This window comes from Leptidea sinapis, chromosome 27 (assembly GCF_905404315.1).
Source record: "Leptidea sinapis chromosome 27, ilLepSina1.1, whole genome shotgun sequence".
In the NCBI taxonomy this organism is placed as follows: Eukaryota; Metazoa; Arthropoda; class Insecta; order Lepidoptera; family Pieridae; genus Leptidea; species Leptidea sinapis.
The window spans coordinates 6,624,783-6,696,871 of NC_066291.1; the positions used below are offsets into that span (position 1 = coordinate 6,624,783).

Sequence of the window (72,089 nt, forward strand, 5' to 3'; positions counted from 1 at the left end):
ACTTTCATTATTCCTTTCATACATGCTCACCGGTTTACGGTACTCTTGACCTGGCTTTTTTCAAGACGTCCCAGATCTGATCTTGAAACTTCCGCCTAGGTCTACACTTCCCTTCCAACACTTTCATTCACTCCTCATTCTCGACATGTCCAAACCATCTCAGCTTAACTTATACATATATATATAACTTATATATATACATATCCTTAACGCTCTAACTAAATGGATTTGGATTTAATAAGTTAAGGTTACCTATAATGAGAGAAACATTCAAATATAATATATTTATCTACATAAAATAATTAGGTAAACTGGTTAAATTTAAAAAAATAAATTTAATTTAAAATTTAAAAAATTTGTCTTTTAGATTTAGACATCTTTTTCAGGGTGTCTTTTTGGCGTATGTAGTATGCGCGGACATCAACATATCTTTCTATGCTTTGTCAAATTATAAATGTGGCTAAATTGGAGTTTTTGTGTGTGCGTCAATTTGACTAAGTATATTGACATTTGAATGAGATATCAATACTTACTTTTAAAGTTAAAAAAGTTTTTATCATACTTTTTGAGCATGAAATTTTCAACAGTTAAATCCTTTAGTGGTGATATATAAATCAGCCTCGAGGAAATGATTCGAGGAAATGACACTCGACTTATTTGGTTTGTAAAATTCTTCACTACTCTCTCTTGCTACTAACCGGCGCCAATTCACTTACATTACCTCGTGTACGGAAAAGCTGAAAAAGATTAGCTTTTTACAGATTTGCGATGTAAATAAGTATCAATTATCACTAGATATCAAAACGACTGTGATGCCGTCTAAATAGCACTAGTTTGTAATTGTTCACATTCTTGTAAGCCGTTCACATTCACCGGCAATGACTTTCTCTACACAAAATACAATATTGCTAATCATTGTTCACTGGGCCTTAAAAAAAAGAGCGTCTCTATAGTTTTCATTTCCGACTGTTCTGCTCGCGTCCTTTCGTCTGTCTCATTCTGACAAGCGGGAGAGAAAGGAATGTGAATACTTGTCAATAATTGTGCCATATTTAATGAAAAAATATTAATTTTACGAAATTATATTTATATAATTATAGTAAGGCAGGCAGAGATAGTACATCACTATAAGCAACCACCTGCAACTATATAAGGCGCAAATTTTGCCTCTCATTGAGTACTGTTCTTATATCTTGGCGGTTGCTCTGCAGTACCAGCTACTTCCATTTGCCCGTTCACAACTAAGAGCACACACAGCCCTTGTGTAGAATCTATGACCGGCTGCTGTTTTTCCGAACCGAGACTTAAGATAAATTATTGGACTTCAAGCCCTGAATTTGGAATTGCTAGAAATCAGGGTAAAGCATTGATATGGCAATACCAACCCACCTATTATTCTATCCTCGGACCAATAATTATTATACTGGATGGAGCTATAGCTTGCTTTGAGTTGTTGCCACTCTTATAGTATGTTTATTGACATCTTTATCCATTGCTCGAAATCATTATAATAGTAATAACGTAATAATTGGTCCGAGATTTTAACTCACTTCATGCGGCACGGCAACCAGTTGTTTATTGTTTTCTGAGTCTACGTCTTGTCTACATATTTAAAGGACAAACTTGGAACCACAGAATACTTTTAGTTATACCTACCCTAAGTATCAACCGAGAAACTCAGAACTGAAGTGAGACAAAGAGTGAGACTAAAGTTCACGCAGGAAAGCGCGGGAAACGTCGGATCGATTGGTCGGCTTTTCTTTCGCTTTTTATGAGTATTAGTATAGTGTATCAGTGTTAATTATATATATATTTAGTGTAAATATATTAGTTTTAGTGTTTAGTTACAATCCAGACTCGGGTAAATTTTTATGTATGTCATACCTACCAAATATGAACAAGCCGCCTGACTTGCCCGCCCGGGGGCTAATTTTATTACTGTTTCTACAACAAATGAATATAAAATGGACACGGATAGTTCTGTTTCTAAGCGTAGAAGTCACAAAAGATCTCATTTACATAAAATTTGTAAAACCTTTAATCAGCGGCGGATTTACACTAGGGGCAGTTGGGGCAAGTGCCAAGGGCGCCAAATTTTGAAAGTAAAACTTTGTTTAGTCTTATCAAGATTGCTCGATATAATTAATTGATTCTGTTAATTAAAAAAAATTGGTTTAATTGATAATTCAAGAAATTAAATTTATCCATTATTTGTAAATTATAATTTTGGCACGTTTAGTAAAAATTAATAATAAAAACGATTTAATCAATTACTGCCTTGGAGATTTAAAATAATAATCGATGTTTTTATTTTCTGGAATTAAAGAAATTTAATTAGTATTTTTTTTTTTGATAAAGTTTCTGCAATAAATTAGTTATTTTAGTTTTGAAAAATAAAATATATAAACTATAAGTTTAAATAAAATTTCAGTATTGGGGCGAATTTAAATCCGGCCCTGCCTTTAATATGGAAAAGAGAAAGCATGCTCAGGCAGCGGGTGTAAGACTGGATGTCGTTGTGGAGGCAGTGAAATTAGTGACACTTCAATAGGGATCAGAAATAAATCTTTACCCCTCGTTTACACCAAGGTATTATATATTATACACGTATTTGACACGTTTCATGCAAATTACAAATACAAGTTGTATGTAACGTTTTCAAAATACAAAAACATAAAACTTGTCGTAGACAATATTTGTATGAAACTTGTCATGAAATTGTTATTAGCTGTCACATGTACACTTGTATATGACCTCATGTTTTATACTTGTTGTAGGCTTGCAGCTAAACTTGTTTAAAACATGTCAGTGCAAAAGTTAATGAATTTGACAACACAATTGACTACTTGTATAGACAATAGAAAGTGAAGGTACTGCGGAACTTTGCTTCATGAGAGCAGTATCTCATATGTCAGTCCGTCATCAGTACATCATATAGAATGAAGGAAATTCAAAAAAACCACGCAAGTATCAAATCAAATCAAATCATTTATTAATAACACCATCTTACAAGTCAAAAAACAAAAATAGGTCAATTTAAATTTTAAATTATCATTTTAAATACACAATAATACAGTATTATGTAATTATATATTGTTGTGTATATAAAGCATATAAATATTTTTTACGTATTGTAAAATAAGTGTTACCAAGTGTTGGTCGCGATCATTGTTGAGGAGACGACAGCAAGAAGGGGACTATCATTCCTTATTGAGTGATTTAAGAATAGAAGACAGAAGTGGATTCAGAAATTTTGTAGAATGAGACCAGTAAATTTGGAGAATATGCTTCAAAAAATTGCATCATACTTTTCTTAGCAGAATTCACAGTATCGTGATGTCTTTACTCCAGCAGAGCAATCATTTTTTTTATGGAAAAGGAGGACATACGAGCGTACGCTCGGGTCACCTGGTTATACGTGATCACCCTCGCACACATTCTCTTGCAACACCAGAGGAATCACAGGAGCGTTGCCGGCCTTGAAGGAAGGTGTACGCGCATTTTTTTGTTAGCTATTAATTTGAGATTTCTAGCTACTGGTGACCCTATTCTTCTTTGTATTTGCATCGAATATGAAAGGCAATATGTAGTTAAAGCATTACTCATGCTTGCGAGACGATTATAAAAGTATCGAAAGAATATCTTAATAAAACCGAAATAAATATTGCTAATAAAGCTTATGTCATTAACCACTCCGCTTATCTTCTTCATTTCCACTAAAAACAAGCGGTCTGTCCCGTAAATGTTTAAAACTTTATCCACCAAGCATGGATAGAATATAAAACTTGTTTTAAATAAGTATTATATACTTGTTAAAAACATGTATGTTTTATGTTGGTGTGAACGCTGTCAATGTATCAGACTGTATCAAACATGTCTCAGATCTATATGTGAACGCTAATGTGTTTTATACTTGTATAAAAACCTGTTGGCAACACAGTGTGGACGCAATAATGTTTCAAACAATTGTAATATATGTTAAAAACAAATAATTATGTTTTGACAAGTATTCTACAAGTTTTGTATAAAACAAGTTTTTGACTTGTTTCTTGGTGTAAATGAGGGGTTAGAAACATCTAATTTCGTTATATTATAACTATTGAAAATAATCCAATAATTCCCTCAATACTCTGTATCGGTCCAGATCCCAAAGCTTACATTTTGGAAGAAGGAGTACGTACAAGAAAAATCACATAGCTCCATTTATTGTGCACGTACAAAGAGAAAGAAATTCAACAAATGACAGCACCACTCTACACCCTGTTTCATTAGGCAAGTTCCGTAAAAAAAATATTATTAATGGTTGAGATGAGTTGAGATGGAGGGAAATGAGGGGGGCGGGGAAGCCCCCTGAAACGTCCGAGGATAATCAAATAAAAGATGTTGATGGTGACGGTGGAGGCGGTGAGAGGGACTTTTTGTCATATCATAAACGCAATTATAACAGACTATACCCCGAAAACTTAAAAAACACTGAATTTAGAGTTTATGTTGAGTCAATGAACAATGAAAAACTAGGCCACTAGAGCGCTACTTATTTAAACCATATTTTCGCCATTGTTTTCAAAGGTGTGCCGGCTATATACAGCGTGTCAACGCAAGTAAAATAGCTGTTAACAATGTAATACGGCAAATAATTTTATTAATAACTGTAATTTTCTTATAAAACATGGCATGAGGGCATTAAATCTCAAATGGAAAAAAATTTAGTCACAAGATTTATCCCACTATATCAACTTTAAAGCAGATAAAACTCTACATACAAAATAATAGCTATGAGAAGATTCACAAAGAAAATTGGAAAAGAGATTGTCCCACTACAGACTGTCAGCATAACTTTTTTATCTAATTTATTACCTGATAATGTACGGTACAATTTATTTTCCTCATAGGGTATTTGAAAAATGAAATAAATAAGAATAAATTAAAAAATAATTTAAAATAAAATATCGACAATCGATAAAAAAGTGTCAAACACTACAGATAGATTATAATTTTTTCTCTAGATGAATTAAACAATACTCTATCACTTTTAATCACTATAAGCTTTCTTTATAAGCTTATTATTTGTTCTTTAGTGCTTACCTTCCTTTATCCACAAATAATTTAGTCATGAAAATACTCTTACTCCCATCTGACTGGCCAGATTTTAAACCAAATATTTTACAACTTTTTATTACATTGTATGGCTTAGAAATATCTTACGCATTTATTCTATAAATAATAAAGCAAATCACCCTGAATAATGCATAAGTCAAAGAAAACGACCAGAGAGAGCAGAGCAAATATTTTTTATGGAAAAGGAGAACAAACAAGCGTAAAGGTGATAAGTGATCACCGCCGCACACATTCTCTTGCAGCACCAGAGGAATCACAGGAGCGTTGCCAACCATTAAGAAAGGCGTACGTGTTTTTCTTTGTTAGCCGTTTATTTAAGATTTCTAGCTACTGCTGATTCATATTCTTCTTTGTATTTGCATCGGATATCAACTGCAAAATGTAGTCAATGCTTACATGGTTGCGAGACGATTATAAAAGTATTGAAATAATATCCTAATATAAGCCGATATAAATATTGCTAATAAAGTTTATTATTTGCCACTCCATTTATCTTCTTCCTTTTCACTTTAAAAAAAGCGGTCGTTCCTGTAAATGTTTAAAACTTTATCCATCAAGCATGGATAGAGTATAAAACTTGTTTTAAATATGTATTATACATAAATTTCAATAAAATTAACAGGACTTGTCAAAAACATGTAGGTATGTTTTTTGTTGTTGTGAACGCTATCAATGTATCAGACTGGATCAAACATGTCTCAGACCTTTATGTGAACGCCAATGCGTTTTATATTTGTATAGTGACTTGTTAGCTACACAGTGTGAACGAAAGTATGTTACAGACAATTGCAAGATATGTTTAAAACAAATAATTATGTTTTGACAAGAATTTTTCAAGTTCTGTATAAAACAAGTTTTTGATCGTTAAGTGATCACCGCCGCCCACACTCTCCTGCAACACCAGAGGAATCACAAGAGCGTTGCCGGCCTTTAAGGAAGGTGTACGCGCTTTTCTTGAAGGTACCCATGTCGTATCGTCCCGGAAACACCGCACAAGGAAGCTCATTCCACAGCTTCGTGGTACGAGGAAGAAAGCTCCTTGAAAACCGCACTGTGGAGGACCGCCACACATCCAGATGGTGGGGATGATATCGTAACTTGTGGCGTGTCGTGCGAAGGTGAAATTCGGCGGCAGGAATCAGGTTGAACAGCTCTTCGGAACACTCCCCGTGATAAATGCGGTAGAAGACACACAATGAAGCGACGTCTCTACGCAACGCCAAGTGATCCAGCCGTTCACAGAGTACTGGGTCCCCGACAATTCGAGCTGCTCTGCGTTGCACGCGGTCAAATGGATCGAGCTGATACTGGGGTGCGCCAGACCAGAGATGACAGCAATACTCCATGTGAGGCCGGACCTGCGCTTTGTAGAGCGCTAGAATGTGGGCCGGCTTGAAGTATTGCCGTGCTCTATTTATGACGCCCAGTTTCTTTGAAGCCAGTTTGGCTTTGCCCTCCAGATGGCCACGGAATTGGCAATTGCTCGAGATTTCGAGACCCAGTATTCCGATACTAGGTGAGGCTTTAAGGGAAGTGTTCTCGAAGAGCGGTGATACGGCAAATGGGGTTTTTTTAGTGGTAAACGCGCAAACTTGAGTCTTCTGGGGGTTAAATTGGACAAGGTTCAATTTACCCCATTCCGCGACCTTCTCGAGAGAGGACTCGATAGAAGACACAAGTTTCTCCCGGCACTGGTCGACGTTTTCCCGAGAGAGACCTGCATGGCCCGTGTATACGGCATCACCAGTGCTGTCGTCCGCATAGGAATGTATGTTGGAGGTGTTCAACATATCATTGATATGCAGAAGAATCAGCGTAGGAGACAGCACACAGCCTTGGGGCACTCCAGCATTCACGGGCTTCGGGTTCGAGCAATATCCGTCGACAACGGCCTGTACGCTACGCCCAGTGAGGAAGCTGGAGGTCCACCTGCACAAACTCTCGGGAAGCCCAAATGATGGAAGTTTTGAGAGGAGCGCCTTGTGCCATACACGATCAAAGTCCTTCGCAATATCCAGGCTAACTGCCAGGCCTTCCCCTTTGCTTTCAATAGCCGCCGCCCATCTATGTGTTAGGTATACCAGAAGATCACCTGCCGACCGTCCATGGCGAAAGCCGTACTGTCGGTCGTTGATCAACTGGTGACCCTCTAGGTATACTAAAAGCTGGCGGCTAATTATGCTCTCCATGATTTTAGAGAGCAAGGAGGTGATAGCAATAGGCCTGTAGTTTGCCGGATCCGAACTGTCTCCTTTTTTTTGGATCGGATGGACAAGGGCTGACTTCCATGAGTCAGGGACTACGCCTTTGGAATAAGAGTGCCGGAATAAACGCGTTAGCACCGGCATCAACTCAGGGGCACACGTTCTAAGCACGATTGGAGAAATGCCATCCGGCCCGCTCGACTTCCTGACGTCCAACGAAAACAGAGCTCTCCTAACAGTTTTCTGTCTGAACTGTACTTCAGGCATAGAGCTCTGACACCGCGGGATGGTCGGCGGTGTTTTTCCGTTGTCGTCAAGAGTCGAGTTGAAGGCGAAAAGAGCGCACAGGAGCTCGGCTTTCTCTTTTGCCGTATGGGCCAGGGTGTCATTCCTCATGTGCAACGGCGGCATGGACGGCTGGTTGAAGTTACCAAGAGCAGCTTTCGACAACGACCAGAACTTGCGTGTTCCGGTCGGGTAACTGGAGAGCTGCTCGCCGATTTTGACGACGAGCTTAGACTTCACACGGGCGATTTGCCGCTTAAAAAATCTGGAGGCACGATTATATTTCCTCTTAAGAACTTTGCAGTTCGGATCCTTTGTGCCCAGCGCCGCAACCCAAGTTCGATACGCCTGTTTTTTGCAGTCAGATGCTGCTTTAACTGACGCATCGAACCAGGGCTGTGATCTGCCACCGATGGGTACTACAGAGCTTGGTATAAAAATATCCATGCCCTGCAGTATCACATCGGCTACTGCAACGGCGCAGGCACTAGGATCATCCGAAGGGAAACAAACCTTGCCCCAAGGGTAGGATGCAAAAAAGGAATGCATCCTATCCCAATCTGCTGACTTGTAGTGCCAAACGCGGCGGGTCGCTGGTGGTCTGCGACGTTGGCGTCGGATAGGCACTACACTCCTGACCAGGCAATGGTCGGACGTTCCGTGAGGGGCGTCGACAAAGACCTGGTAACCATCGGGATGTGTAGTCAGCAGAAGATCTAATCAGGACGGCATGTGGCTATCCACATCCGGGAGCCGCGTTGGCGACTCAACCAATTGGGACAGACCATACGCCAATGCAAAATTATGCACAGATTGCCCTGCGTAGTCTGTGGTACGTGATCCAAGCCATTCGGCATTGTGCCCGTTGAAATCACCCAAGACTACGATTTCAGCGGAGGGGATCTGTGCAAGCACGTCGTCAATTGCCGCTTGAACGCAGCCCATGGGATGATCGGTTTCTGCGTTACCACTATGGGACCTGTAGACACACGCATAGATACGGACGCGGTCCTCTAAATCTACGCGGAGCCAGAGAGTAGACAGGTCCCTACCCTCAAAATTGCCGAGACGGCGACAGCAGATATCCTCCCTAACGTACACACATACCCCGGCATGACACAAAAAATTGTGCTCAATTTTGTACCCGGGGTACGTTAAATATAATATAAGTACGTTCGCTAGGTCGAGATATCTGCGTCTCCGTAAGGAAACACAAGGCCGGCTGCGCCGTCTCAAGGTGGTGGTGGACGGCGTTTAAATTGGAGTGAATTCCCCTGATATTGCAAAAGTCCACGTTGAGCGTGGAGCGGGGTGCCGTGGTGTTTCTGCCACGTTTGTACTCGGTCATGCGCGGTTCTGTGCCCACCCCAGAATACGAAGGGCAGCCCGAGCGAGAGTGCTTGGGAGGGATTCTCCGGCTCTGGCAGAGCCGGTACCCTCCTGGGGTAATATCTCTTTATGGACCGCTCTCATATTTTGTTGGGGGGAGGGGGTGGGGGTAAGGGATGGCCTCCAGTCCTCGACAAAAACCTATGCGAAACATAGCGGCACTAGGCCGCTACTTCACGCCGGTTCTGTGCGAGTGTGGTAATTAACCCGGACGAGTCTGGCCCGATTGTGCTGACGTCATAAGACGGCAGCATGACTCTCCCACTTCTAAAAAGCCCTTAGTCGCCTCTTACGACACCCACGGGCCTGGGACTCCCCTATTCTTTTTACGCCCCGGGGAAAGTACAGGGCGGTACAGGCCGTCTCCACTTGATCAGTTATTAAGTGACAAAATAAGTTATAAACCCAATGGTTTATTATTGCATTATTAATATATTTATACAATTATAAATATATTAAGAATGCATTCTAACAATATAAAATAAAGTGAAGTGAACTGTGAAATTAAAAGTATACATATTTAGATAACAAAAAAAGACTTAACTTAAAAGTCTTAGTTACCAGGTCATAAAATCCCAAAAAATGAGTATCAGTAACATAATAATTATACCTACTGATTAGAATTATTTTTAGTAAGTTAGGACATGAAATATGAATATTAAAGTTGGATAATTTTTGTAAACTGATTAACTAATATTTACATTAAAATGGCAGAGTTCGAAAACTCGATTATGTATCCAAATGCAATAGCTGTACAAGTAGATGTTCAACATCGTAATTGTTCACAATTCAGTATATCACATAAATCAGTCCAACAGGGATATCCAAAAACAGCTGTAGAGCGAATGAGAGCCTATAGAGCCAGGAAAAAGAAAGAAATTCCGATAGAGAATCATCGAAAACCAAAATCTGATGCAGAGCGTGCGCGAGAGTATAGAGCCCGAAAAAAGGGTAAAACCCAGTCAACAGGTGAGATTTTTTCAGCTTAAGCCTTGTCTACCAAACTTCTGCGAAATTGTAAATAGTAGGAAAATGATATGTCATAGAGAAGTTTCACTTCTTACCTGTCTACTCTGGTACTCACTCATATTTTTCAGGGTTTGAACAACAATAACCACAATAAGTTCTTCCCTCGTTAGTGTAATAGTGTTCTGTGGTTCTTCCCGTGTAAAGAATTGTAGTTAAGATAGTTTTAAAGTGTTATATTAAATCATAACAGTAGTTTTAAAATACATTTACAAAAATACATACATATGGGAAATTTTAAATAGCCATCATTAATTTTAATTATAAGTTATGAATGTAAGCTTACCAAATATTTAAAAAAAAACAATAAGTAACCAATTTTGAAATAGAAATACATTATTTTTTATAAATATCAAGATGAACAATGAAGGCTTTATTAAAGAGGATGAGATGAGAGTGAAGACAAGTCAAAACAGAAATTAGTGGGTTGTTAAGAAACTTTTCATTATTTTTCAGTAACCAAGTGTTGAAGACATTATTTTATTACATCACTAAATACTACTAGAATGATCCTCATAAAATCTCTATTAGTAACATTTATTCAAAGCAATGAAAAATAGAGGGCTATCCATAGGAGAACCAAAGTCACTGACAAAGCTCAGAAGGTTGCGAAACTGAAGTGGCAGTGTGCACAGCACATAGCTCAACGGACAGATGGCTGTTGGGGCAGTAAAGTCCTCGAGTGGCGACCACATACCGAAACACAGTGGTGATAGGCACACACACACAAGATGGACCGACAATATGGTAAAAAAAGCCAGAATATGTTGAATGAGGGCAGCACGGGACCTATCGTCGTGGCTTTGGGGGAAGCTTTTGTCCAGCAGTGAATGTCTTCCAGCTGAAATGATGATGGTGAATGAAAAATAGCAAGGAATGTTAATATAATGCAGTTATAAAACAAAAAAGTACCACACATATTACAACTGCAGCAATATTCTATTATGAAAAATTACAACTGCATAACTATTACTGTACGCCTGTCTTAAATATCACCACTAACAACTCTGGACATTTGCAAAATAATCTTATTCTCATAAATTATTTTGCTGTTTGAGTAGTGATGATTAAATAAGTTTAATTGTACAATGTTACTTTATAAATGTTACTTTAATTGTAAAACATATTTTTGATGAAAATAAAAAAAGCCCACTGAGTTTGTTGAGCCCATTCTTCTCAGGCCTGAAGCATTCACTAGGAATGAGTGGTAGTTTTTTGACTTGAAAGTCGATAAGTGATTGAAAGATATATGTGATTTCACATCCTATTTTGAATAAAAATATTTGAATTTGAATTTATGGAAAGTGGAGGATGTAAACATTGACGCGTGAAGAACCCTACTTTTAAGAGGTGAAATGCTGAGACCATTTTCATTAATCCAAAGTTTTACATAATCTAAAGAATTTGATATTCGGCTACATAATGAACTAAATGTGTTACCCATGGCATATATTACTAAATCATCAGCATATTGAAGCATGTTAATAGAGTTAGGAAGTGAAGATTCCAAGTCATGAGCATATAGGTTAAAAAGTATCAAACTGAGTACAGATCCTTGTGGAATTTCTTTCCACACAATTCTACTTTTATCATGTTGTTGGTCAAGTTTTATTGTTCTACCTGACAGAAGGTTTATAATAAAGATAGCATAATACCCGGATATTATGCTATCTTTAGCTATAGCAAGGTTATTCATTTTATGTTGTAGAATATGGAGATTGACATTATCATAAGTTGATTGCAAATTTTTAAAAACTGCAATAGCTGATTCATTACATGTAAAAGCCAATCGCATATCTGTCATAAAAGTACCCACACTATCCTAAGTGCTCCTACCTTTCCTGAATCCAAACTGTGATTTGGGTAGTATTCCACGATTTTCAATAATCCATTCAAGACAATTTTTAACCAAATTTATAGCAACTTTTGCGATAACAGATGATAATGCTATTGGATGATATGATGATGCTAGAATCGGTGATTTGATGGCTTAAGAATGGGAATAATAATAATTTGCGATTTCCAAGATGGTGGAACATTGCCTGATAGAATTATTGTAAGTAATACAGAAGACAAACTTGACTAAGATTTGCTTAAAATGAATATGGAATACCATCTTCACCTGGGGCAGAGTTTTTGATTGAAGTTAAAGCACCTTGTAGTTCTTGCATAGTGAAGGTAGAATTAAGCATACATTGGCTTTTAGACATGTACAAAGGAATATTACTACAAAAAAGGTTGTGTTCTCCGGAACAATGAAGGTGGAGCTAGACAATCCAGAAATGTTTTACTTAAATTTGGAGCTAATTAGGAAAAACGATTATCACTGACACCATTTCTAAATCGCCTTATATTACATCTAAGAAAGAATACAGTAAAAGCGTTTAAAAAAGACATCTAAGAAAGATCGCCTTATATTTTGCCAAACAATAGATGGATTAGCAAGCAAAATTTTTTCAATCCCTGCTTTTTTTTTCTTTGACTAGTTTGTGTGCACTTGATATAGCATCAGACACGGCATCAAAGTTCTGACATGTCGCTATTGTACCGTTTCTTAGCCTCCCTTTCTTAATTTAACTATTTCAGTGGATTATTTATCCCACCAAGGTGGAGAAGGGATATAGCCACTAGGTGACTTTTTCAAAGGGAATGTTACATCACCAACTTGTAGAAGTGCACTTGTTAATGCATTGCTACAATTATTAACTCCATGTGATAAATTGGGTAATTTTGAAACATTAAGGTCTATGGCACTTTTAAATTTATTCTATAATTTTTCATTAGTGAGTTTAGCTTTCTAACATGGCCTTCGGTAAGTACTTTGTAAGTCATGAGAATCATTAATCAGAAATGAAACAATAATTGGGAAATGATCACTTCCAAATGAGTTAGATAATGTATGCCATGTCATACATGAAGCTAAACTTGTGGAACAAAGAGTAAGATCTATTGCACTTATATTTTCATTTGGTCCTGTGTGTCGGGTAGGAGCATCAGAATTAAGTATACAAATATTATGAATGAATCAAGTATGTCTAACAACATTTCACCACAATATATAGAGATAGAACATCCTCAAGAAATATGATGGTAGTTAAAATCTTAAATTATAAAAGGAAGGAAACGGAAGGAATATATATGGAAGACTAAACAAATATATATAGAAACTACACAAATATTATTTATCTGTGCTGCTACACATTCAGTACACCACTCTTTTGGATGATGTAATGGTTATTAGGACATTGGGTGTTTTAATGTTGGCAATAAGCTAACTGTTTTAGAATCTTTAACAGAGGGTTTAAAGCATGGGTTATGCATAAAAACATTAAATGTATGCAAACAGACAAGCAGGAACACGTCGAAGGATTCCTCACTGCGATACATCGCGGGACACAATGAAAACAAAATTTTAGTTTTTAAAACGCGGTCGACTGCAAGCATTGTTATGATCTGGCTTGTAATTGGTCTAATCCATAGGTTCTCAATGTGGGCGATAACGCCCCCTTGTGGGTGTTTGAGACTTCCGGGGGGGCCATTAGAAGACCCAGAAAAAAAAGGGGGCATTGAGATGACGCAGATGGGGCGTGGGTAGATTAAAAAATAAAGTCTAAAAAGGCCAAAAAATACTCTAGAAAAAACATATTCTCAAAGTGGGCGGTGAGCAAAATAAGGTTGAGAAACTACGGTCTAATCGATTCGACTTTTCCGGGAAGAGTTGATACGCCCGTTGCTTACGTGCCTGGTTCCTTTTTTTTTTATAAAATAAGGTCAGTTCTGCGAAGACCGTCTATCGATGAAGACCGCTGGTAAGAAATACGACGAATTCTGAATAGCTACAAAGATGGCAGCATTATGTACGAAAACATAAAACTATTCTAGCAACAATGAATAAACATAGATGGTGGTTTTATCTTTTTTATAATAAAAGTTTTTCTTTATGTAATCGGAGGACAAACGAACGTACGGGTCACCTGGTGTTAAGTGATCACCGCCGCGCACACTCTCTTGTAACACCAGAGGAATCACAAGAGCGTTGCCGGCTTTTAAGGAAGGTGAACGCGCTTTTTTTGAAGGTACCCATGTCGTATCGTCCCGGAAACACCGCACAAGGAAGCTCATTCCGCAGCTTTGTAGTACGAGGTAGAAAGCTCCTTGAAAACCGCACTGTGGAGGACCGCCACACATCCAGATGGTGGGGATGAAATCCTAACTTGTGGCGTGTCGTGCGAAGGTGGAATTCGGCGGCAGGAATCAGGTTAAACAGCTCTTCGGAACACTCCCCGTGATAAATGCGGTAGAAGACACACAATGAAGCGACGTCTCTACGCAAAGCCAAGAGATCCAGCCGTTCACAAAGCACAGTCCTTAAGTGCAAGTAAGATTAAAGCAGGGAGATTCCACACCTTGAGGCTTAAGTATTTGATAATAATTTCAACTTGATACTTCTACGTGTTCCCAAAAAAAAGTCTTGATACTTGATAGACAAACTTGACCGTTGAAGTGGTCCTATGGGGTTCTCTTTTTTCTTTTGAGGTATGAAACTTTAAAGATGACGAGAAACTGGGTTACCTATACTTGTTGGATTTATAAAAAATATATAATATTTTGTATACTTAACTTTAACTTGTGTATAACAAATTCGTTAATCAAATTTTTTGTTTCGGTACTAGAAGATAAAAAATGCTGGAAGAATATTAGGCAGGAGTTTGGCGAACAATCGAAGAAAAGTGTAAGTTATATTATATATTAATTTGTAAGAAGCTCACTTGATTCCTTTACCAAAAATTTCAGACCCTCTGACTTTCGCGACTATCGCCCAATATCTATACTTCTTTTCCTTTCTAAATTACTGGACAGGTTAGTTTATAAGCAACTTAGTTATTTCCTTCATAAATACTGTCTTCTAAACCCCGTACAGTCAGGTTTTCGTCCTGGACACAGCACTGAGACCGCTTTGGTTAAAGTTACGGACGATATTCGTCTCGCCATGGATAACCAACAGCTTACTATCTTAACCTTACTTGACTTTAGTAACACATTTAGTTCTGTCGATTTCAAGATCTTAGAGAAATCATTATCTTCTTTTAATATATCAGCGGAGGCCGAGAATTGGTTCCGTAGCTATGTGGTAGGGCGTCGGCAATGTATTAAAGTTGCTGATATAGAATCATCCTGGGCTGATCATTCTGACGGTGTTCCACAGGGCGGTGTCCTTTCTCACTTGCTTTTTTCAATATTTATAAATTTTTTCCACCTAAATGCTGATGATGTTCAAATTTATGGACTCTCCACGTTATCTGATTTACAATCTACAGTTCATGTTTAATAATTATAGTCTAATGATAAATCCAGGAAAAACGCAGGCAATTATCATAGGCAGGCAACATCTGATCTCTAAAATTTACTGGGATGTACTCCCAGTAAAGATCCTAGACCTCCTGTAAATGATGTTTTGAATTCCTTATAGTAGTAATGTCAAAAATCTATGCTTACATATAGATATCCAAATGTTTTAAGTTTTCTTAAGTGTTAATTTCGCCAACATTTGTCTTTAAACAATTCGACACGTGTTTCACCTCTACACGAGGCATCCTCAGGACATGTTGACTCGCCAAACTCTGGCACGTCACTGAATTAAATGAGCCGGACACCGCTCTTTTATACCCTTGTCCTATGAAATGACGCGCTGTGATTGGTCGGCTGTTGTGATGTATTACCCCCGGAAGAGATATGTAACAATGGTGAAGAGACCAAATTTGTTTCTTCATTCAACAATATAAACATGTTATGTTTGTGTTTTATTTAACACAAAAATAACATGTTATAAAGAACACCTTGAGTAGGGAGCAATCACCCAAGTTGATTCAGATAATAAATTTTATTGTAATATAAATTGACTTGGGAAAATAGAGCCCTACTGAGTTTCTTTTTTTTAATACTTTTTTATTTAAAACGAATATCTAAAATAATCTAACACCTGGCATCCAATTATCTCTAATCTAATTAAAACCCACAACTTCACATACCAAAAAAAGAAGAGGACACTGTCAACAAACAAAACACAGTTGTATTGGGAATATCTCGCAACTTCCTTAGCAGATAACTTTTTATTTAGTAAACAATATAGAAATAAACAGAAATGATTAAAAACCAAATTTTACAATTTACAATTAATTGTGTGTGTGAGTGTGTGGATGTGGGTTTGAATTTGACCTTTGATTGGGTCCATCTATGCAATGCGTGTGTTTATCATGTCAGTCTGATCAGAAGATTTTCCACTTCATCATAAGCAAGACAAGTTAGCCAATTATTTAAAGCTTTTCTGCATAGATGTAATGTCATAGGATATATATTTAGGACACGATTTATTTTATTATATGAGAACACTGATTGACAGCTAAACTGTCGTTCAGCAAAAGTAGTGCGAACAGTAATGGTATCTGCTACTTTATCATTTCTTCTACTGATTAATTTGGCGTGATCTAGCGGAAGAGACTTGTGGACGGCTGAAATGATGTTAAGAACATAAAGTTTCCTAATTGTCAAAAGATTACAAGTCAAATAGAGTGAATCAGTTGGAAATCTTTTGGTTTGAAGTACATGACCTTGAGAAGTGATCTTTGAGCTCTTTCCAATTCTAAGAGGCTTATCTTAGTTGCATCGCCCCATACCGGGATGCAGTAGGTGATCACTGATTGAGCCAAAGCGATGTATATTTTATTAAGGACTGTGCTATTCATAACGTGCCGCAGAGTTTTAAAAATCCACATAAGTTTTCTCACCCTGGTTATGACCAGTTCGATTTGGGAATGCCAACTTAACCTTTGGTCAATCAGGATGCCGAGATATTTGGTACAATTCACCTTTTCTATGGAGGGACAATTACAATTCAAATCGTGTGGGTTGGAGCATGAATGGATTCTGATATAGAAGTCTTGAACGGGCTGGTATCTGTCATGTGGAGAGAAACATATGTAGTTTGTTTTTGATATATTGAGTGACAATAGATTTTTGTTTAGCCAATTTGAGACTCGGCCCATCTCAGCCTTCCTCTGTACAGCTTCCCACGAGATACCAGAGAAAACAATGGCTGTGTCGTCAGCATAAGTGAATATACTCGCCCCGTCGATCTGGAGGTTACATAGATCGTTAATATAGATTAAAAAGAGTGTCGGGCCAAGGACACTGCCCTGCGGTAAGCCAAATTTCACATTTTCCATTGTGCTGTGGTATAAGTCAACCTTAACTTCCTGTATTCGGTCATTTAGGTAGCTGTCTAGGAGAGAGAGGGCTTTGTCACGAATGCCCAGGCCCTCCAATCTGCGCACAAGAATGGGAATAGAAACTGTGTCAAAAGCCTTTTTTAAATCTAGGAAAACTGCGAGACATTTATTGCCCTTGTCCACTTCTTTTACTATAGTTTTTGTTAATCCTAAAATTGCGTCTTGTGTGGAAACACCTTTTCTAAAGCCATATTGACAATTAGAAATAAAATTATATTTATTGAACTATTTAAGAAGTCTTTTGTTAATTAATTTTTCTATTATTTTTGAAATAGCAGACAATACAGAGATAGGTCTATAATTGTATACATCAGTTTTAGTCCCACTCTTGTACACAGGAGTAACAATGGAACGCTTTAGAGAGGAAGGAAAAATACCTGATTTATAGCAGAGATTAGCCAATCTTGTTATAAGTGGGATCAAGTAATCTTTAGAGAGCTTTAGAAGTTTCGTTGAAATTCCGTCCCAGCCAGGAGCGCTTCTAGAGTCAAGACTCATAAGTATGCTGTTGATCTCTTCAGTATCAGTATCAAGTAGTACAAAAGAAGATGAATGAAAATGATGTATAGAGGGAATTTGGTAGGAGCCAGTTTGCTCAATAATTGTTTTAGCCAGCTTTTGTCCATTTTCATCAAAGATTCTATTAATCAGATTTACTGAGTTTTGTGGGTCAGGAGTAATATTAAGTAGCTCGATGTTTTTAGTTTTAGGAGGCTTATAGTTATTTCATTTATAGTACTCCAGAGAGCTCTAGGGTGTCTTAGGGACTTATTTATTTGATCTTTGTTGTATTTTATTTTAAGCTTCTTTATGAGGTTAGTGCTATAATTTCGGAAACGTTTGTAGGTTAATTTTAGAATAAGACTCTGTGGGTTTAATCTCAGTTTAATTTGCATATTGTTTCGAAGTTTGATGCAACGCAAAACTCCAGGCGTTATCCATGGCTTCAATATTCTTTTAGTGTGCGATATCACTGAGAGTTTAGTGTTTACTTGGATAGCAGATTTGATCATTTCTATTAAATAATTAGAAAATAAATTAGGGTCATTAAATATATTTAATTTAGTAACGTCAGTGTATATTATGGTGCGATATGCTTTGTTAAAATCAGTAGTAGTTTTAATCTTGCGTTTTTACTTTATAGTCAACACCACCATGTTGTGGTCTGTTACTGTAGTATTTAGTACAGCTACATAAGCTTTATTTTCGTTCTTTTCTAGTTTGAGAATGACATGATCGATGCAGCTATTCTCTCTCTTGTTGATGTAGTATGGCCCGGTAAGAGACCATGAAAAGATAGTACATTTAAATATTCAAGCCTATTCCTACGTTCATGGGCTTTTTCAGTCTGAGTAGGTATAAGGTCAATATTTATGTCGCCTAGAATAAATATATTTCTGTGATGCGTGATAGATTCAAGACATGAATTGAGGGAAGAAATAAAGTTATCAGCTTTGTTGTAGGATGGGGATCGATAAATTCCAAGTAAAGTATAATTAGAGGTCACAATCTGAAGTCCAGTTGCTTCACAAAGAGCTAATTCTAGTATTTGGACCTGCAAGTTACTTTTTACATAAACCACCACTCCATCATTTTTATTAACTGTATGATAGGAAGTATAATTTGTCAAAAGAGGGATTGGTTTAGCTAAATTTAGTCTGCATTCAGTTAGGATTAGAATATCAACTTCAAAGCTAAGTTGCGATAACGTTATCTGGATATCATCAATGTTCTTGTATATACTTCTAATGTTTTGAGTAATAATATATAAGTTATTGTGGGAACTACTTACATTTTTAGATAGATCTTGAATATCACATTTAATTGAGGTTGCAGTTTGTATCTCATCTAATTCGTGCAGATTATTTAAACTATCCATAGTGAGTTAATTGTGAATGGTAGTCATAAGACACTGATGTTCTATGTGTGGCCATTTTAGTATATAATATAAACATGCATATGAGAGTGCTTTTGTTGTGTGATATCTGTGAGAGTAGTTGGAGTGTAGTTATACACATGTAACTTATTGGTATAAAATGATATTGACTTTTTACCTTACATAATGCTAACTTCAGATTAAGATTGTGTGTTTTGAATGTCAGTAGATTAAGTTGTGGGATATATGTTATATTGTGTGTGTAGTGCATGTGTGAGTTATTATTACACAATAGCAATTTAACATTAATAATATTGAAAATACTAGATTTAAAATTAAAAGTGTCCGTTTGAAATTTAATTAATAAAAGTCGCAATATATTTTTCTGCAAATCTACTAGACACTGCTCTGATCTAATTATGATTTGTTTATCTCCTTCTTTTTTCCGGAGGAAAATATTGCCATTAGAGCACCAACAGAAAGCGTATTTGTTCTTCTTACGAAATTCTCTGGCTTGGAGATAAAGTTTTTTAGTTCTTGATGGTATTTTTTCTTCTATGTACACAGGTTTCTGAATCTCGGGGAGACCAATCAGCTTAGTGTTTAATTTATCATTAGCCAATTTTTGGTTATTGAATTTTCGCACAAAGGATAGCAATTGCTGTTTTCTTAGTACTGTGGAAAATTCCACAATAATAGGTCGAGTAGTGGATGTTTTTCCAGGAAGGCGGTACACATCACGAAGGTCTCTTGGGGAAATAGGTAATCCGACTGCTTGACTAATATTACATAAGAGATCATTAAGCTTACTAACACTTTCTTGTTCAAGTGGCGGAATATTACGTATTTCGATACAAGACGAGCGAGATTTGTGATCAGTATCTAGAAGTTTACGCTCTAGTTCTGTAATATATTGTTGTGGTTGTTGTTGCCGCTCTTTTTTCAAATATTCAACTTCATTTTTTAGGAGTTCAAATTGGATATTCATAAAAGAAATAGATTCCTTAATTTCTTCGTTTATTTTATGTATATCTTGGTTAGATTTTTGAATTTCAGCATTCAGTTTCTTTTGTCTTAGGCATTGCTTTTCAATTGGGTAGATTTTAAACATGCGTAAATTTTCTGAATTTGTTCAAAAATTTAGTATAAATATTATTTATTTTATAGGTAGACAGTCTGCTGCCAACATTCAAGACGGACAATGAACATGTTACAATGGATACTGAGAAAATTTACATAAAGCAGGAATTGCCAGGTAATCTCAGTAGTATATTTTCCTAAGCCTGTCGTGTTGACGAAATCAAAATACAACAATGTACAATTAATATACAACTGAAGACTTACCTACCAAAGTGGTATCGTTTTAGCTATTTCGTCGACAAAGGTTGGGTTTTGTTCAGATAAGGTTAGTTCATTTTTTAGTCATATAGGGTCAGACCCTATATATGTGAAATAGGTCCTTTGTAGGTGGATTTTGAACTTTTGTTTTAGTTATCTTGCATTGTGTTCGTGTCCGTAATAGAGCATCTTCTAGTTTCGAATAATCGTCATATGTTTTGCAGTCTTGTATAGTTTATCGTAGTTTAATGTCGTATTGTACTCGTTGTATGGATACGGGTGTCGGACTCTCTTCACTTTCAAGTACATTTGTCTATGTGGGCCGGCTTGAAGTATTGCCGTGCACTATTAATGAAGCCCAGCTTCTTCGAGATCTCAAGTCACAGTTCCGGTTCTAGGCGAGGCTTTAAGGAATGTGTTGTCGAAGAAGAAGAGAAACGCACAAACTTGAGGTGATACTGGAACAGTATGGAACCGGGGTCTATATTACCTAATGTTATTTACTACGATTTTTGCAAACTGAAGAGCGCTTTCATTCTCGAATAATACCATCTTTGAAACCTCGCATCACAAATAATAAAATAAAATGATTTATGTTTTTTCTCCTATTATATAAGAAAAATATTTTAAAATAAGCGTAAGAGCCTCGAGATGTCTAAATCGTTAAATATTTTTAAAAAACGTTTGTGTGGTTAAGGTTACTATAATATTAATGACTTTGTTAATGATACCACTGATTGGGAATAGAGCGACGGCCCACAGGCTATTATACATTTTATTGTACGAAACCATCTGGAACATTTATTTCGCTTGCCCCCAACACCCATGAAGTAGAAGTACTACTTCAGATTCACCAGTGGGAGGCTCCCTTGCACAGGATGCCGGCTGGATTATGGGTACCACAACAGGGTCTGTTTCTGCCGTGAAGCAGTAATTTGTAAGCAATATTGTGTTTCGGTGTGAAGGGCGCCGTAGCTAGTGAAATTACTGGGCAAATGAGACTTAACATCTTATGTCTCAAGGTGACGAGCGCAATTATTCTAGTGCCGCTCAGATTTGAGTTTTTCAAGAATCCTGAGTGGCACTGCATTGTAATGGGTAATTATCATCAGTTGAACGTCCTGCCTGTCTCGTCCCTTATTTTCATTTAAAAAAATTAGACATATTATTAATACTAGAGACCGATTTTGTTAGTAATAGCCTGGTCAAAATAAAATGATATGATACTTATTCCACGAATCACCCAGATGGAACGGCTCATGGAGGAACTGCAGTTATTATTTAATCAACCATAAGACAACATGAGACAGTAAAAGTGGAAGTAAGGAACAACAAAACTATATGCAAAAAAAACTGAAGGCCCACCCTAACCAACTTGCTGTGCATTAAACTTTTCCTGAGGCAATGGGCAGGCTGAAAAGACGGCATATACTAGACAGCCATGATAAAATATAGAGAAATTCCTTATGAGGAACTTTCTCTGATCGCCAATTTTTTCAGAACACATGTGTTTATAGTCTCTCGACTGATTGCGTGATAAAATTATATATATATATATATATATATATATATATATATATATATATATATAAAATATCCGGACGACCGAGCCCCGCTCGGATTTCTATGAAAACTTGAACAAAACAAAACTAATAGGACATCTGGATTCGAAGAATTTAACTACACAATATGCCACACTATAATGTATGTTTCTAATAAAGAATGACCTAAGAAAGGTGTGTCTAATAAATAAATTATGTATATTTTACAGATTCCTTCGATATGCCGGAGTTTATAGATGTTAACACATCGTTCATCAAACAGGAGTGTAAAGAGGAGATAGATGGAAGAGAGTAAGTTACCAGGTAATCTATAATAAGAGACTTCCACCTATGTATTGACTCATCATGATATCTCTGGAACCATAAGGGGTAGTGATTGACAAATGTCAATCAAATCTACCAAAATCTACCAAATGGTAGGAATATTCCTTTTGACGAGTAAAGGTCAGCTTAGAACGGATTTTATGAAACAGAACAACATCTGTCGGGTCAGCTAGGTATTATGTAAAGCCAAAGTCTAATTTTAAATAAGCTTTTGAATTGTCACTATAAATATGTCTTAAATTACTGAATATACCATATGTTCGTAAAACGTAAAGCTCGTGAGAAGAACATACAAGAAAATCAACTCTCTTTTCAATCAAAGAGAGTATTTTACAATGGCTGTAATATACATTACAAATTAGTTTGTAAGGTGTTGCATCCAATATATGAACATGTTTAAACAATATCAAATATTTTAATTAAAAAGGTTAAGAAGCGCATGCCCCATCTTTTTTGAAGTTATACTGTTTTAGGCTCGTTATGAAATAATTATGAGAGTGAAACTTTAAGATGCGCGCGCATCACTGTAACACAAAAGTAACAGGATAAAGTTGGTTCCTAAAATTTTGTAACCTTTGCGACATTCGTTATTATATTTTGGGTTTCTTCGTCCATTATTAGAATAGGCAAAGGGTTCAAGGCCGTACAGCCATATAAGACTTTTGGATTTATACTTCTTTAGGCGCGTTATGAAAAAATGATGAGAGTGAAATTTTAAGATGCGCGCACACGGTACATCACAGTAACACAAAAATTACAGGTTGAAGCTGCCCGCTAAACCGCTCGTTAAGTCTCGAAAAAAAAGCCAACAATAGAACCTCTGTTAGTCGCGCATGTTGGTACGCTCTTCTACTACTACGTATATATATATATATACATACTAGCCGTTCCCACCCGCTTCGTTGGGCGAATTTTAAAAGGAAGGAACGTTGGAATTCGAAAAATACGTAGCCATAATTCTTCTACGATAAATTTCACATCGAATGGTGGTAGTTTCATGTCGATACGATCAGTGGTTTAGGCGTGATTGAGCCTCAAACAAAGACCATTTTCATTATATATATATGACGAGGAAAGAACCTCTGTATGTTGATTTGCTGAAGATCACTCATTGGTTCTTCTAAAGAAAACTACAGGAGTATTTTATCACTTTCGTTTATTCAACGGGCAGCGTAACGACGTCCCGGAGAGGTCTGAACTGTACGAAGGCCCGAGCACGAATGCCTCAAGTGTCGACCGTGCGGCTGTATTAATCGGACCCGGCGCACGTGCTACTGCACGTGTTTTGAAATGCGGCCGTATTTATGGGGCTCGGTGCACATGCACGTGTTTTCAATTCATGTTGTTTTTTTAACAATAATTTCACATCACAATTTAATCAAAGGATGATTTATTAACTAAATTTTAACTAATTTTGTTAAACTGAATTAATCTTGTTTTTATAATAGGTGTGTTGTAGTATTTGGCGATACGGCCATTCTGACAGGCGGTGCGTGATCTACACCAGCCTGGTTGGTATTTTGTAAGTTGTTGTGGTTTCCTATAGATTCGCGTTCGTTGTTATTGACTGTTAGTATAACAGAGGGTTGTAGGAAGTTCTCGTAGAGGATTGGGAGGTTCTCGTAGAGTTCTCAAACATGTTCATAGAGGATTCGGAGTTTCTCGTAGATTCTCGTAGAGGTTTCGGATGTTCTCGTAGAATTCTCGTAAGTTTTCGTTGGACTGCAAGTATAGAAAGTTTTTTTCTGAGTAGTGCATCTGATATCAAATTAAATTGCTTTGCTCTAGATGTTACTAAAACAAATTATAGATTATAACTAAGGGTTCTCGGTGGTTCTCGTAGAGTTCTAGGATTCTCATAGGTTCTCGTAGAGTTGTCGTTGACCTGCAGATGTGAATGATATGAATATTTATGGGGGCTTTCGGAGGTTCTCGGAGGGTCTTGTAGAGTTCTCGGAGGTTCCTGTAGATTTATAAAAGATATTTTTTTTTATTTATTTTTTTCTTAGGGACAACAAACAGTTCACACAATACATTTTACAATTTCAAAGTATAGTAGATATTAAATTAATTTTAGTGAGAACCCACACCGTTATCCACAGGTTAATTTTATAGTTACTAGTATCTTACATGATGAATAACAAAGTTTAACATTAATTAAAGTAATATGTACATCCAAAAAGAGGAAAGAAATATAAAATTAGATGTCTTAAAACTAAATTACTTTACTGTGTGTCGACCAATTTGTGTAGTGGGACGCGACCGCCAGCGTGCGTGCGATAGCGCGGCGTGTGAAATTGCCGCTGCGTGCGCTACGCGTGGGACTGCGTAATCAAGTTTATTGTTTAGTTCTATGCAATCATATAAGTATATTGTGACAAATATTGTACAATGTCATTGCACCCAAAAGAGTACGCCGATTGCGTAAGCTAAGAAGTTTATAACTTTCAAGCAATTGACTGTACGTTCGTTTCGTACGCCCATATTGGAAATCAATTCTACTCAGGAATTTACTTTGTATTCTCTCCAAAGTGTCAGCATATTTATTAAATAAGGGGTTCCATATTGGTGTGGCATACTCTACTTGGGAGCGTATAAGTGTTGTGTACAATATTAAAAATTTTGAGGGGCGCTTAAAGTCACTGCATGACCTCATGACGAAGCCAAATAATCTGAGCGCTTTATCTCTGATAGTACTTATGTGTTGATCTAGTTGCAGTTTCGAGTCTAAAAGAACTCCCAAGTCCTCAATTAATGAAACGCTCTTTACTATAGAGTCAGATAATTTGTAATTATTTGTTATGACGTTTTTATTTTTTGAAAAAGAGGTGAAATAGCATTCGTCAAAATTAATTTTCAATTTATTACGATGGCAGATATATCTACTTAGGTCCCGCTGAAGTAGGTCGACATCAGACTCATTGCTAATACTTCTATAAGTTTTTAGGTCATCGGCGTACATTAAGAACTGTGAGTTCTGGAAACAATTTTTTATGTCATTAATATATATAACGAACAATAAAGGACCTAAAATGGATCCCTGTGGAACCCCAGAAGTTGTGTTTACTATGATATCTGATTTAAAGCCATTTATTACAACTACCTGGCTTCTACGAGTTACGTAAGAAGAGAACAATCTGAGTAGATTTCCTCTGATACCATTAAAAGCTTTTTATTGAGAAGCAGTTCGTGGTCCACTTTGTCAAAGCAATTTTGAAAATCAGTACATACAGCATCGATTTGCACGCGATGGTCCAAATGCTCAAACAAATAGTTCGTAAAAATCAAAAGGTTGGTAGAAGATATAATTTATAATCCGTCTGACACCACGGATCCTTGATGTATCCACAAGGTTAACAGTTCTATTCTATAATTCAAAACAACCTCATGAAAACCTTTTATAAATCTACAGGAACCTTCGAGAACTCTACGAGACCCTCTGAGAACTTTACGAGACCCTCCGAGAACTCTACGAGACCCTCCGAGAACTCTACGGGACCCTCCGAGAACTCTACGAGACCCTCCGAGATCTCTACGCGACCCTCCGAGAACTCTTCGAGAACCTCCGAAAACCCTCATAAAACTATATTTTCGCAGGTCATCGAGAACTCTACGAGAACTTATATTCAATAAGAATAAATTATATTCAATAGTGATTTAAATTAAATATTTTGATTAATACTATTTGTAAATATTAGTGAAAATAATTGTTCTTATAGACTTTTTCAAGTGCTACTTGAGGTTAAATTTATCCGTATGTATTGTTTATTGATATAAATTAAAATATTATTAACATAATTACTCAAACTTAATATTATTAAATTATTAATGTTAAATATTTATTATTGTTTTTTTTTTTATATTTACAAAACAAAGAAATAAATGTGATAAAAATTTAAATCGAACATCAAATTAAAATAGTAATTGAGTAAAATAAAATAAAAATTTGTAAAAGTAAATGAAGAAATTTAATGCAAACTTTTTGATAAACATGAAAGCTGGATATTAAATTAAGAAAATAATAAATATTTAAAAATAGAATATACAACTTAAATTCAATTTTTGAATTTGGTATTAAATTTATTTATTTACTTTTATATAAATTATTGATTTACAATTTCTTAACTATGAAATATTTAATTTAGGAAATTATAAACATTTCTCTAATAAATAAACAAATTTAATAAAAATACATTGACTAAAATAAAAAGTGAATATTACATTGAGGAAATAATTAATATTTTAAAAATGAATAAATTTAAATTCAACCATCTAATTTATTATTAAATGTATTTTTGAAATATTCAATAACCAATAATAAATATTTAAAATTAAGAATCTTACAATATTTAGTACAAATTGTGTATACATATAAAAAATTATAATAATAATTAAATTAAAATTAGTTAAAAGTAAATCTAATTCTCTACAATAAATCGTATTCATCAATCTAAGATCCTTTTAGTTTAGATTAGATGACTATTAATGGTACTATTCAATTTCTATTCCAGTTTTCAAGATGTGTAAAACGAATGGGGAAATGTGTAAAAACTATTACAATCGGAAAAAAGCTGCCAAGGAAGCTGAAAAAATTCGAATTGGCTTGTCAATAAAGAAACCAATGAAAAAAACAGGAGCAGAACGTACTCGTGCTTGTAAGCTGCGAAAAAGAATGCATTCACAAGTACAGAAGAATCCGGTAACGACGGCCAAGGGACCGGTGATGGTGAACGCACAGACAATTTTTGTTTATGATTAATCACATGCATAGGGGAATTGTGCTTTAGATGACATACTTTTTGTTTGGAGGCAAATATGTCTAGATTGAAAGATAAAACAAAATATTATTAACGTTTATTTACGAAGCAAAAAAATTAATACTAACGCTACAGAAACTTAAGGACTTTTAAATAAAAATAAAAAAACACCACCACCTTCATGTGGGTAAGACGACACATCAGTGTAAGTTGAAATACACTAATTTGGATAAGGTGACACAGTGTCTGTAAATTGACATAAACACTAATTATCGGTGCACAGTTCACAACTAAACATTTTATTTCGTGGTGTAACGCCAACACATAGAGCATCTTAAGCACAATTCCCCTAATGTATTTATTGATATTTAGGTGACCAGCAAATAAAAAAAAATTAAATCAAGTAATGTATTTATTTAATGTATATTTATGCACGTACATAATCTACTGGTATAGAATATAACCTAAAGTAACAACTAAAACACTAGTGCAAAATGTCTGTAATTTTTTATTGTTTTTGGTTCTAATTTCTATAGTAAGAAGTACGGACTGGATTATACAAACGAGACAAAATTCTTTTCATTGTGTCTTATTCAAAATAAGAATGGCCAAACATATTTAGCATTTCTGCAGCTTTTAGAGCTTCAGAGACGCTCGGAGTGGTACAATTTTCTTCCAGGCCATCCTCATTATTATCGTCGCTATCTTCTTGGCTATTGACGATAACATTTTGCAGAATATTTTCTTCAGTCGGCTCCTCACACGTTGCGAGATCGTCATCAATAGTAGAATTTTGTTCAAGTTCTTCATCTCCTATGGGCAGTCCTTTATTCAGCCCTCGCCCAGACAGACAGCGGCACATCATCATCATTATCGTTGTCGGCAACAACACGGGGACTGTCTCGGACAAATCCAGCCTGTTTATAGCAGTTGAAAATTGTCGCTGACGTAAGCTTGTTCCAGGCGTCGTAAATCATTAGAATGGCATCTAGTATTGTGATCTTTGGATGTTTGGCACTGCTGGTCTCAATTCACAATTTTTAAAACGAGGTGTTTACGGAATTTTGATTTTAACGCTCGAATTATTACTTGGTCGATGGGTTGTAATACAGATGTTGTATTAGGAAGCAGGAGAATAAGACTCCGAAATTCACCTTCGCACGACACGCCACAAGTTAGGATATCATCCCCACCATCTGGATGTGTGGCGGTCCTCCACAGTGCGGTTTTCAAGGAGCTTTCTTCCACGTGCTACAAAGATGTGGAATGAACTTCCTTGTGCGGTGTTTCCGGGACGATACGACATGGGTACCTTCAAAAAAAGCGCATATACCTTCCTTAAAGGCCGGCAACGCTTCTGTGATTCCTCTGGTGTTGCAAGAGAATGTGGGCGGCGGTGATCACTTAACAACAGGTGACCCGTACGCTCGTTTGTCCTCCTATTCCATAAAAAAAAAGAGTTATGCTTCTCAAGTCGCTGATTGAGGGATGAGCTGGATAATTGTCAACTAGAAGTTTTTTTATGATTGATCATTGATTAAAGTACTAAATTCATTTTTATATAGATTAAAATCAGTTGGTACGTTATGATGGAATTCATTATCCCTCTATTATTATTTAATGAATTTTGTTATCTTAAAACCAAATGAAAAATATTGGTGTAATAGTTCAGGAATGAAACGCGAGGTGGGATAAGTGCAATGGGAGATAACGTTTGGGGTGGGCTGCTATAACCGGCCGACTCGCTCGAAAGTCGGTCACATAATTTAACTAAACTAAATTAATAAATAACTATATTAATTACTCTTATTAAGTTGTGGCAGAAAGCTGAAGCTATATGGAATGAATCCGCGGAATTTTGCATAATCATTTGCACATGCAAAAGGTGTGCGCGCGCTAGATCACCAGCTCGTTAGTTCGCTAGACAGTCAAAATGCAATACACTGATCTTAAATTGATTCATAATAGTTTAAAATATAAAGAACGTTCATATATTGTGAGCCTGTCAGTTGAACAAACTATTGAGATAGCCTGTATAGAGCTTGAGCAGCTTGTAATAAGCGTATACAGACCCCCAATGCATCATATGGCATTTTTTTTTAAATTATGGATGAAGTATTATTTAAAATTAAAAATAATCTTAATAACAATATTCTTGTTTGTGGAGATTATAATGTCAATTAATTAGTTGAATCCTGCCTGAGCACTAAGATCCCTATTTCGATGCTATAATCTAGTAAATTTATTTTTTAGAGCCAACTAGAATTACAGTGACTACATCAACCTGTTTTTATATATTTACCAATATTGTTCCACAGTCAAAGTCAATTACAAATAAATTAGAATCAGACCACTGTGGCCTACTAAGCACTTTTAATTTTAATTATAGTAACTTAAGTACAGTGTTAAATATGTTCCTGTGAACTCTAGTCGCCTAAATAATTTTAGAACAAATAATGAAGTTGCCTAGTTTAAATTATTGTGAGGACTCCAATGAACTATATGATTCTGTTATTGATGTTATCAAAGGTGAATATAATGTTATATTTAAGCAAAGTATTTACAGATAAATAAATCATTAGCTACAGTGATTGTGCACCGGTGGGAATTCATATTAGCAGGAGGAAATTATACTCACTTTATGAGGATAAATTTTATAATCACTCAAAAAGATTTGCTAACTGTAAAAAAATATTCAAAGATATTTATTAATAAAATCAAAAATAGCTCGGATAAAATATCAACATGGCAAGTAATAAACAGTGAGACTGGAAGAGACAAACCTCGAAACTTAAATTTTAGTTTAAGAATAAATGATAAAATCTTGAATACAGACCAAGATGTCGCGGATGCTTTTGAAAGATTTTTTTTGCTGATATTCCAGTTTCCACCACCAAGGCCCTAAAGTCATCTGCTCCTCTTGCTGAGTCATTAATTATGTCTAATGTAAAATAGAGTTCAAATTCACTCATGTTACTTACAATGATGTATTTAATGACAGCCTTTAAATCAGTAGAATTGAAAAAGCTTGCTGATCTTGATGGCTTTTGAGTTAAAATAATTCACTCCATAGCTGATTATAATTCTCCATACTTGGTTGTCATATTTAACTTACGTGTTGACCATGGTGTGTTTCCTGATTTGTTGAAGCAGAGTAAAGTTTTAGAGATTGAGCGTTTGGCGATTAAATAAAACAACTGCTTGACTGTGAGGAATATGTGGAAGATAATTTAATAGAAAGTTACATGATATATATACAAAATCCTTAAAACAGTTAACCAATTACAATTGTTACTTAAAAAATATTTACAAGTTCAGAAAATACACACCAATACTATAGTTTACATTTTGACCAATAGTGAACCGTTTCATTCAATAAGAATTGAGGATAATATTATGTGTTCTATCTCGCTCTAAAACTAATGCTATCGCAGTAAACCAGCCAGCGAGCGCGGGCTTGTGTAAACTCGCGTCGAACCTCGATCATACGATGTCAATGACCATTTATCACCTACTCTGTCGCTCATTGATTAACATTACATGAATAGTGATTGACGCGTCAGTCGAGTACGCTCGGCCTTGCTGTGCGGTTGTGTAACGCGAAGCATATGACTGATCACGTGAGTATATCTGCGGTCGTCGAGAGAACGTGACGATCGACGTGACTACTGGTGATCTGTATGATTCTATGAGTTGATGTTACAGCATTATGAAATGGTTCTTATCAGAGCTAATATTATGTTATATAAAATAAAATGTTCTTTTCAGAACGAATCTTTCGGCATACGCTTATTACAGTTATTATGCACGATTAATATTTCTACGATCTATAATGCTACGAAGGTATTACGTTACAAGTTGGATATTAGACATTTGTATTAATTGATATTATTGGTTGTACAAGCTACAAAGTCATTCCATTATTCAAAGCCGGAAGAATCCGACTCCACAAATTTGGACCTATATCTATTCTACCGACGCTAAGTAAAATATTTGAAAAGCTTATTTTACAACAATTGCTTTACCATTTTTATAGTAATGATTTAATGAGCACCAAACAATTTAGTTTCTCAAGGGGTCGCTCAACAACAGGTGCTGGTGTTGAGCTTATTCAGCAAATTTTTTAAGCCTGGGAAAATTCTCAGGATGCCGTTGGTATCTTATGTGACTTATCGAAGGCATTTGACTGTGTTCATCATGAATCTTGATCAGAAAACTACATCATTATGGTATTAATGGAGAAGCACTTAGCCTTTTGAAGTCTTATTTGGGCAACAAGGTTCAGAAGGTTGAGGTGAACAGTAAGAGGTCAGCTGGATCTCCCGTTACCATGGGCGTTCCACAGGGTTCGTTCTTGGGCCATTCCTATTCCTTGTATATAAATGATTTACCATACTTTGTACAAAATAAGAATGAGATAGTTTTGTTTGAAGATGATATTTCTTTACATTTTAAACTACATAGACAGCATACTTAGCTTAGCTTTTGATGACATGAACAATGCTAACTCCAAAGTAGTGGGATGGTTCACAACGAATAATCTCCTAATATCCTCATTGAGGTGAACAGTAAGAGGTCAGCTGGATCTCCCGTTACCATGGGCGTTCCACAGGGTTCGATTCTTGGGCCATTCCTATTCCTTGTATATAAATGATTTACCATACTTTGTACAAAATAAGAATGAGATAGTTTTGTTTGAAGATGATATTTCTTTACATTTTAAACTAAATAGACAGCATACTTAGCTTAGCTTTTGATGACATAAACAATGCTAACTCCAAAGTAGTGGAATGGTTCACAACGAATAATCTCCTATGAATTTGGCGATAAAGCTTAGTTCTACAGCATGCGCAGTTAAAAAAATTCGGCAACTTATGGATGAAAATACCGCGAGGCTAGTCTACTTCAGCTATTTTCATAGTCTGATGACATAAGGCATTTTACTTTGGGGACATGCTGCCGATGTTAACACCATTTTCACACTGCAGTGTGCCGTCTATAAATTAGGACCAAGAGTATCATTAAGAAATAAATTTAACGAAATAAAGGTCTTGACTTTGACATCGCAATACATATATGAAAACCTTGTTTATGTAAAAAAATATTCGTTTTTATATTACTTTATATAAAAATTCGTTTGAAAAAATTAGTGACAATGATAATGTCAATACTAGAAATAGGGATAGGCTTGCTGGTCATTAGTCGACTTCCAAAAGTCACAAATTAATTCAGAGGTCTATGTATGTTTTTATAATAAGATCCCTGTTGACATACCTACAGAACTTAGCTTTAAATGAATATAATTCAGTGCTGAAGAAAAAGTTGTATACAAAAGGGTACTATAAAATATCTGGATCTAAAGAACCCTTGGAACTGAACGGCTGGGCTGTTACGTGTCTGTCTCAGTTTGATAAATGTCATTATAGTTATATAATTTAAATATTTATATTGTTTGTATGTTTTTTAATCAATCATAATATGAATAATAATTATGAGTTATGTTAATTGAAAGAAAATGGTTAATTGTAAATAAAGGCATTTAGTAAGTATTGCGTAATATATAGATGAACATTATTTGTTATTCGGTAGATTTCTTGTGACAGACATCGTCATGCTCGCTCATAATATGCCTCTGCTTGTGGCGGCGACGTGGGGCGGGTCGTTCCCTTCCCTAAAATATGGTTGAGGGAGGCGATAGCTGGTCCATGCGTCATGCTCGTGAACGGGCGCTACTTGTGGTGGCTGGGTGATCTTGCTATCGGGAGGTCTGGTTCAGCTTTTTTTTTTATTTTTTCCGATAATTAATTATCTTAATGTTCAAGTAATTATATATTTTATTTAATAAAATGCTCGCATAATGCCTTTATTTATTGTATTAGATAAATGAAATACTACATAGTTATTAATACGTATTAAAAAAATATAGATTTAAGAAAGAAAATAAGTAAATTGAGATAAAAAATAAAACAATATATTGAGATAAAAAATAAAACGATATATTACCTGATCCTTAATAGAGTTCTGACCGTAGTTTTCACATAATATTATTGAAATTACTTTTGTAATCTCTTAGTAGTATCTTGAACCAACATGGCATCAAACTGGACTTACAGAAGCGAACAAATTGTACCTAAATGAGTAAAGAAATTTCATTCATTCATAATATTACTTATCTTTTGTTATGTTATGGTATGAGTAGAGGGTGTTTTTTTAAGCCCGATATAACTTGAAATTGTAAAAAATAACACAAAAAATTAAATTGTAATCAAAATTTATTTTTTATTCGAAAGATCAATACGTGACATTAACATTTGAAAATGATTTCGGGCATATAGGCACCGCGGCTGTTCTTGACGAAGCGCATTCTGGGCGTCCAATTTTGGGCCACTTTTTCGAGCACTGCTGGCCGTATGTCACGAATAACACGAACAATGCTGGCCTCCAAGGCGTCAATTGTTGCTGGTTTATCAGCATAAACCAGTGACTTCACGTAGCCCCACAGGAAATAATCGAGAGGTGTCAAATCGCACGACCTTGGAGGCCAATTGACAGGTCCATTTCTCGAAATCAAGTTATCGCCAAATTTTGATTTCAATAAGTCGATGGTTGCGTTCGCCGTATGGCACGTAGCGCCATCCTGATGAAACCACATCTCCTCCGGATCAATGTCATCCATATTTTCAAACAAAAAATCATTGATCATGGTGCGATAACGATCTCCATTGACCGTAACGCGAGCTCCGGCCTCATTTTTGAAGAAATAAGGTCCGATGATGCCACCAGCGTGAAAACCGCACCAAACGGTGCATTTTTCTGGATGTAATGGAGTCTGTATGGTCTCTTGTGGATTGGTCTCACTCCATATGCGGCAATTTTGCTTATAACCAAACCCGTTAAGCCAAAAATGCGCCTCATCGCTGAACACAATTTTGCGATAAAACAACGGGTCAGTTGCCAACTGCTCTAGAGCCCAATCGGCGAAAGAACGACGCATATAATGGTCTCGTGGCTTCAATTCCTGCACCAGCTGGATCTTATACGGGTGTAGGCCGAGATCTTTGCGCAAAATTTTCCACTTAGTGGACGGACAGAGCCCCAATTGCTGCGACCGACGACGAATCGATAAATTTGGATCTTCTTCCACACTTTCGTTTACAGCGGCGATATTCTCTTCACTACTCACATTCCTTCGACGTGTTGGTGTTGTTGCATCCTCTAGAGAGTATGTGGTACGAAATCTATCCACAGTTCGACGAATGGCTTGTTCAGATGGACGATTATGTACGCCATAAAAATGACGAAGTCATCTATAAGTTGCGCGAATCGACGACTGATTTTCAAAGTAAATTTGGATAATTTCGTAGCGTTGTTCAAGCGTGAGTCTATTCATGATGATTTGTCAGAGAATACTGAAACAAATAAAAAAAAATGTTTTATCAAAATTTAATTTTTTGTGTTACTTTTTACAATTTAAAGTTCTATCTAGGTTAAAAAACACCCTCTACATGCTTTTCGTTATTGTGTTTACTTCATTTACATTGCCAATTATCTGTTGAGTATGTGACTTTATGTCTAAGATGTAATTCCGTTAGGGGTAGTTTTAATCATAATAATAATATGCAAACACCTAAGATTACTCCTGTCAAAACTATTGCTATCCACAGTCTAAAAGGAGTATGTTCCTTATACTACTTCTATAGTGTTATTGTTCTAAGACGCACGTAGTGTTTAATTTCTCTTTGGCACGTAGTACAATATTTTGTCAATTGAGAAAACACAGAGTACTTTACGTTATACCAAAGAGTATTAATTTAGTACCTAACTACCTACTATATACCCATACCTAATAAACAATATTGTAATTTGTAATGTAAACTTGTAAGTTGTAATATAAATGTAGATTTAATGACCTAATAATTAACGTATTAGTCACTATATAAATAGATTGACAGTGTTGTAAATGCTGCATCTGTAACGTAAAACATATTTTGATGTTTTGATAAATACGTACTTAATTTTAATATCTATTAGTCAGTGACTCAGACAGTTGAGACTTGTTAGTTGTTTGTGGCTTCGCTAACTGCATCCTGTTATCCGTAATCAATGCCCTACATTTTGATTAGAGGCAATTTAGCTTCTTACGGCCACAAAAACCCTTGGCGTGTTTTGGTTTCTGGCCTGAAAGGTAGCTACTAGCTGTTTGATAAACCTTTTTAGTCTTGAGCATATTGTTGATAACACTAGTGTGCGCTAAATGATAATAGATAAATGTTTATCAAGAGAATGTAATGACATATTTATTAATTGTTGGTAGCTGGAGATATAGAACAACTGAAAAGATTTGCATGTGGAGGTTATTCTGATGATTCAACCATTGTCTATCTGCAACATCCATGTGTGATATTGAGTGCTTTAGAAGTATGTATTCTATTACCTTATTACTACCAGTCTTTACAAAATTTATGTTCTGTTATTCTGTAGTCATTCATGGTCAACCACCAAATTTTGAAGTGTATTTTCCTAATTGGCAGTGGTTTCAATATAAATCATCAAGATTGCAATTAAGATAATCTATAAATATTTTCATAATTTTAGGTCTTAGGGTATAAAGTGGTTGCTTCTAGTTCTACAGCAGTTAAACAAGATTACAATGAATACATGTGGACAATGAGAAAAGAATTTTCAGAACCAGAACCTTCAATTATTGTAGAACAAGATAACATTACCAACTTCAGTAAGGAAGCATTACAATATCACCATTCAAACAAGGACGAGGTTTAACTGTATAATTGTTTACTTTAACCCCTTATAATGGACACAAAGCACAGTCAAAATGTTTCAGGTTCTAACTTAGCCAATATTCCAATGTCAGAAGATGGTGCTGTTTATATTGCAATAAAAGGCTCTTTACATGCTAATGATTGTTCAGTATTTGGATTGGGTGTAGATGAAATAACAGCATTGACTAAGCGATACCCTGGCTCTGGTGCTGTTGTGAATGGTGTTACTATGAAAACAAATGTTCTTCAACTCATTAATTCTATGAGTCAATTGGGATATAAGGTTGTCTCAAGTACTGGTGAAGCTGAAATTACTTGGACCTTACAAAGGGATATTTGAGCTGTGTTTTAATTCTAATCAATTATTTTGTTATCATCATTTTAATAAATATTAACAATGGAGAAAAATTGTTGTGATCATGATTGTACTGCTGCAACTGCAAATAGTTCCGTTTGTCAAACATTATCAGAAATGGATTGGGAAAGGGGCATTTGGAATGCAGGTATGTTTTTATATACCATGAAAATTATAAAATGTCAATTTTGATTTAATATGAATATATTTTGTTTGTAGCATTCTCTGGAGATATGTCAAGATTAGCTTATTTGATTAATAAAGCAAAAAATGTAGCTGAATTCGTCAATACTCAAGACAATGCTGGCTATACTGCTCTGCACTATGCAGCACGAAATGGTCACTTGGAAATATGTAAATTTTTGTTAGAAAATGGGGCTTTAATTGATATCACAACAAAGAGTGGAAAAGCAACACCTTTACACAAAGCAAGTGCAGCTGGTAAGCAAAGTACACCACTAGATTTTGACTACCCAACATTAAGATCCGACAATGTTATATTATAATATTAAAGAAACCATGAATTTCATTTGCTTTTCTCCTGGTAACTTCTTTGGACATTAGATCTTTTGAAGAAATTAATTGGGCTAGATCATAGGTTCTCAACATGGGCGATAACGCCCCCATGTTGGCGTTGAGACTTTCGGGGGGGGCAGTAGAAGACCCAGAGAAAATTAGAGGGCATTGAAATGGCGTGGGTAGATTAAAAAATATAGTCTAAAAAGGCAAAGAAAATACTCTAGAAAAAAACATATTCTCAAAGTGGACTGTGAGCAAAATAAGGTTGAGAAACTACGGGCTAGATAAACATGTTTGCTTTTTAGGGTTTTTTTGCCATAATCGCTATGCTTGGTGCGTTGTCAATCATAGTTGTAGTTCTCTTCTGTTCTTTGTATTCCTTAATTGCCTTTTATAACACCCACTGGCAGATGGTGTAGTGCTATTTTGGTCCGATGCACTTATAATATTGGTTTTAGTTTAATCCAATTTTAATAACGTCAAAAAAAATATTTTAACATGATAATAATATTATTTTCAGGTAAAATATCTACTGTGAGATATTTGATCGAGTCTGGTGCAAACCTTCAAGTAAAGGATGATGATGGCAAGACTATACTTCACAAGGCTGTAGAAGGCAAACACATTCACTTGATAGAGACTTTGTTAGCTGCATGCCCACAATTACGTAATATGAAAGATAACAAAGGATTAATTCCTAGCCTTAATTAAAAAGTTAACAAATTGTCTTTGTTATTTAAATCTAGCACCTAATATTTGTGTAGATTTAACATATCACATTGTTATTAAAGTTATATTTTCATTTAATGTTAATCACATTTAAATACAGCATAAATACATATGGGCAAATACATGAACTGCCTTTTTTAATAATAATATGCATTCATGTACATATGTTGAAGAGAATACCTAGAAAAGGGATTAAATTAGTATTTTTATTGAAACAATATGTATCATTTTTACTTTTATTTATGTTCCAATCTTATAAAGTACTTATTTACTATCTGTTTGACTAGGACCAAAATCATCAAAAATATGTTCTACATTAGTATTATAATATTTTGCCATAGTGAACACTTACATGTGTTAACAATAAAATTCCATTTTGAATATATACTTTATACTTTTTTTATTATTCTACAGGCCCTGGATTCAAGCCTTTCTGGATATATGAGTCTATGGATTGATTGTTGTCATAGTGATAAACACAAATATATGTGTGATATATAACAATATTACTATTTTTTAATAGGCTAACATATATACAATTGTTTATAAGATAATATAATATTCTTAAATAAATAACTGATTCAAATACACCATAGTACATAAGATTTTTTTAGAATATTATTTTAAAGTATACAACAGTGAGGAATATAAAGTAACTATTATTTTCTAACATATTAATATTTAGTATAATAATTTAATGTTTTAGGATAGTTGTGTAGGAATAAAATTATTGTTTTAAATATTTGTGTATACCACATAAAGAAAATTCCTCCAAATTACACTTTGTACCGTCTACTGTATTAAGTGTTGCAATAAATTTTAAAACTAGTATTAATGTTTTATTTTTCAACTGTTCAATAGTTTCGACCCCTCACATTCGATATTAAATTCATGTTGAAACATTAGAAAGCTCTTGAGACATTTTGGTAAGGGTAGTTGTGATACATAACTATACAGTGGTTTACTGTGACAGAGCATTCTAATCTTAAGTCTGCAGAGGTCCAAAAGATTTAATGGTTCCTTACAAATAACTTGGTGCAACCAGTGGGCTGTTGTACCTTTCTTATGTTGTGATGTTCTATTGTCGGGGGAGGGTAGATAGTGTCCTGCCTTTATAAGCAAATGTGCAAGTTTATTTGAAGGTCTTCTGCTAACAATCGATAAATTATCTAAACCACACGACTGTAGATCACAAAAATTAACATCAGCACCGTGTCTTATCAACGAAACAGCTACATGATCCCTGCAATAGTTTTATCAATGTTAAAAAATGTGACAATATTAGGACATCCTAAAATAAGAATTTGTACATTGTACCAGGCCTATCTCACTCCCCGTCGTATCGAAATCGAAAACACGTGCGGCCTTTGCTCAGTAAGCCGCATTTATCACGGGAAGTGTTCCGAAGAGCTGTTTAACCTGATTCCTGCCGCCGAATACCACCTTCGCACGACACGCCACAGGGTAGGATATCATCCCCACCATCTGGATGTGTGGCGGTCCTCCACAGTGCGGTTTTCAAGGAGTTTTCTTCCACGTACTAGCCGTGGAATGAGCTTCCTTGTGCGGTGTTTCCGGGACGATACCACATGGGTACCTTTAAAAAAAGCACGTACACCTTCCTTAAAGGTTGGCAACGCTCCTGACACTCCTCTGGTGTTGCAAGAGAATGTGGGCGGCGGTGATCACTTAACACCAGGTGACCCGTACGCTCGTTTGTCCTCCTATTCCAATAAAAAAAGCCAGCCAATAGGGTATTACGAGCGAGCAGTGACGCACGGGCAAACTTTGATGTCACCTACTTCATAGATCCGACCGATATTTTAAACATACAGAAACATAAAGCAAAGCATATATAATGGTCATTGCGATCCAAATTTATATTTTTTAAGCTTCCTTAAGACGCAGAAACAATCTAATTTAAAGTGATTATTATTATAATGAAATTACCATTCATAATAGCTACCTATTTAGTTCCTTTAAACTAAGTAGGTGTGTTGAAACACATACATTACTATCTGCAACTAATGTAGGTTTGACAACGAAAGAATATTGATTTAAAATTACGATTATTAAAAAATTACTATTTATATTATAGAAAAAGCCGAGCTATTTTTATAAGATGACCTTATACATAAAGAAGTCAACCCTAATGTCGTCACAAAAGGTAAGAGTCACATGATAGAAAGAGAGCCAACATTTAGGTGAATAAAAATGTAGGTTAGTAGCGCTGTGTGATCTGAAATACACCTTATTGTATGACCGCAAGAGTCCTTATTTCATTAATTGATTTTGTAGAGTAAGACTTCCGTACTTGAACTATTATATATTATTTAACTATTGTACTAAACAAATTATTTCGTGTAAAAGTTTACAAATACTTTAAAGGGAATTATTAATCTTATTATGATTTTTTATATGATTGAAGATTGATATGCGGAATGAATCTCACACAAGCTTCTACAGCTTAATTACTTGATTTTAAAAGTCAAAGGGAACTATTACCTTTCATCCGTGATAATTCCGGGTCATCATGACACATGGGTAGACTCAAAGGAAGCGAGTACAATAAATACATCTTAACAGTTAATTGATTAACTCAAAAACTGCTGAATTTAAAAACTTCACCTCCAGAAAACTACTTTACCTATTACCAATTGGCTGCATATTATTTAAACAAATTGAGAAACCTTTGAAAATTGTTAAAATGCAACCCAAGGTATCTAAAGTTTTGCACTTCAAATATTTTGGGCATGAGCTGGGAAAACTTTTGACAAGATATAAAATGGGTTACATTTTCTGGATTTTTAATGCAATGTTAATGGCTGGTTGTATGTTCCCTCGGGATCAAGATAGCAGGTTGACAGTAACCATCAGGCAAACTACAAGTTCCTTCATCAACCTTCCAGGTAACCCACAGACCTAATAAGTGAAGGGCGAACACATTTAGACACCATATTAGGAAAAACCAATCAGTGATTGTTGTCATTACTGCGACCACCGAGTGACTGGCCACTCCCTCAGTTGTGAGTCCTGCTCCAATAGAGAGTGTGATGTAATTAGCTCACAATAATTATTATTTACCATTGTATAAGCAATGCCCTGTTGAGTGCAGTATCTCCTGTCAACGCAGTTGAATTTAAATCAATTTTATAATCAAGGAAACACATCAATAGCTCATCAAAGTCCTTGGGACATTTTATGCTTTCAATAGCGATATGCAATGCATTTTCACCTGTTATAATATTGCATGCATTTACATTAGCACCTGAAAAAATATGTTGTATTATTTAACGCTTAATCATGAATGAATATTAGGCTGAGAATATCAACGACATACCATGTTGTAGTAGAACTTTTACAATTTGTATTTGTGACAGGCGCACAGCTAGCAATAATGGGGTGTAACCAGTGTCGTTCCTTAAATTAATACCACCACCATGATTGACAAGCATTCTGACAATTTCTTCCTATAAAAAAATATGTAGCTGCGTGATTTTTTTTTCATTTAATTCTATTTTTATGTGATTGAAAGTGACAATGATCTAAATTGCAAATATTGAAGTTAGAATGTCTCACGCGCCGTGTTACGTCGTGTTGCTCCACCATCAAGTGATGAGACGAGGAACCTGTTCACCTGTCCATCACTGAGTAGTGCCACTCAGAATTAGGAATATCATCTTTGATTACTTTACAGTTTGCTCTATTAAAAACAATATACAATACGTGGAACAATATTTTGGATACGACGCAGATTCCAAAATATTGAGTTGTTTAGCTAGGCCGGCAGAGCGGAGCCGCTGCACAGTGACGTCACTACATTCACTCATAGCGGCGCTCGATGTTAGGCCCGTGATCCACCAAAGCGGAGAGGAGAGGAGAAAAGCCGCGGAGTTGTCAGGTTATTTCCACCAGAGCGGATAGGTGATGATGTGTTTATAGCAACGCTTTTTGGTGTGCGATGTACGGGTTTTTTTAAAATGAAAATAAGGGACGAGACGAGCAGGACATTCAGCTGATGGTAATTGATACGCTCTACCCATAACAATTCAGTGCCGCTCAGGATTCTTGAAAAACCCAATAATTCTGAGCGGCACTACAGTTGCGCTCGTCACCTTGAGACATAAGATGTTAAGTCTCATTTGCCCAGTAATTTCACTAGCTACGGCGCCCTTCAGACCGAAACACAGTAATGTTTACATACTGTTCACTGTGTTCAATTTACTGCTTTACGGCAGAAATAGGTGCCGTTGTGGTACCTATACTCTAGCCGGCTTCCTGTGGAAAGGAGCATCCCACTGGGAGGCTGGTAGAAGGCAGTAGGGAAAAGCGCTCCGCTCAACCCGACACAAAATTCTATAGACAAATGAGACATCGCCTCTCCTCTCCACTTTAGTGGATACCGGGCCTTATGACGTCACGCAGCCATTGAAATATGTAAATAATGCGGAAACCAAAATTATTGTAATTAATACCATTCGCTTGGTTTTAGTGCAATAAAAGATAGTGTATTTCTCTAGTCAAATAAGCTATACGCTCACTGCGACCAGTGTTAGTCATATGGAAGAGCTACTTCTCAAAATGGAGCGGGTGAGTCTAGAGTTTGGATTAAAGATTAACCGCAGTAAAACCAAGGTGATGATTGTAGATCGATCCACCAATAACTCGCCCGACCTCACGCATACTAGGAACTGTGAGGTCGTGCAATCTTATGTATATGTTGGTGAATTCATCTCAAACAATGGAGGATGCATAGATGAAGTAAAGCTCCATTTGGCGATAGCAAGAACTGCGATGGACAAATTGAAAAAAATATGGAAGAACGGAAACAAAAAAAGCCACGAAAAGTCGGCTCGTCCAAACATTTGTTTTTCCCATATTTTTGTATGCTGCAGAGACGTGGACGTTGCGACAAGCCGAGAAAAAGAAAATTGATGCTCTGGAGATGTGGTGCTGGAGGAGAATGCTGGGAATTTCATGGACCGAGTTTCGCACCCACATCTCTATTCTCCATGAACTTATAGGCATTATACAACGCCTTTCGGTGTTAATACAGAGCCGCATTCTTAAGTTCTTCGAACACGTCTCCCGGCGCGAGATTGAGTGCATTTAGCGCCTTGTCTTGCAGGGCAAACTGGAGGGCACCAGAGCGCGAGGAAGGTCGCCCATGCGATGGATCGACCAAATTAAGTCTGCTGTCTGGACTGCTGGGCGGTCCATTTAACGAGTGCAGCAGACTGTCGGCGGCAGGGAAAAGTGGCGAATTCTCGTGGACCGAATCACATCTGCCCCAAAAGATTTCACTTCGTGATGACCACGACCGCTCTGTCAAGAGGGTAACGACGAAGAATAAGCTATACGCTCATAGAGTTTCAATTGGTTCTGTGTGCCACTGTAGTGTCGCTTGTCATGAGTAATTTTACTAGGAGGTACTACGGCACCCTCCACACCGCACAACAAACAGTAAAGTGCGTCGCTGTTGGTTCTCACCCAGGCGGCATCACGGGCACGTTATTTCTACTACGAAATTCATCCTCATACCTGACCCTGTATTGCATTGTGTAACAATTTATGTGAATGTGTTATTCTTGCTCCAGATTTTAGCAGTAATTCCACAACATTAGCATATCTTTGCCAAACAGCTTCACACAGTGGGGTATATCCTGCAAGTAAACAATAAATAAGACCAAAAAAGTGTGTGCATGTAATCTTTACGCGCGATTGAAGTAAAACTTAATTATAATTAAGTTTAGGAATAATTAACAGATACATATATATACTTTTTTTGCATATCTGAAAGCTCATAGACAAAATATGTTATTCTTAAAAAATTTAAAGACCGCTAAATATATACTTGCATTAATTATAGACGTGTTACTAATGAATAATTAAATAAAAATAATTAAATTATTAATATCACACATATCAATCTAACGTTATTATTGAATATTAACGAATATGGCTCTATGGGCTAGGACCTTTTGCCTGTCCGATGGACGAAGAAAAATTAACGCATGTATCTCAGTGTGACGTTTGCAAAAATGTCGCAAACGTCACACTGAGAACTTTTATTAATTATTTATTACAAAGTAGTCATAAATGAACAATTACACTTGGAGATTTTCAGAAAATATTACTGAGCAATTTGAAACAATTTTTTAAACCATTAAATTGTAATGGTTAAAAATTGTTTCAATTATTAACGTTAATTCTGTCAGAAAATTTTCTGAGTTACCCCCAAGTCACGCCTAAAGAAGTTTAACCTCAAAATCTTAATTTTTATGAAAATCAGTGACAGAACAAGGAGACGCTCGGCATCGGTCAAGCGACACTCGAAATGGCGTGATAAATCGGTAAAGACATACACAATGAAGCGACGTCTCCCCGCAACGCCCGGTGAGCGAGCCATTCACAGATAACTGGGTCTCCGACAATTCGAGCTGCTCTGCATTGCACGCGGTCAAATGGATCGAGCTGATACTGGGGTGCGCCAGACCAGAGATGACAGCAATACTCCATGTGTGATCGGCCCTGCGCTTTGTATTGAAGTATTGCCGTGCTCTATTAATGACGCCCAGCTTCTTCGAAGCCAATTTGGTTTTGTCCTCCAGATGGCCACGGAATTGGCAATCGCTCGATATTTCGAGTCCCAGTATTCCGCAACTAGGCGAGGCTTTAAGGGAAGTTTTGGCGAAGAGCGGTGATACGATAAATGGTTTTTTTAGTGGTAAACGCGCAAACTTGATTCTTCTGCGGGTTAAATTGGACAAGGTTCAATTTACCAAAATATTTGCTGTCAAACATATGGAACAGTCTTTCCAGTAGTACAGTATACAGGTCAGTGGTCCGAACGGAAAGTGAGGAACAACACAAGCCTCTAGTCACGTTTTTCTGAACATATGGAAAATTCAGGAATTTAAAAGAAATATTATGACAATTCAAAAGCGCTTTGTTTAAGCTTTATTGAGTTTGACTGTTTTAATTATAAATTTTAATGTTTATTTTAATTTGACTTTGTGGTAGTTTGGTGACGTTCAATAAGTGATTTGAATCGTATTTTGAATAAAAATATTTGAATTTGAGTAATTTTTATATCGTTCAAATAAAACTCTGCTATCATTAAAGCAATTGATCAGCTTGTGATCTGTTCAGACAGATTAATATTATGTTAGAACCAAAGTCCGAAAATTTACAGAATTAATTAACGATACAGAAAACTGTCACTGCATATTAAAAAGAGTGTTATTGGTATTGAATCTAGGTCGATATTAGGATGTGCTTTGTCAGTTATTTTGTCATGCGCACAACGTGATTGGTTTGCGGCATGACATGATTACGGTTACAGCGAAATACTATCCCACAAAAAAGGCAAAATTAATAAAATCTGTTAGTTACTAATTAAATATTTTAGTTTTGTTACTGCCTACAGTATGCATAATGCCATCCCTCAAATAAAATAAATTTTATTGTATTTTTAAGCAATTGGTCTACTTACACGTGAAAAGTGATTCAATTCCCCTTGGGACGAGACACGTAGACTTAACAACACAACAGACCGTATAATGGTGGGCACCCTAACAGGTCACACATCACTAAACAAACACCTTTTCACAATCGGCGTAACGGACAGTCTTAAGTGCAGAGTCTGTCAAGCCGAGGACGAAACAGTCACTCACGTAATCCTGGAATGTGCGGAGGTGGCCAACCAACGGGCAAAAACCTTAACTAATACGAGGTCGCTCCAGGAAGTCTGCGAACACTCCAGGAATGTACTGAACTTCTGGGTGGAGCTGGGCTGGTTGGAGTAACTGGCCAATACTGCACGCAAAATGGACCCATACTAGTGGTTTATTTGCGGAAACAGGAGCCCCTATACCATACCATACCCCTTGGGACGACGATCCGTATAATTTCTGCACCACTTTATAACAAACGAATGTATTTTAAATCCTTGTTTCATCTGTTTTAAAATCTCATCTGACAGGGATTCCATCGTACTCACTCGCCTAAACAAACTGATCCGAGTGCCCATACAGTATGTAAGCCCTGTCCACTAACGGTATAGTTTCAGTTGCGCTATTTTAAACCATCAGAATTCCTTCCACAGTTTATATGCGTATGAAATGCCTAGTATAATTAAGTATGGAGAACTTGAACTAAGCACGTACTTCTAACTTATTACACGACACTAACAACAGATATAACGATATATCTTTGCTCTCTTCGTAGAGGTCTTCCTTTGGGTTCACACGAAGACGCCATTTTAATTTGTTACTAGCACCGGCGGAGAAAGTCGATGATTTTAGCACTTCACCCATTTCTTCTCTACAAAAACTAAAATTGTTTATCGTCCTGAACTTCTAACTGAACTTGACCACCTTAACCTCCTTATAAATTTTTTGAACCCCCAGTCCTTCCCTTGCACGAATCTATAATCACCACTGGATTACTACAGCTACTTGTTTACTTATTTAAAAAAACAATTTAAATGATATACCATGTATTTCTTCGCCATTGACATTGGCACCAACAGATATAAGATACTTGACAACATCGTAGTGACCTCTGCCTGATGCTAAATATAAAGCTGTTCTCTCATTCGTATCTCTTGCTTCATAATGCGCACCGTTACTCACCAGAATCTTTACCTGAAGTACAATACAAATCAAATCAAAAATATTTTATTTCTTACGTTAATTTCATTAAACTTTAAATATGTCATTTATTCATAGCACAGCTCATTCGGGAGGCAGACTTTCTCATAGAAGAACCAGCAAGAAACTCTAGGGTTGCTCTTGTCAAAACAGAATGGTATTACAAGTTCTTATTTTCAATTAAATTTACAAATAATTTTAATTACAATATACGCGAAGTGATCCAACAAAATTACCACAAAATTACGCAATATATAAAATTTACCGTACCAAATGTCAAAAATGTAGATGCAGATGTTCTGTTTAAGGGATAGGTGAAAACCGGTGGAATCTACTATTATTTCTTGGCATAACTCTGGATTCCAAATCACAATTACAACAAGAGTTCTGCAGCGTACGCGGTTAAAAATTTTAAAGACATATAACTGACATAGATACGTCGCGACTTAAGGTTATTTTCATGGTATAATGTCCTATGGTATATTACTACGGGGTAGTAATAACCGATATTAATTCCGTCTTTGTGCTGCAGAACCTAGATAACAACCTAGGTAATAATTAATCACCTAGGTGATAAAGAATCTGTGAGAGCAAAATTTAAAGAAATAAACATCTTGACTGTTGGCTCTCAATATATTCTTGATAATGTTTTGTATGTATATGCACATAAGTGAATTTGCTAGAAACTATCATAACCATAATGTTAACACCGAACAGTCAACTGGAACAAACATAAACTTATAACGCCTACTACGCGGCTAAGTCGAGCAAGTAAGTCTTTTGTGGGGTGTTGTCTATACTTTTATCTACACCCATGCTTTAAAACCTCTATTAAAGATTCTGAAACAGTAAACTTATTGCCAACATTAAAACACCCAATGTTGTAATAACCATTCTAATAACCATCATCCAAACGAGTGTTGTAATGTTGTACTGAAATTCATAACAACACCCCTATGTTTTTTTTCGATCCCTTCATGCGCAAAGAGTTTCAACAGACAGCCACATTCTTATTGTTCGATGCGTGGTATCTGTATGAATTTCAAAAAAAGAACATTTTCGTTCGAACGCGCATTCCTCACTACCAGAACACCGCGCGCCGTAAAAGAAAAGTAGATTATTCGAATCCCCGCCATTTTTCTTCGATATTTTTATTATTTTGTTTACAAAAAATGAGTGATTCATTTTAAACGCTGAATATTCGAGCTGAATTTTAATTATTGCACCATACAAAATGTAAATTACTATTAAAATAAATAATTGTTTCATTAATACTTAGTTTATCTGTATATAATCAGTAATGAATGAAATAAGGTTACTACTAGGACTGGTGTTTTGATGTTAGCAGTAAGCTATCTGTTCCAGAATCTTTTAGAGGATTCATATACTGGGTGTAGATAAAGTCTTGTATGCAACTGTTGTTAATTAGGTATTAAAACATTCATGTGATACTATTATCAATCCACAATTGCATAAATAACTATTACAAGATCCCAGAAAATGTATTACGAAATTCAAGAGAATTGTTAAAAAACACAACAAAATCTGAATATCAAAACAAAATATTTTTATAAGCCTTAAGTTTTGACGTCCATCGACAGCCCTCAATGTCTACCTGTTTTAATTTTTTTATTTATGATAATAAGGCACGAGACGAGCAGGACGTTCAGCTGATGCTAATTGATACGCCCTGCCCATTACAATGCAGTGCCGCTCAGGATTCTTGAAATACTCAAAAATTCTGAGCGGCACTACAATTGCGCTCGTCACCTTGAGACATAAGATGTTCAGTCTCATTTGCCCAGTAATTTCACTAGCTACGGCGCCCTTCAGAGCGAAACACAGTAATGCTTACACATTACTGCTTCACGGCATAAATAGGCGCCGTTGTGGTTATTCGATACCCATAATCTAGCCGGCATCCTGTGCAAAGGAACCTCCCACTGGTTTTCCACCTGTTTTAATGTTAACTTATTTTAACAACACTGATTTCGAAACTTTTGAACCTAATTTTTTTACAGAGCGAAGGTTAGTTACACTAGCTTGCGTCGTTTTAAAACGTTACTTTAACAAAGACTTTATTGAAAAAGTACAGTGTTGTACGATGGTACAGGAGCCTTTCCCACTTAACTCACCACAAGAGGCAGGTACCTCATACCATTACCAATTTATAATATTTATATACATTTAACTTACCAGCTCTAGGTAACCTCTGGATGCAGCAAAGTGTAGGGCTGTCATTTTTTCATGTGTCTTGTAGTTTACGTGACTCCCAGCTGATAATAAGAGCTTCACAGTTCCAATATGGTTCTTAATAACGGCTGCATGAAGGGGGGTTAGTCCGTCTCCAGCCGTAACATCGAGCTTGCTTCCTTTAAGGAAAGTTAACTCTAATTAATGAAAGTTAATAAAGAAAAGATAATTAAAGAAAAACATTTAAAAGGGTATTATTGAGACTTCTTTTGCATCGTTGTGATTTGAAAGGCGATGAAACGAAAAAGCGACGGTAAAAAGAGACACACACATAAATTCACAAATAGAAATTTGAAAAACAAAATTTTATGAACGATGCGGGACTCGAACCTCTAGCGTTCCGTGCCAGTGCTCTAACCAAATGAGCTAACCGTTCGAGTGACGTATCGTCATAAAATCTTGTATGCTTTGTTCAACTCTTAGGTTGTGGATTCATCTACAGGATCTACTTTACAGTTCTGCTCAACCCCAATATTTGCATTTTAGGACATTGACTTGAGATGTCTCTAGGACCCCCACTTCTGGGATTTATTACACAAATTAATATTGAAAACAAAATTTATTTATCAATTATTAAATTTCGACGTCCCCATCATTCATAAATTTTGTTTTCAAATTTGCAAAAAATAACAAATAGCTCCTATATCCTGGTGTTAAGTGATCACTGCCGCCCACATTCTCGTATTGCAAACGCCTGTTTTTTGCAGTCAGATGTTGCTTTAACTGACACATCGAACCAGGGCTGTGATCTGCCACCGATCGGTACTACAGAGCTTGGTATAAAAATATACATGCCCTGCAGTATCACATCGCCTACTGCTATGGCGCAGGCACTAGGATCATCCGAAGGGAAAGAAACCTTGCCCCAAGGGTAGGATGCAAAAAAGGAACGCATCCTATCCGAATCTGCTGACTTGTAGTGCCAAACGCGGCGGGTCGCTGGTGGTCCGCGACGTTGGCTTTGGATAGGCACTACACTCCTGACCAGGCAATGGTGGGACGTTCCGATAGAGGCGTCGACAGAGACCTGGTAACAATCGGGATGTGTAGTCAGCAGAAGTTCTAATAAGGACGGCATGTGGCTATCCGAGAGCCGCGTTGGCGACTCAACCAATTGGGACAGACCATAAACCAATGCAAATTTATGCACAGATCGCGCTGCTTAGTCTGTGGCACGTGATCCAAGCCATACGGCATTGTGTCCGTTGAAATCAACCCAAGACTACGATTTCAGCGGAGGGGATCTGTGCAAGCACGACATCAAATGCCGCTTGAACGCAGCCCATGAGGTGATCCGTTCCCTACCCTCAAAATTGCCGAGACGGCGCGCCGTCGCCGCGGCAGCTGATCTTCTCCCTAACGTACACACATACCCCGATATGAGACAAAAGGATGGCCTCCGGTCCTCGACACTAACCTATGCGAAACATAGCGGCACTAGACCGTTACTACACGCCGGTATTCTGTACGAGTGTGGTAAGTAACCCGGACGAGTCTGGTCCGATTGTGCTGACGTCATAAGACGGCAGCGTGACTCTTCTACTTTCAAAAAGCCCGTAGTCGTCTCCTACGATACCCTTGGGCATGGGACTACCTTATTCTTTTTACGCCCCAGGGAAGCACAGGGCTAAAATTTAAAAATAGTAGAATCTTGTCTTAAAAAGTCCTAACACAAATATAATATATAGTTTTTTAGAAAAAGAAAATACATTACGACAGACATGTTAAAGTTTATGATTTACCTGCATTTATAAGTAGGTTTACAACATCTGTGTGCCCTTGTTCAGCTGCATAATGCAAAGCTGTTCTCATAAATGCATCTTGTTGGTTTATACCATTAGTAAACTTTGAAGCAGCTTCGATGGCAGCACCAGTATTCTCCAATATTGCTGCATACCACCTGTTGATATTGGAAATTGAAGATAATACAGGTAAGACCGCCTAAAATGTGGTAGAGTGGTTCCGCATTAAGCAAATTTAATTATGAAGTGTACTAGAGAAGATTAAGAATTATGCATGTGGTCAATCTATTTATATTTAATTAATTAAATTTAATTTTTTAACTACAGCTATAGATATCAAGGATGAAAAAATGCACCACCAGTGGGCTATTTTGACATGGACTGGGAAAAGTGTTACACATAATATGTAATGCTTAATGGAAATGTGTTTTTTAGAAGTCCTACAAAAAAGTGTGCATATATCTATCTTTTGTGTAAGTAATTATCACCAAAATAATGAACCCTAAATACAATAATAATTAATAATTTAGTGTCACAGGCAGCTAGTAATAGAATACTCACTAAAAATTATGAGTTAATTTTGGAGATACCTACATTTGGAGCATCTAGTTTGTTTCCAAGGGAATTGGCTAATCAGATGATATTTCTGGGTTTAAAAATGAAAAACCAACAAAATTTAAGTACCACAGATCATTTGATTATTTTTTGCTGTCTCTTCACTAATATAACCAACAAACTAAAAACACACCATGTAAAAATATTACAATACATTTTTGTGTCCAATAGTAAATATCTACAGGTCTTAAAAATCAAAATGCACTTAATGATGTGTTAAAAGAGATTCTCAGATCTAAAAATACTTAAGTGTTCATTGGTACATACATGTACATAGAGCACCAACTTTCATCTTCAACAGTAGGCGGAGCAACATTAGAAAAATCTTCATCCCACTCTAAATCAACTGGTGTGGACTCTAAGGAAGTACATGTTGGTGACCGTAAACGGCTCTCATCGCTACTTGAACCATCACTATTAATAAGAACAAAATAGCCCTGGTTTTTCTCATTCTTATGACTTTCACTAAATGTCCTTTCAGTTCTACTTTTACATTTGCTAACACTTTCTTCTTGATGCCCACAACCTCGATATTTCCTTTTGTGGGGTTTTACTGTTCTCTTCTTAGATACATTACTTTCTGATCCCGCCTCAGGTTCTGTTATGGCATCAATTAAGTTCTTTACGATGATAACATTTCCAAGCCTTGCAGCCTCTCCCAGACAAGTCTTCCCATGATTAGTCACCTTATTAGGATTGACACCTAAAATAAAATAGTCTTCACTTAGATCAACATTATTATAATCAGAACTGAATTGAAACTATTTCATAATTTACAATCGATGTTAAGAAAAGATCACAAAACTCACAGCTGTAAGATTACCTACTGTAGAACATTGTTAAATAAGTTTTAGATTTAAATAACAATGTAAAAGTGCATCCATATCATATACACTTTTATAATAAATAAATATAGATTGATTTTTTGCTACCTTCATAAATACACTGATTAACACCTTCAAGATCTTCAATGATGATTTTTGAGTATAAAATATCTTCTAAGTGGCTCATGTTGCAGGACCGAAATCTTATAAAGTTTTGTCTCGTTTATTTTAACATTAAGCATCTGAAAATACATGAATGATGATGAAATGAAATTAAAATTCAAAATACTCAGTTGTAGTAATTAATAATATTTATTTATATTGGAAAACTTATCTTACTTTTTTTTTGGGATTTTATGACCTGGTAACTAAGACCTTTAAGTCGAGCCTTTTATTATTATTTAAATATATATACGCTTCATTTCACAGTTCACTTATCACTACACTTTATTTTATATAGTTAAAATAATATTCTTAATATATTTATATAATGGTTTATTACTTCTTTTGTCTCTTGATAACTGATCAAGTGGAGGCGCGCGGGATGAAGAATCACATAAAATTTTTGAATCGCTGATTTCACTAGCCAGTACAAGTCTGTCAATTCAAAATGATTTACAGTCGAAAATAAGGTGCTCCACAGTTCCTTCATTTTAATTGTAATGTGGGCAAGTTTAAAACCTCTTAATAAGCTGTAAAAATTGAGCATGATTGGTGTAGAACAAAATTTGGTTTGTGGATCATATAGAGCAGAATGTACATAGTTACTCTCTTTACTTTCATTAGTATACATAACATAGTATTTATTATTACTTAAGAATTGTAGCATATCTAAACCTACGAATATGAATCCCCAGTAGCTAGAAATCTCAAATAAACAGCTAACAAAAAATATTATAACAAAAAAAACAACCGACTTCAAAAACACTATTCCAAAACAATAGATATAATTTGCACTAAAAAGTGTAGCTGTACCTACAACCAATAATATCAATTAACACAAATGTCTAATACCTAACTTGTAAAGTAGCATTATAGATCGTAGAAATAGTAATCGTGCATAATAACTGTAATAAGCGTATGCCGAAAGATTCGTTCTGACAAGAACATTTTATTTTATAACGTAACATTATTTAGCTCTGATAAGAACCATTTCATAATGCTGTACATCAACTCATAGAATCATACAGATCACCAGTAGTCATCACAGTAAAGTTTCAAGCATCGTACTTTCTCTCGACGATCGCAGACATACTCACGTGATCAGTCATATGCTCCGCGTTACACAACCGCACAGTAAGGCCGAGCGTCCTCGAATGAAGCGTCGGGACTCGGGTTTTTTTTTTTTTTTTGAGAGGACGAAATACGGTTACGTATTTACACCCCGGAACGGGGCGTAATATGTCGGACTCGAGTGTCCGCGTAAGCGGACACCCCATACCGACTAAAACCTCCTCTGTGCTGTGAGCAGCCCTGGCTTTCACAGCGAAGTAGGACGTGGGCCGTGGAGGCCGCAAAGACTACGCAACAACAGTCGCGGGGCGTCTCCTAAGGAGACTCGAACCTCAGACCGGCTGTGTGCTTGTGGGAAGGAGAGAGAATGAAAATGAAGATGAAATGAAGATGAAAGATGAAAAGGTGATAAGAACACACTCGCCGGCGAGTGTGGTGATGTTTTGTGTGATGTATGTAAGTGTGTATGTATGTGTTTATGATTGTGTGTATGTTTGTTTGTATGTATGTAAGTAGTGTAAATGTTAGTGTGCATGTATGTTTGTGTCTGTTTGTGGAGTGTGTTTGTGATTGTGTAAGTGGTGTATGTCAGTCCGTCAGTCAGTCCGTGTGTGAGTGAGTGTAGTGAAACGATTACAGGACGAGGACTAGCGTCTCGTCGGGTATCAAAACATTGTGTGGTGTATCTAGGGTGCGGGCCGCTGACCATCGTCAGAGTGACGAGTGCCAGTGGTTTGCGGTGGTTGACCGCACCTACGCCTGCGAAGGCGGTGTGTGCGTGTCTGTGTCGGTGTTTGTGTGGGTGTCGCGTTCGCGATGGTGATGTCGTCATCCGGGTCGACCGTTACGTGTCTGGGACGTCGTATTGGGTTGAGACTATGGTGAAGGGGGGTGTACCCGCATGCCTTCCTAACCAAGATGTTGGGATGGTAAGGCGCCTTGTCAAAGAAGCGTCGCGAGATCTCTTTAAAGTGTTGTGCTATCGTCGGAAGCTCTAGGTCGCGGTGAAGGTCAACATTTCGGATGAACCACGGGGCTCCGTTTGCCATGCGCGTGAATTAAACGACGTAAGTAGCTCGGTCGGGTGTGCGCGAAAACGACGCTTGCGTATGACAGTATGGGCCGTACGATGGTTTTGTACAGCGTCACTTTGTGTTTGAGCGGAAGTTTGCTTCGCCCACACACAAGTGGATAAAGGCGACTGAGGACAAATCGAGCTCTATTGCATACCGTATCAATATGTTTCTTGAAGTTCATATTGCTGTTGAACGTGACTCCTAAGTATTTGTAATCCTTCACCCACGGTATGGGTGTTTCATACAGTTTAATAACGTCGGTCGGTTGTTTTTTTAGCGTGGATGCTATTCGCGTTACCGAAGAGTACCACTGCACTCTTGGTGGGGTTCACTTCAATCCGCCATTTTCTGAACCAGTTGCCTAGTTCATCGACGGCGGCTTGAAGCACTTTAATGTTCTTGCTCAAGGTTGAGCGGTTGGACATCGCGAACGCGACATCCACACAAACACCGACACAGACACGCACACACCGCCTTCGCAGCCGTAGGCGCGGTCAACCACCGCAAACCACTGGCACTCGTCACTCTGACGATGGCCAGCGGCCCGCACCCTAGATACACCACACATTGTTTTGATACCCGACGAGATGTTAGTCCTCGTCCTGTAATCGTTTCACTACACTCACTCACACACGGACTGACTGACGGACTGACATACACCACTTACACAATCACAAACAGACACAAACACAAACATACATGCACACTAACATTTACACTACTTGCACACATACATACATACAATCACAAACACATACACACACACTTACATACATTACACTAAACATCACAACACTCGCCGGCGAGTGTGTTCTTCTCATCTTTTCATCTTCATTTCATCTTCATTTTCATTTTCATTCTCTCTTCTTCCCACAAGCACACAGCCGGTCTGAGGTTCGAGTCTCCTTAGGAGACGCCCCGCGACTGTTGTTGCGTAGTCTTTGCGGCCTCCACGGCCCACGTCCTACTTCGCTGTGAAAGCCAGGGCTGCTCACAGCACAGAGGAGGTTTTAGTCGGTATGGGGTGTCCGCTTACGCGGACACTCGAGGCCGACATATTACGCCCCGTTCCGGGGCGTAAATACGTAACAGTATTTCCTCCTCTCAAAAAAAAAACATATTTTCCATATATCTTCCACATATTCCTCACAGTCAAGCAGTTGTTTTATTTAATCGCCAAACGCTCAGTCTCTAAAGTGGTGACCCCGAACAATAACACCGACGGAAGGAAACCCGAACAAGAACACCGACGGACGGAAGCCAGAACAGAAGAACACCGAACCTCTGCCCGGCTACACATCGAAGAACAGCTTCACCAGCTCGCCGAAACGACGAATTCCTGTTCGACGAATCTCTGCTAGAGGAATATCAACCCGACGAAGAAATGGAAGACACAAACTAGGCTCAGCCACTCCCAGCGCCAACCGCGACAGATATCTCCAGAATTTGACTGTCGATGCGCATACCACCATTTTGGCGGGAAAATTCGCGATTGTGGTATCACAGCTTTGAAGCCGCCACCGATGATCACAAGAGGAGTCAAGCCCAGCTGACACAGATGGTGCTCGTCCAATTAGAAATGGCTGACATCGAACAAATCTCCGACATCCTATTTAACATACCGAGACACAAACAATATTCAGCAATCAAGGAACGTCTGATATCGGTGTATGAAGAATCCGACAGCCGCAAGTTCCAGAAGCTACTCGCCGAGATGGAGCTTGGAGACCAGAAGCCTTCACAGCTACTGCGACGCATGCGTAACCTTGAAAGGGACAAGGTTACTGACTCCACCCTCCGCATGATGTGGAGTAAGCTGCTGCCAGCCCACGTCCGCTCCGTGCTCGCCGTCAGCGAGTCATTCAGCGCGAAGTCCACGCTGGAGGAACTAGCGTTGCTTGCTGACACGATGATGGAGCAAATCCAGGAGGTAGCAGCCGTCTCCAGCCAGCCACCAGCATCAGGTCCAGAATCATCGACGTCTAATCAGGTAGATCACACACAATTCCTTATTAACGAGATACGAAAACTATCACTAGAAGTCGCCGAACTCAAGTCAAGGCCATCTGAACACTATCATCGCCACCGAATTCGCCGAATTACCATCGCCGATTTGGTAGTGATGCACGACGTTGTACTACGCCCTGCAGCTTCAAGACAGAGCCATCGGGAAACTAGAACGGACGTTAGCTGTGGCGGAACCCGGCGTCCTTCACACTTCATACCGCCTTTTTGTCACAGACAAGAAAATAAAGATGTCATTCTTAGTAGATACCGGTGCTAATATATCCGTCCTACCAAGAAAAATAGGCCTGAAAGCAACGCCTCTACCATTTACATTGTACGCTGCAGACAACACAACAATTTCAACTTATGGTGAGAAAACATTAGAACTCGATCTCAACCTCCGTCGACCATACAAGTGGAAGTTTATTGTAGCTGACGTCACGAAACCAATATTAGGTGCCGATTTGTTTATTATGATTAATTGATGCCGACACAAATTTAAAAATCAACGCGCCAATAATGTCAACGACCTCACCCACAATACGAAGTATCGATATACATTCCCCGTACCACGCGATACTCGCCGAATTCCCCGGTACCACGAGATTAACATCGATGCAATTATCGCCAAAAATTAACGTGGAACATTATATTGAAACACAAGGACCTCCATTACATTGCCGTGCTCGTCCCATTCCACTTCATCGTTATGAAATAGTGAAGAAAGAATTCGAAAACATGATGCAACAAGGACTCTACAGACCGAGTAAAAGTCCATGGTCTTCACCACTCCATATAGTACCTAAGAAGAATGGAGATATACGGGTATGCGGTGATTATAGACGATTGAACAGCATAACCAAACCCGATCGTTATCCAGTGCTGAGAGTCAAGGACTTCACCCATCATCTGTCTGGCAAAACAATATTCTCCACAATCGACCTCAACCGCGCTTACCAACAATTGAAGACCAGGGAACAGGACATAGAGAGGACAGCTATCATCACACCAGTGGGTTTATTCGAATTTCCACGCATGTGTCCTGGTCTGAAGAATGCGGGACAAACATTTCAGCGATTTATTCACGAAGTGCTCCGTGGATTAGACTACGTTTTCCCATTCATCGACGATTTGCTCATAGCCTCAGCAAACGAGACTGAGCATCGCGATCACCTAAGAACAGTTCTCAGAAGATTGGAAGAAAACGGTATCACTATCAACCCCGCGAAGTGTAACTTAGGCCAAACGGAAGTCAAATTTCTTGGATACATCGTATCAAAAAACGGTATACAGCCACCAGAAGAGAAGATTAAAGCCATTACCGAATATTCAAAACCGAAAACTATAGAAGGTTTAAGACGATTTCTAGGCATGTCAAATTTCTATCGTGACCACATACCGAATGCCGCATCAATACAAGCTCCGCTAAACGCTTACCTAAACCATGTCAAGAAACGTGATAAAACAATAATTGAATGGACCGACGAAGCATCACAATCATTCGAAGAGTGCAAGAATAGTATATCCAAAGCTACCTTACTCGCTCACCCATCACATGATGCCCCTATCGCAATATTCTGCGATGCGTCTGACAATGCAGTAGGTGCAGTCCTACAACAATACATCGAAAATAATTGGCAACCACTCGGTTACTTCTCAAAGAAATTCTCAGAGGCGGAGAAGAAATACTCAGCGTATGACAGAGAACTCTCAGCCGTCTATAAGTCAGTGAAACACCGTAAGATGTTTGAAGGACGTGAATTAATTATATTCACAGACCACAAACCCCTCACATTCGCTATGAATAAAACACATACTGCAAACGAAACGCCACGCCGAACGCGCCAATTATTATTCATCAGTGAATTCACAACCGATATTCGACACATCAGTGGAAAAAACAATATTATTGCCGACGCATTAAGTCAAATAGAAACAATAACAGTGTCACCTACGATCGACTACAGCGAGATTGCAATCGCACAAGAGAGAGACAGCAGCATAACACAACTCATTCAACAACCAAACTTAACCTTCAAGAAAATAAATGTACCTAACACGAACCTAGAATTATATTGCGAAACATCAACAAGTCATGTACGTCCTTACATACCTACAGAATTCCGCAAACAAATTTTTAATAGTGTACATAATATTACTCACCCAGGAATACGAACATCACGTAAATTAATATCTCAAAAATTCTTTTGGCCATCAATGAATATCGACATCGGGAAGTGGAGTAAAACTTGTATAAATTGTCAGAAAAGTAAAATACAACGCCAAACAGTCAGCAAAATTCAATGTTTTGACGCAAGCGATCGTTTTCAGCATATACACATAGATATTGTTGGACCTCTACCTACCTCTGCTCAAGGACATCGTTATCTGATAACAATGATCGACAGACATACTGGTTGGCCTGAGGCAATTCCTAGCGACAACATTACAGCCGAGACAATTGCAGATATCATATACAATCACTGGATCTCAAGATTTGGATGCCCAGCGACACTAACAAGCGATCAAGGTCGACAATTCGAAAGCTCTCTGTTTACCAACCTCATGAAAACTATGGGAGTTAAACGGATACGAAGTACTAGCTATAACCCAAAGAGTAACGGAAAGGTAGAACGCTTTCATCGTTGCTTGAAGACAGCCCTTCGTTCAAGGTTAACGAACACCTGTGCATGGGTCAATGAACTACCAACCGTATTATTAGGCCTGCGCGCAGTTCTACGATCGGACACAGGCGTTAGCGCCGCCGAACTAACATACGGCTATAACCTTCGTCTTCCTAGTGATTTCTTCGACATAAACACACAAACATCATCTACCTCATTGGATCATACCTACGTTGATAAGTTACGTAACCATATCGCAGCTAATAAACCACACTCACCTACTTCACATCGTAATAACAAACACATATTTGTTCATCAAGACTTCCATACATGCAATCATGTGTTTATTAGAATAGATTCAGTAAAACCCCCATTACAAACACCATATGAAGGACCGTACCGTGTTATCAAACGAAGCGGTAAAGTTTATACCATTCAGTTACCAGGTCCACAAACAAACATATCGATCGACCGTTTAAAACCTGCATATTTATTAAATGAAACTGAAGAAAACAATACATTATATTCATTACCTTTACCTGTACAAGTTACCCAAAACCTTACCGATACCATACCTAACAAACATACCACCAATACCCAAAATACCACGTTACCGGACCCTACGAACAACTTGACCCAGCCTATCAAAATGTCAAGGACAGGCCGACTCATCAAGTTGCCGGTGCGTTTCACTTGAAGGGGACTCCTGTAGCTGTACCTACAACCAATAATATCAATTAACACAAATGTCTAATACCTAACTTGTAACGTAGCATTATAGATCGTAGAAATAGTAATCGTGCATAATAACTGTAATAAGCGTATGCCGAAAGATTCGTTCTGACAAGAACATTTTATTTTATATAACGTAGTATTAGCTCTGATAAGAACATTTTATTTTATATAACGTAACATTATTTAGCTCTGATAAGAACCATTTCATAATGCTGTACATCAACTCATAGAATCATACAGATCACCAGTAGTCATCACAGTGAAGTTTCAAGCATCGTACTTTATCTCGACGATCGCAGACATACTCACGTGATCAGTCATATGCTCCGCGTTACACAACCGCAAAGCACCGCTTCCTCGAATGAAGCGTCGGGACTCGGGGGTCGATCGCTATTCATGCAATTTTAATCAATGAGCAACAGCCGTAGGTGCGGAATGCTCATTGACATCGTATGATCGAGCTTCGACGCGAGTTTACACAAACTGCGATAGCATTCGTTTTAGAGCGTGAAGAACACATAATATTATTCTCAAATCTTATTGAATGAAACGTTTTACTATTGGTTAAATTGTAAGCTCTAGTATTGGTGTGTATTTTCTGAACTTGTAAATATTTTTTAAGTAACGGTTGTAATTGGGTAACTAGTTTTAAGGATTTTGTATATATATCGCGTAACTTTTTAATAAATCATAGTAGAAGTTCGATTCAGGCAGGCAACGCGAGCACACGTGCCGCGTTATCTGTCCTCCTTCGCATATTTTTATTACCTGCGTTATCGTACTATCTGCTCAGGCCACCTGGGCTAGCCATTGTTATCGCGCGCTATTGTTCGGGACTCTTTGAGTCTCGCACCTGTTACGTTCCTTCGCGGAACGTAGCTTAGTTATTATCTGTGTTAATTACCCGGTTTTACGATCGTGTTAGTTAGCACCTGTGCTGTGTTTCGCGATTCTGCACGCTAATCATGTGTGTTTGTGAGTTGCAGTTCGTGCCGTTTGTGTCTTCTCCGCGGGGGCCTGCACAGCGTGCATCGGGGTTCCGGCCCAGCCAGTCTACATCCAGCAAAGCTAAGTCTTAGGCTTAATTATTATTATTAATTTCTTTTAATTTTGCATACTTTATTATTATTAATATTATTTATTAATGTGCAAGTGTACAACTTAACTATAGTTGTCCACTTAATTATTATATTCCCCCTCTGCCTGACTCGGGCAGCGGGGGTTGTTGCCCGCTCAACCTAGTTATTAAATATGACAACCATGGCTTCACCAATGGTTGCCGACGAGGGCCTTCTAAGCGCCCTACTAGATAGGTTATTCACGGAGAAGATCGCTCCGCTAATGAAAGAATCAATCAACGAGACAGTGGATGCCGCTATTAAAGCGAAATCCAACAAATATAACTCATCGTCTGACGTTTCGGGTTCCGACGGGGAATCCGAAATGGAACTAGGTAATGACTCCGACGCAAGCTCCGTAGCGTCGGTAAAACCAAGGAAAGTGATCACCCGATCAGCCCGTCCACCTGTCCTTCAGGCGTACTTTGACGCGCAGGCGACCCCTAAGGTCCCCGCGGTCAGTACTGAACGCACGGAAGCCCCTCAGGCTTTCAGTGCTTCACCGGCCCAGCCGGAAACCGCTCTACCGTCGAGAGCGAAGAGTGTCGCGTCGGATGCTGACGGCTTCATCACCGCCAGTCGTAAGAAGAAGCGCGGTCGCGAATCACCTTCTCTTGATGGCACACCCGCCAAGAAAGCCGCGGCCACGACTGGCCCCACTCCCGCGTCCGCGCCCGCGCCCGCTAAAGCTCGCGTACCGCCTCCGACCAAGCGCCCGCCTCCTATTTTTATAGGAGACCGAGGCCGCTGGTTGGTTATCAAAAATAGGATCCCGAAGACGCTCTCCTTCCAGGCGAGGGCGTACCAATCTCTCATCAAATTAGAGACCAAAGAGGTAGCGGACCACCGCGCCTTGACATCTCTTCTTAGAGAGCTGAGTGTGGGTTTCCACACGTACGCCCTGCCTGAGGAGAAGCGTCTGAGGGTCGTTATTAGGAACGTCCCCAGAGAGTTAGACGAGGCCGACATTCTGTCGGACCTCAAAGAGCAGGGTTACCCTGCACACGAGGTGCACCGTATGCGCGGAACCACCAACAAACAACCATTTAACATGGTTCTCGTCGTCCTCGACCTCACGCAAGAGGGAAAGGAAATTTTAAATATTAAATCGGTTTGCTCCCTTCAGGGCATCCGGGCCGAAGCTCCTCGCAACCGCGGGGGGCCTGGTCAGTGTCACAGATGCCAGTTATACGGGCACTCGGCACGCAACTGCGAACACACCCCGAGGTGTGTGAAGTGCCTCGGAAAACACGGCACGCCGGAGTGCCCTCGACCAGCGCAATGCGCGGAGCCCCCGGCCTGCGTCTTGTGCGGGGAGAAGGGGCACCCCGCGAGCTATCGCGGGTGTCCCAAGGCACCCAAACACAAGCGTCATCCAGGGCGCCGCCAGCCGCAAGGCAGAGCAGAGAAGGTGGAGTTCACTCCAACCTTCAAACCTGCGCCGCCTCCGAAGGTAAACGCCTAGGCGAGGTCTCCTCCGGCTGCCAACGCTGCCACAGAGGCCACTCCCGCGGCCCCCGCGCCCCTCCGGCCACCGCTAGCGTCCCGCCCGGCGGCGTCGGTCCCGCGACCGAGGCCACCGGCACCCGCGTCCGCGGCAACAGGTAACCAAGGCGGCAGCACCTTTGCCTTCATGTTCGAACTGTCAGAGCTGTTCGACATAGATGAAATCACAGCCCTGGCCAGCAGGCTCGACGCTGTCCGGGACGACCCGCCGTCGCACCTGCAAGTTATGGCAGACAACGGCAAAATATTCCGTGCCCTCACCGATATAGGGCGAAAGTATAAAAACATTCGCGATGCCTAATTACGTAAGCGGACGGGTTAAACCACATACGCTCCGTATAGCGTATTTTAACGCCCAAGGCCTTAAGCCTCAACTAGACTTGGTGAAGGAGTTCGCTCACGAACATCAATTAGACATATTCTTAGTGCAAGAGACATTTCTAAAACCACGTATACGCGATCCGCGTATCGCTAATTATAACTTAGTCAGGAATGATCGCACCACCCGTATGGGCGGCACCCTCATTTATTTTAAAAGGTCTCTACACTGTATACCTATAGATCCTCCGGTCCTCACTAACATCGAGGCCTCTGCCATCCGGGTCAGTATGGCGAATCACCAGCCGATCACTGTTATTTCAGCTTATCTTCCGCCGAACAAACAAATATTATACACAGATATAGAAGCATTACTCGGCCACGGGGCCGCAGTCATAGTGGGCGGCGATCTTAACGCCAAATACTCCAGCTGGAACAGTAGAGCCACAAATAGAAACGGAATTTTATTAGATTCTCTCACAGACACGCTGAACTTTTCAGTAATAGCACCCGACGAACCAACACGTTATCCGGATAACGTCGCGCACCGACCCGACATTCTAGACGTTGCGTTACTTAAAAACGTAACGCTCAATGTAAATTCAATAGAGGTTTTTCACGAATTAGAGTCAGACCACCGGCCCGTCGTCCTAAATCTAGGCCTACCCGTTAACTTTCAACCACCGACGAAATCAGTGATCGACTGGCAACGGCTGGAAAAGGATCTCGAGTCTATCAAGTCCGACGACCTTGACCGTATACCGGACGTCATCGACTCGGTCGAGACGGCTCACAGTGCTATCTCTCATGTGACGTCACATATACAGAATAGGATCAAGGCCTGCTCCAGGCAGGTTCCGACGATGCAACCACATCGCCTAAACCTGCCTCCAGAGGTCAGGAACTTACTCACACAGAAGCACAGAGCCACTAGACTTTACGACAGGTATCCGTCGGTTGAGAATAGGCGCCACCTCCGCTACCTACAGCGGGTGGTAAGGGAACGTATCGCGGAACTCCGCGGCGAACGTTGGGACCGCTTGCTCGGCAACCTTAAGCCATCACATGTGGCTTTCTGGAAGCTGCCTCGCGCGTTCAAACAGGAGCCGCCCACTGTCATGCCTCCTTTGGACAGACCTTACATTAACGAAGAGGTGAAGCTAATCATTAAGGAGCTTCACTCCAAGAAGGCCCCGGGGCCCGACACTATAAGCAATAGGGTTCTTAAAATCCTACCCTCCACTCTTATTACTTTATTGGTTACCATTTTTAATATTCTATTGTCCAATAGCGCGTTCCCCGAACAATGGAAGGATTCCATTGTTATCGGTATCCCAAAACCCAATAAACCTAAAGCTAATCCGAGTAGCTATAGACCTATTAGCTTAATTAACTCGATCGGGAAACTTTACGAAAGATTAGTTATCACGCGTCTTAATCATTACATCGCGGAGCTTAACTTGATACCCGACATACAGTTCGGATTCAGAACCGCTCACTCGTGTCCCCAGCAGGCTCACCGACTCACCGAGTACATTCTCATACGGCGTCAATTTCACGCTACCACGGCAGCCGTGTTTTTCGATGTCGCGAAGGCCTTCGACAAGGTATGGCACAACGGCTTAGTATTCAAGCTGTATCAACTGGGAGTGCCAGAAAGGCTCGTGCGCATCATTCGAACCTACCTTACTGATCGCTCCTTCCGATATCGAGTAGAGGGCACCCTATCCTCACCCAGACCAATCAGGTCTGGCGTGCCACAGGGTTCGGTCCTCTCTCCCACTCTTTTCTCGCTCTTCACGAGCGACATTCCCAAGTTTCCGAGTGTCCAGCTCACTCAGTACGCTGACGACACGGCACTCTACTTTGGCTCCAACCGCTCAACCTTGAGCAAGAACATTAAAGTGCTTCAAGCCGCCGTCGATGAACTAGGCAACTGGTTCAGAAAATGGCGGATTGAAGTGAACCCCACCAAGAGTGCAGCGGTACTCTTCGGTAACGCGAATAGCATCCGCGCTAAAAAACAACCGACTGACGTTATTAAACTGTATGAAACACCCATACCGTGGGTGAAGGATTACAAATACTTAGGAGTCACGTTCGACAGCAATATGAACTTCAAGAAACATATTGATACGGTATGCAATAGAGCCCGATTTGTCCTCAGTCGCCTTTATCCACTTGTGTGTGGGCGAAGCAAACTTCCGCTCAAACACAAAGGGACGCTGTACAAAACCATCGTACGGCCCATACTGTCATACGCAAGCGTCGTTTTCGCGCACACCCGACCGAGCTACTTACGTCGTTTGCAAGTAGTTCAAAATAAATTCACGCGCATGGCAACCGGAGCCCCGTGGTTCATCCTAAACGTTGACCTTCACCGCGACCTAGAGCTTCCGACGATAGCTCAACACTTTAAAGAGATCTCGCGACGCTTCTTTGACAAGGCGCCTAACCATCCCAACATCTTGGTTAGGAAGGCATGCGGGTACACCCCCCTTCACCATAGTCTCAACACAATAAGACGTCCCAGACACGTAACGGTAGACCCGGATGATGACATCACCATCGCGAACGCGACACCCACACAAACACCGACACAGACACGCACACACCGCCTTCGCAGGCGTAGGCGCGGTCAACCACCGCAAACCACTGGCACTCGTCACTCTGACGATGGTCAGCGGCTCGCACTCTAGATACACCACACATTGTTTTGATACCCGACGAGACGCTAGTCCTCGTCCTGTAATCGTTTCACTGCACTCACTCACACACGGACTGACTGACGGACTGACATACACCACTTACACAATCACAAAAACACTTCACATATAGACACAAACATACATGCACACTAACATTTACACTACCTACATACATACAAACAAACATACATTCAATCATAAACACATACATACACACTAATTACGTTGGTTGCAGCCAGGAGATGCAAAAAAAATGCAAATTTACTTCAACTTATTTATTACAAGAAAGTTAAAACTAATTACAATTAATTATCCTAATGTCTACTGATCGATGCTAGATCAAGTAATGAATACAATTATATTTCCCATGATCGGGTAAACGCCGTCATGATGTCACCTAAGTCACGTTTCTGCTGCGCTTGCGCCTCGTGCCTCGAGTGCCGTGTGCAACGTTTATGGGACTATGCTTATGCGGCGCTTCGCTAGGGTTAGCTATGCGTAACACCTCCCCCCGTAGAACAGCGACTATTGCAGGACGTCTCCGAGATGGTCGCTGGTAGGCATCCATGGTCAACTTTTATTTGGTTAGGGTTGATTATCCTGGGTGCCGGAACAGCATATGTTGCATCAGGGGTGCCGCTGCCTGCAGCAACGAAACCAATGGAATCACGAAGACCTGTCTTCGTGATTCCATTGGTTTCGTTTCTTCTATGTAATTGGAGATATAATAAAGTTCCAATAAGTGCACATGAACCCAATAGTATAAGGTACATGGGTATTGTCGTGTGATAGATTACTGGATCGGTGAAGCTTTCTTGATGTATCAATGATTGAGTTGCTATATAATTTTTAAAAGTATGGAGCTTGTGTAGACTTGGTGAATTTAGAATAAATTTTGGTAAAGATTTGGGCTCTGGTTCGATGTACTGGGGCATTTCAATTATTCTTACGACATGTCCTTTGATATGATCGTTTGAATTGGAGATCGTGAAGGTAGGTGCTTTCAAGTTGCAATTCAGTGGGATAATTGCTAAGTAGCTGCCATGTAAAGTTCGATACTGTTCTTGTCCGCAGGATATCTTTACTTTTGTTGGAATAGGGAAGCTCATGGTGTAATGTTTGTCGTCAAGTGCTTCCAGTGCTTCGTTGTTCAGAGTAACTGACGTTAATTCACAGGATGGCGGGAGTTCTTGATTAGTAATAAGCTGCTGGACACAATCGGGCTTTTCCTGTATCTGTAGGTTTGATTTCGATTCGCAGAGAAATAGTGAGTTTAACTTCGGACATTCTGTCTCTATGTACCGAGAATCTTTGCTAGAGATTGCTACGAATGGTAAAGGTCTTATGGTTTCTGTTAGGAACAAGGGAAAGCTTATAGAAGTCGTATAGTGAAGGATCCACAATCGGTACTTTAATAACAATTACTATTTGTTTATCTAGATAAAAATAACCTAATTTAATAACTTCATAAAAATTTCTAATTTCAAAGTAAAGGACTTCCTTATTAGAATATAAAATCCTAAGCTTACTTAACATATCCTTTACATCACTAACACTAAATATAGAGTATGGAGTGCTCGATGCACGAATAAATGTTAACGTATTTTCTAAGTTCTGTAACTCTTCACACAGATCTTCTACATTATCTCCTAAGATCAGTAAGTGTTGTGCCATATGTGCGTACTTTATTAAGTCAGTGTCCTTTCTGGCGTCGCTTTGTAATATTAAATTTAATGCTTTATTCATTTTATCTTGATTTGATACAATACTACTTATTATTTGAGTGCTCTCGGAAACAAATTTCTTATTTAAGCTGACATGATTATTTAATTCTACTTCTAATTTCTGTTCATTACTGTGCAAGATCTTAATAGCGCGATCGTACTTTAACGCGTCTGTGTAATCCAAATTACCAGAAATGCTTTTTATGACGGAACCGAGACCGTCGATGAGACCTCTTTTATTTCGTGATGATTGAAATATATTGAGTTTATTTGTAATTGATGCAATTTTACTATTGAGATGTTCTATGTGTGGGTCAAAAAGGAATACAGTTTTATTATTTAATAAGGGTCTTAATTCGGATATCTGGCTTTTCACTAATTCTATCTGTCTATGAATATTTTCTAAGTCTATATGGCTAAGGAAGGCGTGGTAATGTGAGACGATTCTTGCTACTCCTAGTTTGAAAGGAAGTAATCCTGGTCCATTGTCAAGTGAGTCAATCGTTACTTCTTGTCCTAGGGTCGTGCGGTACTGTCAGCCATAGAAATATCCTGCAACAAGGTGAGGTTTTTAGGGCTTCGCTTAACCTTTCCGCATCGGCCGTGCCCGCGGGCACTGGTAATTCAAAAAACAATGAGAGCGGCTGTGCCGCGGGGCACTTTTTTACCTCATCCAGTTTTCACCCTTATTAGGTGTACAAGATGGTTTATTTGCCTACGCAGTTATGAACGAGTGAATTCCCAAACACATTTCGATCCGTTACGATTCAAGGCCACCAATATTCGACGTCATAGCTTAACGGACAAAGCACTTATGTGTCCACTTGTTCCCGGCCGGCGCAGCGAGCGGTCGTTATCAAGACTTTACACGAAGATCGTTCTTTGTGGAGATTTAAGCTTTATTTTATAATTAACATATACTATTCATTACAAAAACATAAAAGGAAATAAATAAAACAAGTAATTAACAATAATAACAATATTTATTTTAAAATATACCTATTTTTACACTTTTTTTCGAATGAAAAGTCTGTGTGAAAAAAAAAAGAAAGACAATATGAATAATTTATACATGGTCTTATAGCATGTTTCAATAGCTTTCAGTGACAGTCACTCATATCACCCTAGTTATAAGCATTTTATAACTACACGTAAAATAATACACACGGGGAAAATGCCGCGAAATTGCCGGAAGCTTGCCGATCAATAGTGTACAGCGAGATCCGGAGCGCGCCGATCCGGAAAGGTTAAGGCGAGATTTGGCAACTGGACCGCGTTTTTTCTTTGTGTAAATGTGGATTGGAAGGTCTGCAAGTACAGTATCCTGCGTAAAGCGAGGGGCTAGTTTTTGTCGGGATGCCAAAGGATTTTTTATAAAGACTTGCTGGTCAGGGGTATAGTCTATCTCCGGTTCCCTATCCTTGTTACGACTTTCAGTCAGTTGGGTGCGTTCATGTAAGGAAATCTCATTAATCATATCATATACTTGACGCATTCGTTTCCTATGGTCTTGTGAATACTGCTGAAATAGATGTTCAGTTAAGTCAATGTCAATTGGGTCACGCGGGTCAAAATGTCCTGTTATCAAGTCCAAAGGCCTACACCTCGTGAAAATATGGATGGAACTATTGTATGCTAAGATAGCATAAGGCATGAGATTAACAGCTAGTTCATTCCGTTTCTCAAGTTTCAGTATCCTGAGATGTTCAAGGATAGTGGAATGAAATCGTTCTACTATACCATTGTCGTTTGGTGAATGTGCTAGTATTTTATGATGTTGCATCTTATGGATCCGGATGAATTCTGCAAATAACTGATTTGTAAATTCAGGTCCACCATCTGTCACTACTGTCAATGGGACACCGTGATGTGTGCAAAATATTAATAATGCTTGTACGACACTCAGAGCAGTACTATCCCTTAAGTGGTAGGCTTGCGCGTAATTAGAAAACGCATCTACAATTGTTAAAAATTTTTCGTTTTGAGCTGTAAAAAGATCAAGATGAATTATCTGAAACGGTTTAGAAGGAGGGGAAACTATTAAAAATCTCTGTTTAATTGGATTTCGGTCATATTTAGCCTGTCCACAAATGCTACATTCATTTATATATTTACTTATACATTCTTTCATCCTAGGCCAATAGTATTTAGATGATAAGGCCAAGTAACATTCAGTGATACCACGATGGTTTGTTTTACCCTCATGATATTTTTTTATGATGTCCTGTTGTCGCAAATATTCCTTAACGTTTTCTAATTCGATTTTTGTCAAGATGAGATTCATCGAAGAGCTTTTAAAGTTATCTTGTATAATTGGAATAATCTTATACATAGCGAGAGGTGGATGGATTATTATACCTGTTCTTACTTTTGGATTAATATATTCCTTAACTGCATTAACAACGTCATTAGTCAAGTTAGATTCGGAAAGTTGTATAGTAGTCCGGGTGTGAGTTTCAAAGGGTTTAGTCACTACTGGTCTTTTCGTAATATCGCCTACTAAAATGAAACAAATCTGTCTACTGAATTTATTTAGTGGTTCATCTGAAATTGGGACTTCAAGGATTGGAATTTCGTTACTAGTGTGAACAGTCACTGTGTCTGAATTAATCGGTAATCTGGAGGGAGCCGATAGAGTTTCAGACCCCGCAACTGATTGAGGCTTTTCAGATACATTAACAACTATAGGACTAGTGTCTTCATTATTTAATTCAACACGAGACAAAGCGTCTGCATTGGTGTTATGTTTGCCTTGCTTATAGACTGCGGTGAAATTATATTCACTCAACTTAAGTCTCCAACGGGTGAGTCTAGAGCCAGGCTCCTTAAGGCTCATAACCCATTGTAGAGGTCTATGGTCTGTGACTATTTTGAATTTTCTACCGAATAAATACGGACGAAAGTATTTTGTTGCCCAAACGATGGCTAGCAGTTCCTTTTCGATTGTACTGTAGTTAGTCTCACTCGAGTTTAAAGTCCTGGATGCGTAAGCTATTGGTTTGTCGCTACCTATTGGTCCTTGAGAAAGAACAGCACCTATCGCGAAGTTAGAAGCGTCAGTTGTTAGTACAAAGTCTTTAGTGAAGTCAGGGTATTGTAGTATAGGGTCGTTAGTCAAGAGTATCTTACATTTCTCAAAACAGTCAATATATTTGGGATCGTTGTAGGTGATTTTTGAACCTTTTTTTAGACATTGCGTCATGGGTTTAGTTATACGAGCAAAGTCTGGAATAAACTTCCTGTAATAACCGAGCAAACCGAGGAAACGCTTAATCTCGGAAGCAGTTTTTGGAATGGGGAATCTCTGGATGGCAGTGATTTTATCGGGATTAGGCTTTATACCATCTTTACTTATTACGTGTCCTAAATATGAGGTTTCTAACTTTAAGAATTCTGACTTATCCATTTGAATTTTGAAGTTAGATTCCCTTAATCTTTTGAAAACTTTTTCTAAATTAACTATGTATTCCTGTAATGAGACGCTAAACACTATTATATCATCCAAATATACTAAACAGATAACATTCTGGAGATCCCTTAGGACATCATCCATCACACGTTGAAATGTGGATGGTGAATTTTTCAGACCCATTGGCATTCGTAAAAATTCGAAATGCCCATGTTCTACGTTAAATGCCGTCTTGTGGATGTCAGAGGGGTCCATTTCTACCTGATAGAATCCACTTGCAAGGTCTAAAGTGGTGAAATAATGACAGTTACCAAGCTTATCCAAAATATCGTTAATGTTGGGGATGGGGTATTTGTCATCTATAGTTTTTTCATTAATTTTACGGAAATCAACAACAATACGCCATTTAATTTTTCCAGAGGCATCGCTTTTCTTTGGAACTACCCATATGGGGGAGCTCCATGCTGATTGTGAAGGACGGATTATCCCTTGCTCAAGCATTTTTGTAATTTGTTCCCGTACTTCCTGTCTGTGAACGTAAGGGTATCTATAGGTTTTAGTATAAACGGGTAATTCATCTGTGGTACGGATTTTATGTTTAATTTTATTGGTGAATGTCAAGGGTTCACCATCAAGATTAAAAACGTCAGCATATTGTGCACAGAGAGATTCTAAGTTAGCACGTTCTTCTGGATTCAAATGATTAGTTCGTAATCGTGAAAGAACTTCCGAAGCACGATCACTAGGTTGTTGAGTGTGCGTGCATTGCTCATTAAATAGTCCTGCACTAACCGGTTTATCTCTATTATACCGCGATTGTTCTTGACTGTGGTAATGCAATCGCGAATAGTACAGTTGGATATTATGTGTTCTGTCACTAAAACGTCACCATCATGAAAATTAATAGGTATGCGGATCAATTTGGATGTATTAGCCGGTATTATATCTTCATAAAGATTACAATTTCGTGAATCATACATGCATAACTGGTTGGTCGACTTACGTGTAACTAAGACTTTATTTTTTAAATCTATGCTAGACTCTAATTTTTCTAATAAATCTAAGCCAATTACACCATCAAAATAGTTATGAAATTTATATATAAAAAGAGTAATCTCACTATCTTCGTTAAACTTAGAAAAACACGGTATGGTAATTGAATAATTATTCCTAGTGGTCGCATGAATATTAGTTACCTCAAAGGGTTCATAATTACACGGAACATTTGAAAAAAAATTTTTGACAGCTTCAGGGCTAATAAAGGACTGATTCGCGCCTGTATCAATTAATAATTTTAAGGGTGGATCTGCTATTTGAATAAATGGAAGTTGTCTCTGAGTTTGTAGATTAATTTCTATTTTGGTTTTTCTGATTTTTGAGTTTCCTGAAAATCCTGATTATCAGAAGGATGTTCATCATGGTGCTCTTCAACGTAAGCGGGAGTATGAGCACTATACGCTTGCTCGTACATTGGCTCATAATATAAAGGTTCTGAGTACGTCTGTTCGTAATAGTCATAGTCATATTCAGGGTATTCGTAATAATTGTAATAGTCAACGTCGTTTAAGTTTATTTCACGCGTCTTGAAATAATTAGATGGGGGTGGATTTCCATGTTGTCTCCAGTCACGTCCTATCATCGGTCTAGGCAATGGCTTAGGAACATAGTGGCTTACGCCACTCATGGGTGTAGGACCGTTATTATTAGGTGTGTGTCCTAACCTTTGTTGAGGAACTCTAAACACGTTGCTTTGCGGTCTGTAATTAGGTGGAGGTGCGCTGAAAATTTGTTGTGTACGCGTAGAGCCTCTGTTAGGCGGTGCTTGGGGTTGCCAGACTTGCAATGGCCCCGGTGGCTGAAAATTATGCTTTGGAGTTTCTGGTGCGACATTGAATGAATTAAAAGTAAAAGGCCGCGAGGGTGGCAAATTAAAAGGCTTAACATTATACTTATTTGTTGCGTCATATGAAGACGTAGACTGCACTCTGCGTTCAC

At 38.2% G+C, this 72,089-nt stretch overlaps 3 protein-coding genes and 1 long non-coding RNA gene across 7 annotated transcripts; 3 read left to right on the top strand and 1 right to left on the bottom strand.

Moving 5' to 3' along the window:
* The first annotated feature begins 9,463 nt into the window (after positions 1 to 9,463).
* Positions 9,464 to 27,568, top strand: LOC126972893 (uncharacterized). The gene is made up of 6 exons (XR_007731200.1): positions 9,464 to 9,965; positions 14,696 to 14,754; positions 20,352 to 20,439; positions 22,294 to 22,387; positions 25,821 to 26,005; positions 26,920 to 27,568. It is a non-coding gene; the product is annotated as an uncharacterized LOC126972893 (long non-coding RNA).
* A 7,448-nt stretch (positions 27,569 to 35,016) lies between these two features.
* Positions 35,017 to 35,946, top strand: LOC126972886 (uncharacterized). Its single transcript, XM_050819998.1, has 3 exons — positions 35,017 to 35,350; positions 35,480 to 35,583; positions 35,761 to 35,946. The coding sequence occupies exons 1-3, from the start codon at positions 35,269 to 35,271 to the stop codon at positions 35,944 to 35,946; spliced, it is 372 nt and encodes a 123-aa protein (XP_050675955.1). The 5' UTR covers positions 35,017 to 35,268.
* A 30-nt stretch (positions 35,947 to 35,976) lies between these two features.
* Positions 35,977 to 38,377, top strand: LOC126972879 (ankyrin repeat domain-containing protein 39-like). 2 transcript variants are annotated; one of them, XM_050819989.1, is made up of 3 exons: positions 36,196 to 36,448; positions 36,520 to 36,741; positions 37,340 to 38,377. In XM_050819989.1, exons 1-3 carry the CDS (start codon positions 36,343 to 36,345, stop codon positions 37,528 to 37,530), a joined length of 519 nt encoding a protein of 172 aa, XP_050675946.1. In that variant the 5' UTR covers positions 36,196 to 36,342; the 3' UTR covers positions 37,531 to 38,377. The 2 variants fall into 2 exon arrangements, with proteins under 2 accessions (XP_050675947.1, XP_050675946.1); XM_050819990.1 differs by lacking the exon at positions 36,520 to 36,741 and having other exon boundaries at positions 35,977 to 36,448; positions 37,340 to 37,547.
* On the bottom strand, positions 37,771 to 51,948 carry LOC126972784 (ankyrin-3-like). Of its 3 annotated transcripts, none has more exons than XM_050819827.1 (9): positions 51,769 to 51,948; positions 51,080 to 51,515; positions 50,198 to 50,355; positions 48,399 to 48,574; positions 46,046 to 46,196; positions 43,090 to 43,211; positions 40,889 to 41,018; positions 40,633 to 40,816; positions 37,771 to 38,791 (listed from the first exon to the last, which is right to left on the bottom strand). In XM_050819827.1, exons 1-9 carry the CDS (start codon positions 51,821 to 51,823, stop codon positions 38,395 to 38,397), a joined length of 1,809 nt encoding a protein of 602 aa, XP_050675784.1. In that variant the 5' UTR covers positions 51,824 to 51,948; the 3' UTR covers positions 37,771 to 38,394. The 3 variants fall into 3 exon arrangements, with proteins under 3 accessions (XP_050675784.1, XP_050675783.1, XP_050675785.1); XM_050819826.1 differs by having other exon boundaries at positions 51,745 to 51,948; XM_050819828.1 differs by lacking the exons at positions 37,771 to 38,791; positions 40,889 to 41,018 and having other exon boundaries at positions 40,654 to 40,816; positions 51,745 to 51,948.
* Positions 51,949 to 72,089: the final 20,141 nt, after the last annotated feature.

Coding starts and splice junctions, on each gene's coding strand:
- LOC126972879 (XM_050819989.1), top strand. CDS start 36,343: ATGGAGAAAAATTGTTGTGATCATGATTGTACTGCTGCAACTGCAAAT. Junction 36,449..36,519: donor AAGGGGCATTTGGAATGCAG/GTATGTTTTTAT, acceptor TTTTGTTTGTAG/CATTCTCTGGAGATATGTCA. Junction 36,742..37,339: donor ACACAAAGCAAGTGCAGCTG/GTAAGCAAAGTA, acceptor TATTATTTTCAG/GTAAAATATCTACTGTGAGA.
- LOC126972886 (XM_050819998.1), top strand. CDS start 35,269: ATGCCCTACATTTTGATTAGAGGCAATTTAGCTTCTTACGGCCACAAA. Junction 35,351..35,479: donor TTTGGTTTCTGGCCTGAAAG/GTAGCTACTAGC, acceptor AATTGTTGGTAG/CTGGAGATATAGAACAACTG. Junction 35,584..35,760: donor TGATATTGAGTGCTTTAGAA/GTATGTATTCTA, acceptor TCATAATTTTAG/GTCTTAGGGTATAAAGTGGT.
- LOC126972784 (XM_050819826.1), bottom strand. CDS start 51,823: ATGAGCCACTTAGAAGATATTTTATACTCAAAAATCATCATTGAAGAT. Junction 46,197..48,398: donor CCAGAGGTTACCTAGAGCTG/GTAAGTTAAATG, acceptor ATTGTACTTCAG/GTAAAGATTCTGGTGAGTAA. Junction 43,212..46,045: donor CAATGGCGAAGAAATACATG/GTATATCATTTA, acceptor GTTTACTTGCAG/GATATACCCCACTGTGTGAA.